Consider the following 72089-nt stretch of genomic DNA (forward strand, 5'->3'; position numbering starts at 1 on the left):
TGAACTGACCTGGACACCTAAGCTATGACATTGGGCAAGAGAAATCTTGGAAAATTCCACTGACTGTGACTGCCTGTATATCCACCTTCATCTGACTGTACAAGGAGTGGACTTTCACTTAATTAATCAAACGATAAGCATTAGAGGCACATCTTTAAGGTGGGGGCTTGGCTTAATTTTATTTTTTGATTTTCTAAAAATTTAATTTTCTTTTCATAAAGTTATATTAATTTTGCATCAATAAGTCATAGATTATTAATTTTTTACTTTCTAGATTTGTCTCATTGAGACTAATTAATAATTCAAAAACAATGATACGAAGTAAAAAACGAATAAATGTTCTTGGAAGACAAAAACATTCAGGAAAATAATAAAAAGGTTAGCCAAACCAGAGACGTAGACATCTGGACACAACCATCTAATGCATATGTGAGTTTCCACCACAAATCACAAATGTGCTATGGAAAATAAATAAGTACGAAATCAATAAAAAAAATTCATACGTTCAAAGAAAGAATTAACAAAGATTAGGCCGCCTCACCCCAGGTGTAAGCGTGTGAAACGACTGTACGTGGGAGGGATTGTAGAGATTAGTCCGAGGTGCGTGTAAGATGACCTGGGACACCCTACATTACTAAAAAAGAAAAAGAAAAAGAATTAACAAAGAAACTCCACTAAATGAAATAATAATTAATTCTTATTTTGACAGAATTAAATCACGTAATTTCTCAGGTAAAAAATGTACTCCCTCCATCACAAAATAAATGCCCGATCCGCAAAACGAGAACTTAAAAATATTATGAATTTTCCAAGAAAAATTGAAACCTTTTTCAACACTTTACTAGATATTCATGAGTTGTTTTAATTTATGAAAAAAGTAAGAATTTTTTATTCTACAAAACGTATTATTTTTAAGTCCTCGTTTTGCGAATCAGACATTTATTTTGGGATGGAGGTAAGTATAATGATGACCTATTAAACAAGCTGTAACAACAAAATTTCAAGTTGAAACTCTAAGGGATAGCTCAAGTGACAATAGGGATACGGTGTAAATTCGTACATTCTGAGTTCAAAACTTGACGACCTCTTGGGATCAGGCCACAAGAGAAAAATTTCTTGTGAATCTCCTAATCTTGGCATGAATAGCCTACCTTTGAATGGGCCGAGGAGAGGAATAGTTGAGACAAATATAAGTTGGCCCGGACAACCCGTTAAACCAAAAAAAATATTGTAGTTGAAAAAGATCATATGCAATTATGCATAAGGGAATCATCGGAGCAACATATGCAAATGACTTCATTCCACGAATGCCGGGGCCCCTAATTTTAAAGGAAAATAACACGTATGTTTAAAAGTTTGACTAATTGGGGCTTTGGCCTGTTCCATTTGTCTACGAAAGCATGAGTGCTTCTCGAAGCTTCTCGACGTCCAACAACTAGAAGCTAATTGCGTGAGCAAAAAGCCTGAGAGATTGATAGTTATTCAAAGCTACTAACAAACATCAATGATCGAGCCAACGATAACTTTAATAAACCGAATGAATCGGACAAAATCTTTATCGATATTCGAATGAATTCATTAATTTGCAGGAATCACAAATCAAACCGCTTCAACCATAAAAGTGAAATTTCGAAATGAGCTCTAGAGTTCAATATTGAGATATTGTGAAAGTGAGAAAACAAAGATTGTATACTATAATATGCTCTTTTAACATGATCATCATTGTATTTTTATGATATACGTGAGAAGTGAGAACATATGCTTCACTTAATTTGTTTCCTAGTACTATATGTTTTGTCGAACACAAAACCAGTTAGAAGCATTAAAGCTTGGCAGCATCAAGAAAATATCTCACAATTTAATTCATGTGGTCCTCAAATTTAAAATATCTCACAGCTCAGATCACGCACTACATTACAGTAGTATAAGAGTGCACTACAAGGTCCCCCGGGTCTAGAAACTTAGGAGCAAGAAAAGGGTTCATTACAAAAAATAAAATATCCCACTATTCGGATCACGTATTACGTTCTTGTAGTGTAGGAGGTCAGGAGGTGCACCACAGGCTCTCCGGATCCAGAAAATTAGGGGCAACAAAAAGGGGTTTGTTGCAACAACTATAGAAGGAAATGGTGATAACGTTGGCCACTTGTCACATGAGCTTCATTAATACTTCGTACTAACCATTTTTCATACTAGTACTGTAGTAGTTTTCAACTTCCGATAAGCTGAAAAGTAAAATTAGGAGAAAAGGGGGATAAGTGGATAAGGTAGCCACGTCTGATATCTCATCTGGTTTTATTGGCCATCTCAGCTGGCCTGGCATCCTCGTTTTCTTTCTCCCAAATTTATCTGGCCTCTTTTCCCATTTGGAAAATGCTAAAAACTGGGGGGGTTGTTGAGAGTGTGCTTCTTCTTTTTTGTAATCATTTTCTTTAGCATTTTCTTTAGACACTCCAGTTGGGTTTCAGTAGAATGTCCTTTCCTATTTTTCTTCGTTAGGAATATAGATTCTCTATTTCGAATTGCCATAGCATATTAGTAGCATGGAACGTTGGATACATTTATAACTAATGATGGAATGCTTAGAGTGTCTCTATTACAGGATACGATGATCTTATCAGTATCCTCGTTACCCTTTGACATAGTAAATTAATTTTTATTTATGAGAAATTTTTGGGCACAAAAGGGTACGACTGACATGGTACCCGTGTAACACATTCGAGCCGTACAAAAATGCAACCAATGGCTCGAATTGAAAGGTACTTAATGGATTTTAAAAAAAGAAGGAAAAAAGTGTTTCAATCTGAGCAGTTGATTGCATTATTTGGACGGTTCAAATATGTTGCACGGATACCACATGATACCTGATTTGCAACCAAAAATTTCTCCTTGAGTGTCCTTGCGTCATAGATTTGTAAAATAAATTGCACATGGAAGAATATGAGACCAAATAGACAGGAAACAAACATAGAATCGTGGGAATCCGGGATGCTTAATTGGCTTAATTTTATATCTTTAAGGTGGGGCTTAATTGGCTTAATTTTATTTTTTGATTTTCTAAAAATTTATTTTTCTTTTCATAAACTTATATTAATTTTGCATCAATAATTCGTAGATTATTCGTTTTTTACTTTTTAGATTTGTCTTGTCGAGACTAATTAATAATTCAAAAAATTTGATAAAAAACCAATAAATGTTCTTTGAAGACAAAAACATTCAGGAATATAAAAAGGCTAGCCATACCAGAGACGTAGACATCTGGACACAATCATCTAATGCCTGTGAGTTTCCACAAATGTGCTATGGAAAAGAAATTAAGTACGAAATCAAAAAAAAAATAATACTTTCAAAGAAAGAATTAACAAAATTAACTCAAGGGATTGGCCAAGTGATTTTGGCCTGAGATTTAGGTGTTTGCTCTATCTTAAAATCTCAAGTTCGATTTTTTTTGGCAACAACTGTGGGAGGAATTGTAGAGATTAGTCCGAGGTGCGCTTAAGCTGGCTCGGGACACCCTGCATTACCAAAAAAAGAAAAGAAAAATAATTGACAAAGAAACTCCACTAAATGTAATAATAATTTATTCTTATTTTGACGGAATTAAATCACTTAATTTCTCAAGTAAAAAATGTACTCCCTCCGTCACAAAATAAATGCCCGGTCCGCAAAACGAGAACTTAAAAATAATACGAATTTTCCAAGAAAAATTGAAACCTTTTTCAACACTTTACTAGATATTCATGAGTTTTTTTAATTTATGAAAAAAGTTTGAATTTTTTATTCTACAAAACGTATTATTTTTAAGTCTTCGTTTTGCGAACTAGACATTTTTTTTGGCACGGAGGTAAGTATAACGATGACCAATTAAACAAGCTGTAACAACAAAATTTCAAGTTGAAACTCCAATGGGTAACTCAAGTGACAACCAGGATAAAATGTAAATCTATACATTCTGAGTTCAAAACTTGACAACTTATTGGGATCAGGCCGCAAGAGAGAAATTTCTTGTAAATTCCCTAATCCCGGCATGAATGACCTACCTTTGATCGGACCACAACCAGGATAAAATGTAAATCCATACATTCTGAGTTCAAAACTTGACAACTTCTTGGGATCAGGCCGCAAGAGAGAAATTTCTTGTAAATTCCCTAATCCCGGCATGAATGACCTACCTTTGATCGGACCAGGATGAGGAATAGTTGAGGCACGCGTAAGCTGGCCCACGCGTGCCTGGACAACCTATTGAAACCAAAACAAAAAAAAAATCTAGTTGAAAAAGATCATATGCATAAAAGAATCAGCGGCGCAACATATGCAAATGACTTCATTCCACGAACGCATAGGCCCCCAATTTTAAAGGAAAATAACACTATGACTAAGTTTGACTAATTAGGGCTTTGGACGGTTCCATTTGTCTACAAAAAGCATCAGTGCTTCTCGAAGCTTCTCGACGTCCAAAAACTAGAAGCTAATTGCGTGAGCAAAAAAGCAGAGAGATTGATATTTATTCAAGACTGCTGATTTTGTTATTCTTTTTTTTGTTAACGACACTTCCCTACAAGTGCTGCTGATTTTGTCACTTCTTTTTTTTGTTAACGACACTTCCCTGCAAGTGTACACTTGCAGGAGAGTGGCGTTAACAAAAAAGGGAGTGGCAAAATCATTTCCCTTATTCAAAGCTACTAACAAATATCAATGATTGGGCTATTGCAGGAGAGTAACGTTAACAAAAAAGGGAGTGACAAAATCATCTCCCTTATTCAAAGCTACTAACAAATATCAATGATTGGGCTAACGATAACTTTAATAAATTGAATGAATCGTACAAACCCTTATCAATATCTGAATGAGTTCATTAATTTGCAGGAATCACAAATTAAAACCGTTCCGACCTTGAAAGTGGAGCCTCGAAATGAATCTCACACAATCTGATGTACGTTTGGTGCATCCATAGTTGAGCTCTATTATTATTTAGAGATTGAGATATTGTCAAAGTGAGAAAACAAAGATTGTATGCTAGAATAGATTCTTTTAACATCATCATATTTTATGATGTACGCGAGAAGTGAGAACATGCACTTCACTTAATTTTTTTCCTAGTATTCCAACACAAAACCAGTTAGAAGCATTAAAGCTTGGCAGCATCAAGAAAATATCTCACAATTTAATTCATGTGGTCCTCAAATTTAAAATATCCCACAGCTCGGATCACGCACTACATTACAGTAGTATAGGAGTGCACTATAAGGTCCCTTGGATCTAGAAACTTAGGGGCAAGAAAAGGATTCATTACAACAACTGCTGAGAAATAACATACCCCACCGTTCGAATCACACATTACGTTCTTGCAGTGTAGGAGGTTAGGAGGTGCACCACAGGCTCTCCGGATCCAGAAAGTTAGGGGCAACAGAAAGGGGTTTGTTACAACTATCGAAGGAAATGGTGATAACGTTGGCCACTTGTCACATGAGCTTCATTAATACTTCGTTCTAACCATTTTTCATACTAGTACTGTAGTAGTTTTCAACTTCCGATAAGCTGAAAAGTAAAATTAGGAGAAAAGGGGATAAGTGGATAAGGTAGCCACGTCTGGTATCTCATCTGGTTTTATTGGCCATCTCAGCTGGCCTGGCAACATTGTTTTCTCTCTCTCCCAAATTATCTGCCCTCTTTTCCTATTTGGAAAATGCTAAAAACTGGGGGGTTGTTGATAGTGTGCTTTTTTTTTTTTTTTAATCATTTTCTTTAGCTTATCAACACCACAGTTGGCTTTCAGTAGAATGTACCGAACGGCTCGAATTGAAAGGTACCGAACGGATTTAAAAAAAAAAGAAAAAAAGTGTTTTAATCCGAGCAATCGATTGCATTGTTTGGACGGTTCGGATATGTTGCACGAATACCACATGGTACCTGATTTGCAACAAAAAATTTCTCATTGAGTGTCCTTGTATCGTAGATTTGTGAAAGATATTTGCACATGGAAGAATATGAGACAAAATAGACAGGAAACAAACATAGAATCGTGGGAATCGGGAATGCTATAGGATGCTTTCCTGTAGGGCGCATTCAGACCGTCCATTTTTTAGCTTTGCCCAGTAAAAATTAATTTAACCAGTAAGAATGCTTTGATGAATCTCAACCACTGATTGTCGAGAGGGATGGTCCTGATTTGGCCGATCATAGATTCGTTATAGAATCTCTATTTCGAATTGCTATGGCACGTAACTTTGATACATAACTAATGGAATTCTTAGAATATCTCCATTATCTTATCACTATCATAGATTTGTAAAAGAGATTTTGCACAAAGGGACAATATGAAATGAAAGAGACAGAAAACAAATATAGAATCGTGGTTATTATATGTGTTTTTATTTTTTCCTTTTACTTCCTCACCTTTTAATCTTCCCTTCACAAACCCGTCATAAATCCAAAATCAAAATCTGACCGCAATCATAATAAAAACCAACCAAACAACCCAAACTGAATCGAGCCTTAAGTTTCAATCGATTGAGCTCAGCTACAAAAGCAAGATAAAACAAAATAATTGAAGTAGCAAAACCGGAGAAATAAAAAAAAGGAAAAAGATGTTACAAACTAGCCCATCTAAGCAACTAAACCAAATCGAGCCTTATGTGCTTATAAATTTAGTTAGGCTACAAAGAAAGATAAAACATTTAACGGAAGCAGCCAAGCCGGGAAACAATGTTACAAACAAGCTCGTCGTACCTCATTTAAACATTTTCCATCAGAAAAAAAGCACACCACAATTTCTTTTCTTTTTTTATAACTAGATATCCGGGCCAACTTGCGCGTACCTCAACTAATTCCAAGGTCCCAAAGTTAATAGCCAAGTAAACTTTCAGCGGCTCTAAGGTTTGGATTGTTTGGCTTCGAACTTGCTACCTTTTGGGGGCAAGCCTAATTTGCACTGTGATGCCCATTTGGTCAAACCCCGGGGGGTTAAAAGCACCATAGTTTCAAGTATAAATAATGGTTTCATTTTGGAAATCATCAGCTCAACTTTTGGTTCTTGCATGTTTGTACCACTGAAAGAGAGACAAACATGGTACAAACTAGAACCCAGTTAGCTACTTGGTCCAATTTGTTGAAATTGGAAACCACTGGTCCAATCAATAATAAAAACCCAAACTTACCCTGTGAAGAAGGCAAAGGGTTTGGAGTCTTTGGAGAGAACTAAGCAAATGGTCAAATTCTTTCATTAATAAATGCAGCTTGCCAGTTCTGGGTAATTTCCTACAAAATCTAGATTGTTCTTAGGGGTTAGGCATCCGGCGCGTTGAGCCGTGTTCAGATCGTAATAGAAAAGTATCAACATTAACCCGGCCTACTATCTACATGTACCACATTGCCTGACCCTAACAAGTGTCCATATCGTGTTAGAAAAGTCTCAACATTAACTTGGCCTACTGCTGATCCTAACTAGTTAGTCACCCATAGCAACCCTAAGTCATATGACACGGTTGACACACGATTACATTTAATGCTAGTAAACTGACGAACACCGTAATGTGAATGCTCCCACTTAGCCTATAACATGTTTAATACGGAGTAAGTTTTATCCGAATACAGCACATTAGGTAACCATGTTGTCAAGTCAGGTCATGTGCATGTTTGTGTCGGATAAAGCCGACCTAACCCCCAAACTTTGTGGACAATTCAAGTCATTATCGCATCGTGTCATAACTTTTCATATAAATTTGTTCTCGTAGCTCTTCATTTTGGATACAAGTGAATGCCAAAGCCAAATGATCTACGTTCGGCAAAAATAACCAAGAAAGTTCAACATATGAAGAGCTCGCTGTGCTAAAACCCGGACCAAATAACCAAACACATTCCCGTGGGCATTGCTCACTTTTAATGACAGACCAACAGAAATACTAAGAGTAACCAAAGATGATGGTATCAGCTCTTCCTATTTCTGCTCTTCTTTCTTAAACTTATTGGCCAAGGAGGAGGAAATCCATCCCACATCCACAACCGACTTCCGAACAGGCGAACACAAAATCCCCACCCCAACTTCAAGGCTTAGCGGTCTGATACTATCTATTTTGTTACGAGCAGTAACCACCTGAACTAAAATGTATCTTTTCCGACAAAAATTTTCCACAAAAAGACAGAATAAGTGTGAACTTCAAGTATATCGATATTTCTAATATGGTTGTGCACCTCTTTCCTTTCAGCAGCAAGTGTTGCTATAGAAAAGTAGGGAACTAAAGAAGAGGAGTCAACTGATAAGAGCATAAAGTTCTTCCAAATACACCATCCCTTTTTGTTTTTTCTCCCTTTCCATTGTCTGAGCTTGACAATGTCCAAACAGAAGGAAACTAATAAAGAATAAGAAAAATAACAGAGGGTGCAACCTCTAGAAAGTTTCTCCCGGATTACTTCAAGGCCACTCGGGAACCAAATTTAACCAAGGGCACAAATGGCCAAACCTAGCACAAACTAATAATCAAGCAACCAATCTCTGTAAGGACCCACAGCTTGCAGACCCAATAACCTGTGAAAGTGGCCCAAGCTACCAAGTAACAACTTGGTAAAGAAATCTCAAGCTCAAGTGACTTAATAGCAAGCTAATGTTTCACTATGTAGAATCACACCTCTTACCCACCAGTGTGGGATGTGGGTCGTGACAATCTTCTTTCATTTTTTCCCTTCACAAGATGTACCAACCTCCTAAATGCATGATAACGGTAATAAACAAGAAAATAGACATATATAACATCATATTACAGAAAAAAGGAAATACAGCAGCATCCAGAAACTATACAGGAGCATATTGGAGTTTATTAAGGCAACATGTCTGAACTTGCACCATCATCCTCAACTAACGGGAGAAGAAATAAGTACAAGAAAGAGCTTGACGGTGAAACAAGTAGAAGAAGACGCACCTCTACAAGAATTTTTCAATGCTGGTGGTCAGTGTTGATTTAGGAACAGCACCGATAACTGCATCTTTCTTCTCTCCATCCTTGAAGATCATAACTGTTGGAATGCTGCGGATCCCATATCTGGATGCTATTGCAGGACTATCATCAGTGTTTACCTTGTAGCATTTGAGCATCCCAGTATACTGCTTTGCCAACTCATCTATAACAGGGTGGATCATTCGGCATGGCCCGCACCATGGAGCCCAGAACTCAACAAGAACAGCAGAAGTGGACTCGAGGACAAGCGACTGCCAAGTTGAATCAGTGACGGGAGCAACTGCAGTTGTTAAAGAAACAAATATGATCTTTCACTGTCACACCAAGCAATAGGTTTCCAAAGGCAGAAGTCAACATTTGGATAGCACAGTATGCTTTACACAAGTGATACACAACTACTAGTCATGATGACATTCCTGTGGAAGCAACCGAGACACCAGAAATGATTGCAACAAGGTTGATCATGAATGCATTGAACAATGCTTGTTAAAAGTGTCTAAAGTAAATTACTGTTCGATAGCTTGTATACATTATTGGGCCCCTTTCCTAACAGCTTAAGCTTTTGGGACTAATTAACATGGTATCAAAGCTAATGCTGCAAGTAGGGGTGCAAACAAGTTGAGCTTTGATGTGCTCAAACTCGGCTTGTTTACTAAACGAGCCAAAAACTTGAGCTCGGGCTTGGCTTGGTTGTAAACGAGCCGAGCCCGTAACGAGTTGAGCCTAGCTTATTTACTAAATGAGCCACTTTAAACGAGCCAAGCCTATACAACCGAGCCGGGCTTTGGAGTGTTAAGCTTGGCTCATTTACTAAACGAGCCTAATACTCAAGCTTGAGCTTGAGCTCAGCTCAATTACTATACAAGACGAGCCCCTAACGAGCCAAGCCTCGAGCTGCTTTCAAAACGCTCGGTTGATTTGCAACCCTAGTTGCAAGAGGATGAGCTCAAATCTCCGTACTTGCATTTGTTCCCTGTTTGCTATGAATATTTGCATCTCCATGTGCAAGTCCTAGTCTAAGTTACAACAAAACTTTTTACTCCTAACGTAAATATTTTTATTAGATTATTTGGTTACCAATGGGAGAATACAAGATATGCATAACTAATAAACAAATAAAAGTAGTTTTTTTTATATCTCAAATGTACGGGCCAGCTTTAATATAAAAAAGTAAGAATAGATTAAGTACGAATAAAAAATAGCAATACGAGGTTTCATTCTGTAAGGGATGGCAAAACCCATTCTCTATTTGGTTCGAATATCGGGGATCAAAACCAATCCTCCATGGAAGATTGAACGGAACAAGGGTGGAGGATGATTACATTTTAAAAAGAGTAGGTACACAACTCTCGACCACAACTCGCCCAATTGCCATTCCTCTATTTTGATAAGCTTAATAAGATGAACAATTTCCTTGTTTGTTGTTTTGATAAGAAAAACATTAGTGTTCTTGGTTGCAATTTGAATTATTGCTTTTAAATAGTACGTTTTTACTACTCCGATAATATCCCAATGACATCTTTCGAGATACAATCTACATTTACATTAAAAAAAGCTCCATCTTACAAATTCGTTGAGAGCGCTCAATACTTTGACAATCGGAATCATTTATTTGTATCTTTAACTGTAGTTATAGAGAATCAGCTCAATCGACTAAAACACGTCTTAGTCATCACTGTTAAAATTTTGTACAAAAATTATATGGTGATTCGATCGTATAACGTCACGATACTTGATTGAACTGATTTTTGGCACATATAATTACACTAACACATTAAAAATATTGAACAATCTCAATCATGAAAATATTACCAATAGCATGGTGGATAATTTTAATTTTTACACAATTTTTAGATGGATAAACGAATTTGCACCGGAACCATACCCTTATCTTCAGACAATGCATGACTGTTAGAATACTGGTGGGAAGAAAAGCTGGTTAGAAAATTTCAGAATCAGCTGTTCATCGAAATATCACTCCAAACCCTTCCCAACCTTCTCTAGATCGCCCTAAACCTCCCCAAAATCCTAGTTTAGACAAAATTTAGTCTCTCTGAAGAACAATATCAAATCACACTCACTCCACTATTTCTGACGAAGCAATTGACGAACAACTCATTGTGAGGATCACCGGAGATGCTTTTGAACACAACTCAGAAATATCTCTAGTACCATTTTTTACTTCAAATGTGCAAGAGCTATCTACAAAGGCACTCAGTCGGGGTGAAAATGTGTTTGTCATCGGCTGCTGCCCTCTCGCCATCGAGCTTCTTCTGTTCCTGTGAAAAAGCGTCATCGGAGGACAGAGCACCAGAAGAAGAATTAGAACTGAAGAAATCAGAGAAAGGGAAAGAAACATCAGGGGTCGTTTTTACATTTCCGTTGTCCCAACGGAAGTGCATCACTTCGAAGAGGAACTTGGTCTTTTCACTATTTCCGACAAACTTGTCGCGAGGATCACTGAGAATCGAAGAGTTCAAAAACAACTAAAACCTCTAGTAACCTTTTCTTGAAAATGTCGAAAATAGGCGTGTTGGCCCAGAGCTTCTCTCTTCCCGGCGACAAAGCACCATCGGAGGATAAAACACCAAACGAAGAAAACAGACAAAGGGAAAGGGAATGAAATGTCTACCAAAATAAAGAAGAAAAAGAAAGAGAAAAAAACATCAGCTGCTGTTATTACGTCATCGCCCTCCCAATAGGAGTCGATAACGAGCACCAGTGACAAGGAACTTGGTCATTTCATTGAAAAACGCGTGGAGTCGGAAGGAGACAACACTGAGTCAAAGGCAGATGAGTTTGCAACGGATGAACAAGAAGTGAAGAAAACAGATAAGGGAAAGAGAAAGAAACATCAGTCATTACCCCAACGCTGTCGGCAAGAAACTTGCTCTCTCCATTCATAAATACTTGGGATTGGGAGGAGAGCGTTGTTAGAATTTGTCCCACATTGGTTAATTATCTCCTCCCAAAATAGTATATGAACCTGGGCGGCCTCTCCACTCCTTGCCAATTAGTTTGGAGTTGGATGTTTTAACATGATATCAGAGCTAGGGTTTCGGAGAATTTGTTCCCCCTTATTTGTGCCATAAGTGCACCGTTGTTTTTTGTGATCCAAGTGTTATGGATCGTTTGTTTACCTCTCCACGTGTGAGTCGGGGGTCTCACATGCGGGGGAGTGTTGGAGTTTGTTCCGCATTGGTTAATTATCTCCTCCCAAACTAGTATATGAGCCTGGGAGGCCTCTCCACTCCTTGCTAATTGGTTTGGAGTTGAATGTTTTAACATGATATCAGAGCTAGAGTTTCGGAGAATTTGTCCTCCCTTATTTGTGTCATAAGTGCACCGTTGTTTTTTGTGATCCAAGTGTTATAGATCGTTTGTTTACCTCTCCACGCGCGAGTCGAGGGTCGCACGTGCGAGGGAGTGTTGGAGTTTGTCCCATATTGGTTAATTATCTCCTCCTAAACTAGTATATGAGCCTGGGCAGCCTGTCCACTCCTTGCCAATTGGTTTGGAGTTAGATGCTTTAACGAACGTTACGCCATCGACAAGGTAGTTGATCTCTTCGTTCATAAGCAGCTTGAGTTGGGAGGAGACAACACTGAATTGAAGGCATTAGACGATACTACCTTGCCGATGGCGTTGGGGTCTCCTCCCGACTCTAGGTATTTATGAATAGAGAGAGCAAGTTTCTCGTCGACAATGCTAGAGGTAATGACTAGTTTTTTTCTCTTTCCTTTTCTTTATTTTCTTTACTTCTTGTTCATCCATTACAACCTCATCTGCTTTTGACTCAGTGTTGTCTCCTCCCGACTCCATGTGTTTTACAATGAAATGACCAAGTTCCTTGAACGGTGCCAATACTCGTTATTGACTCCCATTGGGAGGGCGATGATGTAATAACGACAGCTAATGTTTTTTTTTCCTTTTCTTTTTCTTATTCATTTTAGTAGACATTTCATTCCCTTTCCCTTAGTTTGTTTTCTTTTTTTGGTGCTTTATCCCCCGATGGAGCTTTGTTGCAAGGAAGAAAGAAGCTCCGAGCTGACACACTCATTTTCGAGATTTTCGAGAAAATGTTACTAAAGGTTGGGAGTTGTTTTTGAACTCTTTGATCCCCGGTGATCCTCGCAACAGGTTCGTTTGGAAATAGTGGAAAGACCAAGTTCCACTTCGACAGCACCAGGGATAGTGATGGACTTCCGTCGGGACGACGAAGATGTAATAACGACCCCTGATGTTTCTTTCCCTTTCTTTGTTTTCTTCGGTTCTTATTTTGGTGCTTTGTCCTCCGATGACGTTTTTTCACAAGGACGGGAGAAGCTCGATGGTGACAGGGTAGCAGCAGACGACAAGCACATTTTCCCCACGAATGAGTGTATTTGTAGATAGCTTTTGCACATTTGAAGTAAAAAAATGGTGCTAGAGATATTTCTGAGTTATGTTCGAACTCGTCGAACACGAGTTCGAACACCAAAATCTCCGGCAATCCTCGCAACGAATTATTTGTCTATTGCTTCGTCAGAAACAATGGAGTAAGTATGGTTTGATATTGTACTTTAGAGAGAGGAAATTTTGTCTAAACTAGGTTTTTAGGGAGGTTTAGGGCGACCTAGAGAAGGTTGGGAGCGGTTTGGAGTGAGATTTTGATGAACTAGTTCTGAAATTTTCGAACCAGCTTTTCTTCCCAAACCAGTAGGCAAACAGTCATGCATTGTACGAAGGAAGGGGTATGGTTCCAGAGTAAAATCGTTTATCCATCTAATAATTGTGTACAAATTATCCACCAAGTTATTTGTAATATTTTCACGATCAAGATCGTTCAATATTTCTAAGTCCTCCCCTAGAAAGCACATATGATGTGAGCTGCACAAGCTTGTGTTCTACGAGGATTACAATGAATACACATGGAAGGACCACATTGGAACTCAGTCGAAGCCACCGATAACCATAAACACTGCTTTCCTAGTACTTTCAACCAAAAAATCCTCTACCCACCCTAAACAAAGTAGATCTGAAACACACCAAAGGAAAAAACCTCAACTGCCTTCCCCTCCAACCTGTAAATACCACCTAAACAATATTTTTTTTCTTTTATTGTTTTCTGGGTACCTAAACAATGGTGGTAATACCACATAAGTTAAAGCCTCTCTATGGCAACAGAAAATATCCCAGTGAGTTCACAACCATTGTTGATCTTATAACTTCTTGTGATTTTCTAATGATTATCTGTAGTTCGTAAGCATCTTTTCCACTTCACATACAGTAGTCATCTTAAGAAACAGAGGTTTCATCAAACGTCAAAACATCTCTCCTTAAGGCCACCCCTAGAAATTTATCTTTGTGCCCAATGTTTGGGGTGTGGAATATCTGGGATTAATTAGGCGCTCGAACAAGATGGGACAGGGCAAGGAAAAAGGGAAAAGAAAAAAAAGAAAAACAGAATGTTTGGGGTGTGGAATATCTGGGATTAATTGGGTGCTCAAACAAGATGGAACAGGGCAAGGAAAAAGGGAAAAGAAAAAAAAAAAACAGAACAAACAAAAAATCCAATCAAGACAACTAGAATATGAAGCAATATGAGGGCCATTTCATCACTTTTCAAAGGCTATAACCCCTCTAAGGTCTCTACCGGCTCCCACATTCAATTCTCAGAAAATTTTCATTTTCCCATAATTTGAAGTCTTGAATGCAAGGTTGTCTTTAAGACTGAAATAAACAACCCATCCAGTTGAGTTATGACAAAATAAGCGAGGGTATTTGGCATGACCCCTGAGTAACCTATAGATGTCTTTTATGTTGTAAAGAAGTACGGAATCATTCAACATCTGAGACACTAGTGCTGAAGCGTTTATCATACCTTGCCCCAAAAGATATCGTTTTGCTTCCCATATTTACAGGTGAAAGAACATGAAAGAAGTGCCAAAGAAGAAAACCAAGATGTCTCAGCCTTTAGACTGATCAAGTTTGATGGTGTGTCGGCCTATCCAAAAGCAGCAGTGAGTAAGATGAGTGTAGCTGAAATAAGGATGTTGAGGAGGATGTGTGGTAAGACTAGGGTGAGAGAATTAGAAACGAAACAATTCGTGAAATGGTAGGAGTTGTATCTATACATGATAAGTTGAGAGAAAATAGATTATAGCAATTTGGACATATTTACCGTAAACCTGCAAACGTACTAGTCAAGAAAAGTGACATGATAGTAATGGATGGTAGGGCTAAGGGAAGAGGAAGACCTAAATTGACTTTGGATGCCGTGATACGGAAGGATTTGGGCTTACTAAATCTAAGTGAACAAGTAGCTCTGGACATAGCTCAATGGAAAAACATGATTCACGTAGTCGACCCCAATAAACTGGGACACAAGGCACGGTTGGGTTTGGTTTGTAAGTTTGACAGCAAACAAGGTTCCTGTCTATCCAACCTCGATGTAACACTGCCAATTGACTTCCACTATGTTCCGAACTTCAATACAAGGAGATAATTTCAAAATACGCTTTCACCTTGCAAGAGCTCACGCACGTGCATTATGCGACTTCGGACTCCCAGGCATAAGAATAACACATCTGTTCTGTACCCATTTTCATTATTTTAAAAACCGTGACTTCTTTTAGCAAGCAATGTCAAGTAACAGATACCAATTACCACACGTAATGATCAACCAAACTAATCCAATACACTCTCGTCCCAAATTTCTCTCTTTTTCCGTCAATTGTTTTCACCAAATAGTAGTAGAAAACAAACACACTGTACGTAAACGAAATATCCGATACGAACTGAAAGCAGATCAGAAAAATCAAATCTAACCTTCAACAGCCGTGTCTTGAGCCTCGCACACGATTCGACTACCACGGCGACCGAGTCTCCGACTCACTAATCCCCGAGAGCTAGTCATATAACTGGACTGAATGTTGACGGATCTCCGGCTGCCTGATAGTGATCGAACTGATGAACTCCTAATCGGAGCCAACGTGGCAGCCGGGAAAGTGGTGGCACGGGGGACAGTGAGGGTTTCGAGTACACCCGCCATCTGACTAGAGAGAGAGAGAGAGAGAGAGAGAGAGAGAGTGGATGGCTGTTGTTTGTTTGGTTGTATGTGGGAGGACTGGAGGAGTGGATGGATGACGACGGAACGAGAGAGAGAGAGAGTGAGTTTCGATTTGCTGATTTGCGGGAGTATGATGTTAACGGGCACGTGGCGTGCAGTGGCCGCGCGGAGACGTTTACGTTTTGGATTGGGTCGTAGTAAATGGGCCTTTGGGGCTTACCACTACTTGGGTGGTGATGGATTTGGAGTCTAAATAATGATCAGGAATCCAGTTTTTAAATTTTGCAAAATCTGATTCCCAAGAAATTTGTAGATTGGGAATCAAAAGAAAAAAGGAAAATAAGGGCATGAAAAAGCGCAAAAAATTGAATCGATTAGCAACTAGTCCAACATAAACAGTATATAACCATGATTTAGGACGGATAAAGAACTTTTGAGAAAGAACATGAATAGACGTCTTAGTCATTCTTATCTAAGTAAAAAATCAGTAGGAGTATTTAATCAAGAACTAACTAGAGTTAGTAACATTGGGTAAAAGTAGAACGCACATAAGACAAGGTTAGAGCATCTCTAGCCTTGATCCAAAATTTTATCCAAATTTGGGTCAAAATCCATTTTGGGTCAGACTTACTCCAATGGGAAAATGATCTTTTACTCAAATATATTGTTTTTTTAAGTATTCAATGGTAATAATGTAAATAATAGAAGGGAACAAATTCGATTTGGGGTATAGAGTGACTGACTACCTTGAAGAAAAAGAAGAACTCGGCCCACCTCCATAACCACCGCCAACCACCCAAACAATCTACTACTTACCACCACCCACAGAACTTTGATCCATATATTCTCCTTTCTTTTCTATATGTAGGAACTCGTTCTGACGGCGGCGGCCATGAAAAAGAGAGAGAGAGAGAGTATCTAAGTTTGGGAAAGCCGACGCCATGCTCTCAGACATGGAAGGAGCCGTTAAAAAGAAAAAAGAGCCGTTGAAATATTGAGAAAAAATGGGAAGAGACTTAGGTTGTCTCAAATTTGGAGGAAAAAATGGGTAAAACCCAAAATAAGAAAAGGTTTGGGTCAAAGATTGAAGATGGTTTTTTATGGGTTTTGCCCAAATTTAAAATTTGGATTGGGTCTTAAAATGGGTCAAGATTGAAGTTGTTCTAACTTACTTATCTTTGGGAGTATCATTCAAAAAAAAAAAAAAAAACTTTTTTGCATTCTTGATAAGGAACAAAAGAAATTCTATGTTAAGTTGGGTTGAATAAATAAACGGATAGAGCACTATGGCTTCAATTTTTTGCTAGGGAAAGAAAAGAAAAGGTAACGAGCTTTGACTTCTTTATTTTGAATGATTCCTCGCTCTAATTATTATGGAATGGATATGGATTTGGACTCCTTATTACGTTATAGTATGTGTTTCAGGAAACAATAATCAATCAAGAAGCCCAATTTCACCAGCACCTCATAACGAGGCTTTCTATACATGCATACTCCTACTGAATACTTGGGAGTTGGGAATATCATTCGTTTTGGGGTGTGACGCTGTGTTTGTGTTCTTCTACCTCTTGCAAGCAAGAGGAGGGCCGGCAAGCCGCTAGATTCTCTTTATGGCGTATATCTGAGGAATTTCACGATCTTGAAGCTGGGCAAGATGGTGACGTTCGAACACAAGAATCAGTACATCAACCGTCAGTCCACAACAAGTACGAGAAAAGATCAAACTTGGGCCGTTGCGTACGTATGCTTTAGAGAATTCGAGGCTGGGAGCGAGAGTTGCAAGGTCGTACCCATGATCTAGGCCTGTCAAATCTCTAATACGAAAAAAAATGAAAACCAAAAGATGGTTTGGTTTGCATAAACCAGTCGATACGCATTAACTCCATTGATGCACATTTTAGGCTACAAGAACAGAAAAGTAAAGCTAAAATACCACCTTAACAGAGGGAAAAAAATGGCAAGGATGAGGGAAAGAGAGACTTTTACTGCAACTATGTACACAAGATGTATTTTGTTCTTGTTCAAGATACATAGATGACTTTAGGACAACGTTACATACTTAAAAAGTACTGAAAACATGCAGTGGTAAAACAAACAGAACATTTTAGGAACTCATGTTCTCTGGCAATCTATTGATCACTGCTTGCTACAGGCACCATCTCATAGACATCCTCCCTCGATATCTGCGGAAAGAAATCGCCCGCCCAATCGCTGTTGCAAGTAAATGACAACTGCAAAGAAAACAACCCCATACAAGATAACTATATCCCAAGAGGTGGAGTAAAAATCCGCGTCAGGATCTGCAAGAATGTATGCCCCATAAAATTGGAGTCGAGGAGAGCTAAGAGCCAAGTGAAGATCATACGCATGAGGTAGCAACCGAACACAAGTGGTACCCATGTAAAACAAATGAGAAAGAGCATTCTTCTTTGAAACTTGGAAAATGTTGAAGAGGATTTGAGGGAGAAGGAAACCGTCGAGCACAAAACCGCCATAACATATTAAATCCCTCCGGATATAATGTATGTGGTGAACAACAGAAGTGGAAGAATCTATTGCTTTGCTGTGATTTTGCTTCCTCGTACCTAGAAACAAAACAAAAAGCAACCCCACTGTATACAATGTTGTAGAAACAAACAATGCCTTCTTTTCAGCAACCCACAACCCTTTATAGTTTTCGTTGCCCAAACGTGCAGCAAACGCAAGTTGGAGAAGCCGGAGTTGCAACAAGAAAGCCACCACTGTAAGCGCTCTGACAACAAATTTGTTCACTTCGACCCACCCTCCACTCCCAAGCAATACGTCTTCCTGGTTCTGGTTTCCTCGAAACAAAGCTTCTAACTCTAGCACAAGAGGAATCATGTGACCTAAAATGAGTAACAGAAGCATCGCCAAGGAAATGAAAGGAAGAACTTGAGGGTTCCTTTTCGCGTATAAGATTTGTAACCCTAAAAATACACACGCGAGTGTACTGGAGATCAAAACCATCACCATCTCCAAATCCAACCGCTGAACAGATCTTTCGGCTTCTTCTCTATAGTAAGTCCTTGAAGTCATTTCCCATTGCTTGAAATAAAGAGGGTCATTTTCCTCCCTCATGCTTTCAAAGCTTCCCCTGATTTGCCCTCCTTCCTTTGCATTTACCGGCGGGAATTGGAACTTCAAAAGAATCTCACAGTCCATAGATTCACCTGTTGATAGCTTTCTACAGCCTACCATACATACCCTTCCTGTTTCCTCATCATACAACCCTTCAGCAGAAATTACCGATGTAGCTGAAGAAGTCTGATACGGCGAAATCGTGTAGGTAATATTCAATGGGCCGTGATGTATACTCTCTCCCTTAACCGCAATCATGTCATTCATTGACGTACGGGTAGAAAATGGGTTCCGCTTCAGCACGTAATTTTGATCACCGAAAAAGCTAGGCGTTGCTTTACTCCAAGACCAAGAATGATTCCCCGTAGAATCTTCAACCCACATGTTAAATGCCAAGTCGTCAGAGTTCCACTTCGGATATCTGTTGCCCTTCTTAATAACCGACTGGTTGAAAGGACACGACTTCTTTACTTTTTCGGTTACTGTGTACTCGTATCTCAAACCAGGAACCACAGCCATGCTATTGTCGCGACTTCTAAACGTGATCCTATTGAAGTATCCAGACTCGTTAACAGTTTTGTTAGTCCAAATCTGGCCCAAAACACTTGTTTTGTTCCTGATTGTCCAGAAAGCAGGGTACCACAAGCTCAACCTAATCGAACAATCACCAACCCGGGCATTGTCCAAGGAGTCGGTAGAGTTCAAAAACCGGCAAGCAACTATGCATAGCTGATTCTTCTTTTCATCCCACGATCCCTCTCCAACGAGCGCTGTATTGGGATCAAGAGCTAGGTATTGGTAACCTGATCCAAATTTGATCACATATTGCACCTTGTGTTCCTCCTCAGAACACTGAATGGCATTCAACGTCATTTCACTTGGCAACTCATCGTTATCATCCTTACCAAGAGGAGTACAATTTTTTAAAGAACTGCACTCATTCAAATACTCCAAGTTAAAGACATCGTTTTGCCTACTCGTCCTTGTGTAACATAACAATCCTGGATTTAAACCAAGTGATTGATTTTTGGGAATATTAATCCCACCGCGACAATCGCTAACAAATTTCCCAGAAATCAATGAATACTGATACTTACTCGATGAATACTGATAGTAACTCGATGAACCAAACTCCAAAAGTGAAACGGGTTCGAAATAATTCGGATCATTCAGAGAAGCCAAGCTCTCCAATTTCCCAGTTATTAAACTATTGAAGATAGTCAAATTCATAGGATAGTGAAGCTTAAGGATTGCATCAAGATTGATCAAATTACCTCTGTTCGAGTACCAAGAAGCCGAGCCTACCATACATAGCTTCTCAGAGTACTGTGACCAAAACCCATCAAACGCAAATTTCAATGTGTTTCTCCTTGTATGATTGCCATGGTAATAAAAGCCTGATGATCGGAAGATTAAGGACGCTTCGATCTTGTAAACACCGGACGTGTTGGTTTTGAAGATGTTCTGGGTTGGAAGAAACAAGAAGTTTTTTTTGGCTTCGGAGGAGATATTGGTGTCGTTAAGGATTCTGTCGCCACCGGTGTATTTAACGAGGACTGGTGTGAGATATGGGAATGCAGTGGTGGAGGGAGCAGTTGGGGTTGACTCGGGGACCATCGAAGCGCAGTGGTGGGAGTAAGAGATGGAGGTCGAAGAAGAGACTGAAGTTGCAGAGAAGAGAGTGCAAAGAGAGAGAAACATAAAGGAGAGAGAAGAAGGATTCATTGCCATGATCACAATTTTGCTCAACAACAAGGAGGAGGAGGAAAGAAATATGAGTGCTTGCTCGCGGCGCCGGGGGGGGGGGGGGGGGTTGACTTAGGTCATATACGAATATAAATGTGAGAGGAAAGAAATATGAGTGCTTGCTCGTGGCGCCGGGGGGGGGGGGGGGGGGGGGGGGGGGTTGACTTAGGTCATATACGAATATAAATGTGAGAAAAATTACAATACACACTCCTTATTTGGATGTGTATCATATACACCCCTAAAATGTTATGAATTATAGGAAAAATGTTACAAATCGTATTGCTAAAAAGTTACGAATTGTATAAAGATTACAAGATACACCAAAATATTATGAATCATAATGAAAATGTTAAGAATCATACTGCTGAAAAATTATGAATTCTAGAACAAAAGTTACGAAACACGCTAAAATATTATGAATGAACTATAAAATAGGTGCATACGTTACACCCTTTTAAGAGGTGTGTATTGTAAACTTTCCCAAATGTGGACATCATGATGTACATATATCAACTTGTATACGAGAAAAACTTGTTTATGGTGGACCCGTGAATATAATTTAAGAATGGACGGTTGAGATTGCGCGGAGTCATGAAGTACTCGCCGTGAAGTTTCTCTCAAGTACTCCGTATTATATACTCCAGCTATCTAGACTTTCTAAAAGATCCCTCACGAAAGCTGGATCTACAATTCGTAAAGAAATTCAAGGAGGCAACCGTAAATATGGAATTAATGGAGGATAAATTTGTTTTGTTAGTTGCATATGGTGCTCTTTTCTCTTATCAAGTTTCTTTACTTATCCTTCATCAAGACATATAGCCGCAAGGAAACCAAAACGTACGCTCTTGGATGATCCAAGGTTCACCAACCATACGATATCGTCTCAAAAGTGTCTAACAAAAATCACGTAACGTGAATAATACGGAACTCTTGTAAAAATTGTGGATGAGTTATAGATGCTATGTACGTTGTAGCTTATGACTTTTTCGGTTGAGAAAGTTGGGCAAGGTAGCTTTGAGCAAAACTTATTATTATTATTTTTTTGGCTATTTGTTAATTCTAATCTACTATATCCTAAGAAACTTGGGGAGGGAGAAAGAAATATGAGTGCTTGCTTAATGGTGGGGTGGGGGGGGTGGGGTGGTGGACTTGGACTTGGTTACGATACGAATATAAATGTGGGAAAGACTACAATACACACCCCTTATTTGGATGTGTATCATATGCACCGTCAAAATGTTATGAATTATAGGAAAAATGTTACAAATTGTGTTGCTAAAAAGTTACAAATCGTATAAAGATTACGAGATACACCAAAATATTATGAATCATAATGAAAATGTTAAGAATCATACTGCTGAAAAGCTATGAATTCTAGAACAAAAGTGTGAGACCCGATCACATTTAATTATAAAGCCCCAGCCTAATGGAGCTCCATTGAATTTAAGAGGATAAATATTTTTGCATAAGAACATTAAATTAAAGAGGGATTGTAATACCCGTAATATGATTATTGGTGCACAAAGTGGACGTCTCGTGTACACGCACATGTGTGTGTGTATTACATGGATATTATTACTATTACACATGAAAGATGGATCAAAGATCAATTCCTTTTGATAAAAGAAAAGGACAAAAATAGAGAACGGTCCATTAGTTATTGTGGGGCAGTGGGGCAATGAATTGGATGGATATATATGACTATTGCATGAAAAGGCTAAGGTGGCTGAGAAGTGTGTGTGGGTGCACGTGGGGTGCTGAGGTGGCTAATAAGTGTGTGTGTACATGTGAGGTGCTAGGAGAATTGTGCATGGCCTATATATGAGAAACAAGACAAACTTTGAGAGGGGGAGGGGGGGAACGCTCCTGTTTGTGGAGGAGAGGCAGAGAGTGGGGAATCTAGCAGAGAGAAGGGTATGTGGAAGGCATATCGAGAGATTATGTAGTTTCTTAAGGAAGTGGGTGATGGCGTTCCGTTAGTTATTTGTTGTTTATCGAGTTGGCCGGTGGCGTGAAACAATCAATTTTATTATGTTTTGGGTTGTGGTGCTTGACGATGCGGGTCGTTATAAAAAGTTACGAAACACGCTAAAATATTATGAATGAACCATAAAATAGGTGCATATGGTACACCCTTTTAAGAGGTGTGTATTGTAGACTTTCCCAAATGTGGGCATCATGATGTACATATATCAACTTGTATAAGAGAGAAACTTGTTTATGGTGGACCCGTGAATATAATTTAAGAATGGACGATTGAGATTGCGCGGAGTCATGAAGAACTTATTCACGGCAGAGCTGTGAAGTTTCTCTCAAGTACCCCGTATTATATACTCCGGCTATCTAGACTTTCTAAAAGATCCCTAACGAAAGCTGGATCAACAATTCATAAAGAAATTCAAGGAGGCCGGCAACCGTAAATATGGAATTAATGGAGGATAAATTTGTTTTGTTAGTTGCATATGGTGCACTTTTCTCTTATCAAGTTTCTTTACTTATCCTTCATCGAGACATATAGCCGAAAGGAAACCAAAACGTATGCTTTTGGATGATCCAAGGTTCACCAACCATACGATATCGTCTCAAGAGTGTCTAAAAAAAATCACATAACGTGAATAATACAGAACTCTTGTAAAAATTGTGGACGAGTTATAGATGCTATGTACATTGTAGCTTATGACTTTTTCGGTTGAGAAAGCTGGGCAAGGTAGCTTTGAGCAAAACTTTTGTTTTTTTTGGCTGTTAGTTAATCCTAATCTACTATATCCGAGGAGACTTGGGGAGAGAGATGGGTGCTTAAGGGAATCGAATCCTGCCCATGTGTAAAACTTCTGTTTGGGCAAAAATAACAGAAGAAACTGACTAAGAAATTCCATTTTGAATCTTTGATGATATTACTTCTAGTGAGTTTTATTTGCAATAAGCACTCACGAGTCACGAGTCTAGAAAAGGTTTAATGTCCTAGAGGGACTCGGGGAAGTGCTAGTCTTTCCAACGCCATTTTGGGGCTATTTTGAACACATCCTTTTAGTCTCAATAATTGCTAATTAACAGTAATGGAGGTAGGATATAATCGCTTGTGCACCGAAGGGCTAGCACCTCCCCCGAGTCCATCATGGAGAGGTACGATATAATGGCGTCAACGAAGACTTGGAAATTTCCCACTAGACTTGGAATTTTGCCACTAGACTTGGAATTTTCCCTCTAGACTGCACAGTCTCAAGGTCTACTGTCATAGGATGTAATGGCGCCAACGAAGAAACGGCCAAGAAAGTAAATGAAAATAAGCCAAAGAAAATGATTGGAATTCAGTTGTTTCAATCAAGTTGCCTTCATCAAATTTTCCACTAAGACTTGAAATAGCACGCATCTAACACGAAGAAAAGGACGCGTACCGTTCTCCCAAAAAATTGCCTTCATCAAGTTCGATAATATTTGTAGGCATGAAAACAGAGGATATATACTCGACTATTTCATTTTACGAATTGCATACACAAGTAGAGAGAAACAAATGAGAGATTGCGATTAAATGAAATAGCACGCATCTAACACGAAGAAAATAACGCGTATTGTTCTCCCAAAAAATTGCCTTCATCAAGATTGATATTATTTTCGTAGCCATGGAAACAGAGGATATTCGACTATTTCATTTTACGAATTGCGTACACAAGCAGAAAGAAACAAATGAGAGATTGCGATTAATATTCTACAAGGTAAAAATGGAGTAATATCTTAACATAGTAGAACTTTATATTCGTCTGTGTTAATTAAGTGGGAGAAATAATTTTTTGCGCCGTGCACGTCACAAAGAAGACAAATTTTAGGAGGTATAAAAATGGTTTATCTTAATTTATTAACGGGCACATGCAAACTTAAACTTAACGGGAAAAGGCAACACAAGAGTTGGCCTTCGGTTTGTAGGAGCTTATCCTAACAGGTTTTATGTTCAGAATATCTTAAGTGCTATGAATTTTGAAAGTTAATTTTTTTTCGCCGGCAGTGGAAACTAATAGAGCCCGCAACATAGAATATTCATTCCAAAAATTAACTTAATCGAACATCGATATGTGTATCAAAATTTGAATTTTGATTCATTAAATAGATGGTTATGGATAATGACAGGATCAGACTGTCCATTTTGTAAATTATAATTCAACTTTTGTTATGTCTATCAATATCAATATCTGATCAAACTGAATTTTTGCCCTCATAGTTTCCTTTGATTTCCTTTCTACAACCAAACTAAAAAACATAATCTATCACACCCCAAAATGGGAAGTAACCGGCCGTGAACCATAAAGCTAACCCATGGAACACGCAGCCTGAATAAATCAAAATAACTAAAAATCAAATGATCGCTTTTTCATTATTAATCAAATCCAAAGCCAAATGTGTCTCAATCATAAACATGGGGTACATTTATCCCATGAACCAAGCAATATCCGGTGATACAATAATAATAAAATGAATTTATTATCTGACAATTGTTTCGAATGCGGAAGCGATTTTTAAAATAAAACTAGAATGAGACACCCTAAGGAGGTTAACAAATGAAATCCCCGAGATCCCGCCAGAGTCCTTACCTAACTCCCCAACTTGCTTGAAAAAGAAGTTGGAATAAATCCGTCAGCTGACAAGCTCAGTGAATAGCAAGTATGTATATTAAATAAAGTTGAAAACGGAGATTAAAATAATTTACTATTAAATCATAATTTGGCATACGAGGTGTCCAGCAGAATAATAAATTAATCAATGAAGCATTTAACCAATAAGTATTCTTAATGGTGATCACAACATTAACTCCATCAACAATGGAAAACCACAATCAAACAGTACCATGGCCAAAATAAATCTCATCAAAATTGGATCCAATATCGAACTTAGAGTCACCAGGGTTGGCAGCCCATGATACTTTTCTCTAAGACGATCCGGCGAAAGAAAACCATTGAGCATTAGGGTCACTGGCCTAACACGGTCTTTTTCTCAATGGGCAGGGTCACCAACACGAGAAGGAATAATTTCCCTCGACTTTCGAAATAAATGTTCCCATTAATATCCACCAAGTTCTCACCAAAAAGAATATTAACAATTGATCTCAGAATTCATCGCATGCCAATTTATAGAACAACTTATAAACAGTTTTGAGTCTCCAAATAACATTATAAATTTCTGAAGGAAATACTTTTAAGGGACACAGGGAACTTTCGAAAATACGTAACATACTTAACTACTCACCTGAATCCAAAAGTAATGCAACTCGAATACGTAAAAAGATGCTAACTTGAACAAAAAGAATTGTATACAGTCACCAACAATTCCAAATATAATTCTACCTAGACTAATTTAAGACTACCCTAAAAGTAATTAACTAATCTTAAAACTAAAACAACTCAACTTTCCAGTCAACTACAAAACCTAAACACCAATCTCCAATACTTCCAAACAATCTGACCCACGTACATAAACCACTTCCAATGTGCCAAAACCTCCGGTTCTTATTCAAGACATTCAAGACATATAACCCAAACTAGAATATTATTTACTAGATTCCAATTACACTAGAAACCAAATTTGCACATCTCACCACAACACATATCCTCCTGTCTCGTGCTCTCTTCTCTCTTTGTCAACCACTCACACCAAAGTCACCATTCACATCGCACAACCCGCACAAAGCCATGCTGAGTACTCTCTCTAGTAAAACTTGTAAAAAACCCAAAACCATACTCTCCATAACTCCACTGTCTTATGCCTTTCAATCAAAGACAAACTTTACTCCACGTCCAAGTAAAATAGAAGAATGAAAAGAGAAGCGGAATAAAGGGAACAAAACTCACTTACCCGATTGATCACCACCCAGTTGAAATCTTGACTGCAGCCTCTCTCTCTCTCTCTCTCTCTCTCTCTCTCTCTCTCTCTCTCTCTCTCTCTCTCTCAACGTTCTCTCAACTTTTGACTGCTGCTCTTCCCAAATAAAACCCTACACGGTGAAAATATCTCCTAAAACTAGTACTCCGTAACTTGTAAAACTATCCACTACTCACGTTGCACCCTATACAATTTATAAAATTATTAACCGGTACCACTATTTCACGTAAAATCCATCTCATACCCAAATATTATAATCGTGCCAACAATACCCATATAGTGCCTGCAAAATAATTAATTATGACCCAACCACAACTCCAATAAATAAACAGCCAATATAATTAATTAAATAAATAAAATTGCTAGGCCGTAACATAATCCACTTTCTTCACATTTTCCTTCTCTTTTCTTTGAGCAAGAATAAATGACACTCAATTTGAAAATGCCGGTTTCCTTTCATGTACATTTTCATATTCCGAGTTAAGTTGGGTTGAATGAATTCTTGAAACGGAACAAAAGAAATTCCATGTTAAGTTGGGTTGAATGAATAAATGGATGGAAACCTATGGCTTCGATTTTTTGCTAGGGAAAAAAAAGAAAAAGAAACGAGTTTTCACTACAAGAAAAATGAAAATTAGTGACGAAAAAGTGGCGACGAAATTTAATTTTGTCACTAAATGAGTATATTTGGCGACGAAAAAATAAATTCGTCACTATTTTGATAACTTTCGTGACGAAATAATTTCGTCACCAATTATGCTTGTTTAGCGACGAAAAAAATATTTTCGTCACAAAAGGTACCCATTTGGCAATAAAATACATTTTTCGTCGCCGAAAGCTTAAAAAAGGTGACAAAATTATTTTTTGTCGCCAAAAATAATCATTTGGTGACAAAAAATATATTTCGTCGCCAAATGTGAGCAATTTAGTAACGAAATATTTTTTTCGTCACCAAATGCTTAACTTTGGTGATGAAAAATAATTTCGTCACCATTTTAACGCTTTCAGCGACAAAAAATATATTTCGTTGTCAAATGGGTATCTTTCGTGACGAAATTTATGAATTGCGCTTTGTCACTAAATGTATTTCGGATATAACTCTTTACTAAAATCTCCGATTGAGATAATTCAAATTGGGTTTGAACAATAACTCAATTGCCTGCAACTTTCATGTTTATCAAAATTGCTAATTTTAATGTTTAAAGGTCCAAAATTACATTCGAAATATATTTTCATGTTAAACATATGTGTTATATATTAGATATTTCAAATATTTACTGAAAAGTGTGTGTAGTGCAGTTGGTTGGAGCTTGCGCGAAAAACTCAAGGGACTCGGGTTCGAAACCCAGCAGGAGCAAGAAAGATGGATTTCTTTTCCCATATGAAAACATCTTTCGCAACGAAAAATTTCGTCACCGATTTCTTATATTAGTGACAAAAAATTTCGTCACCAATGTGACCCATCGGTGACGAATTTTTTCGTCTTCGAAAAGCACAATAAGTGAGGAAAAAAATTTCGTCACCAATTATTCAATTTTTGGTGACGAAATATTTCGTCATCAAAAGGCACTATAGATGACGAAAAATAGATTTCGTCACCAGGTAGGAATCCTCGACAACCTTTAGTCGACAAATTTTTTTACGTCACCTATATTATTTGTGACGAAAAACATGCAATTTGTGACGATTTTCATTCGTCACCCAATTGAATTTTTCTTGTAGTGTTTACTTCTTATTTTGAATGATTCCTCTCTCTAATTATTATCATAGGTTACAAATAGATTAGTGTCTATTGTGGGAAAGGCTTTTCCCATGCATGGATTATCAATTTTTTAATGAATCCTAACTGTTGTGACTCTTCGTTATGGACCGGAGATGGATTCAGTTATATTTGTTTCCGGAAACAAAAATCAATCAAGAAGCCCTAATTCGCGATCTCTGACACACACCTACGCTCTCTCTTTCTATACTCCTACTGAATACTTGGGAGTTGGGAATATCATTGGTTTTGGGGTGTGCCACTGTGTTTGTGTTCTTCTACCTTTTAGCCAATTGCTCTTTATGGTGTAAACCCAAGGGATTTCAGGATCTGAAGCCGGGCAAGATGGCGGCAATAGGAGTATATATCAACTGCCCACTCACAACGAGTGAGAAAAGACGGTGGTGATGTTCCATTGCGATGTAAAACGTTTTTATTTAGAACAGATCAGTTATCACCTTCTAGAAAGAGTCCTGGTTATGAGGGTTACCTTGATACTATAGGGCAAGTCAAGTGGGAAGACCATTTCAGGTTTGGCCTAACTTTTTCTACTGACTTTTGCTCATTGAGTTCTTGAACTTCTAATTCAGTTTTGGAGTTGGGTCGAATTTTTACAATAATGGTTAGAAAAATTACAAGTATAGACAAAATTTGAAGAAAACAGTTAAGGTGCGCAAAAGGAGTCATAGTGGCATTACCCGTTATCTTTTGACTTACATGATTGACATTTCAAGACTGCTTATATATGTGTATTTATCTGTTAGGTTTCAAAAGGAGTCATGGTGGCATTACCTTTGTGATTTTTTAGATCGTTCTTTCAATAGATCAAATCTCTAATACGAAAAAATGAAAACAAAAAGATGGTTTGGTTTGCATGAACCTGTCGATACATGTCAACTCCATTGATGCAAATTTAATTTGGGCTAAAAGAACAAAAAAGTAGAGCTAAAATAACACCACGTTTACAGGGGAGAAAAAATGGCAAGGATGAGAGAAAGAGAGACTAGCTTACTGCAACTATATACACAAGATGTATTTTGTTCTTGTTCAAGATACATAGATGACTTAGTACAATGTTACATATTTAAAAGTACTGAAAACATGCAGTAGTAAAACAAACAGAACATTTTAGGAACTCATGTTCTCTGGCAATCTACTGATCACTCCTTGCTACAGGCACCATCTCATAGACATCCTCCCTCAATATCCGCGGAAAGACATCGCCTCGCTGTTGCAAGTAAATGACAACCGCAAATAGAACAACCCCATACGAGATAACTATATCCCGAGCGGTGGAGTGAAAATCTGAGCTAGGATATGCAAAAATGTTGGCCCCATGGAGTCGAGGATAGCTATGAGTCAAGTAAAGATCATACGCATGAGGTAGCAACCGAACACAAGTGGTACCGATGTAAAACAAATGAGAAAGAGCACTCTTCGTTGAAACTTGGAAAATGTTGAAGAGGATTTGAGGGAGAAGGAAACCGTCGAGCACCAAACCGTCATAAAATATTAAATCCCTCCGGATATAACGTATGTGGTGAACAACAGAAGTGGAAGAATCTATTGCTTTGCTGTGATTTTGCTTCCTCGTACCTAGAAAGAAAACAAAAAGCAACCCCACTGTATACAATGTTGTAGAAACAAACAATGCCTTCTTTTCAGCAACCCACAACGCTTTATAGTTTTCGTTGCCCGAACGTGCAGAAAACGCAAGTTGGAGAAGCCGGAGTTGCAAAAAGAAAGCCACCACTGCAAGCGCTCTGACAACAAAATTGTTCACTTCGTCCCACCCTCCACTCCCAAGCAATACGTGCTTCGGGTTCTGGATTCCTTGAAACAAAGCTTCTAACTCTAGCACAAGAGGAATCATGTGACCAAAAATGAGGAACAGAAGCATCGCCAAGGAAACGAAAGGAAGAACTTGAGGGTTCCTTTTCGCGTATAAGATTTGTAACCCTAAAAATACACACGCGAGCGTACTGGAGATCAAAACCATCACCATCTCCAAATCCAACCGCCGAACAGATCTTTCAGCTTCTTCTCTATAGTAAGTCCTTGAAGTCATTTCCCGTTGCTTGAAATAAAGAGGGTCAGTTTCCTCCCTCATGCTTTCAAAGCTTCCCCTGATTTGCCCTCCTTCCTTTGCATTTACCGGCGGGAATTGGAACTTCAAAAGAATCTCACAGTCCATAGATTCACCTGTTGATAGCTTTCTACAGCCTACCATACATACCCTTCCTGTTTCCTCATCATACAACCCTTCAGCAGAAATGTCAAGTGTATTATTGAAAATTACCGATGTAGCTGAAGAAGTCTGATACGGCGAAATCGTGTAGGTAATATTCAATCGGCCGTGATGTATACTCTCTCCCTCAACCGCAATCATGTCATTCATTGACGTACGGGTAGAAAATGGGTTCAGCTTCAGCACGTAATTTTGATCACCGAAAAAGCTAGGCGTTGCTTTACTCCAAGACCAAGAATGATTCCCCGTAGAATCTTCAACCAACATGTTAAATGTCAAGTCGTCAGAGTTCCACTTCGGATATCTGTTGCCCTTTTTAATAACCGGCTTGTTGAAAGGACACAACTTCCTTACTTTTTCGGTTACCGTGTACTCGTATCTCAAACCAGGAACCACAGCCATGCTATTGTCGCGACTTCTAAACGTGATCCTATTGAAGTATCCAGACTCGTTAACAGTTTTGTTAGTCCAAATCTGGCCCAAAACACTTGTTCTGTTCCTGATTGTCCAGAAAGCAGGGTACCGCAAGCTCAACCTAATCGAACAATCACCAACCCGGGCATTGTCCAACGAGTCAGTAGAGTTCAAAAACCGGCAAGCAACTATGCATAGCTGATTCTTCTTTTCATCCCACGATCCCTCTCCAACGAGTGCTGTATTGGGATCAAGAGCTAGGTTTTGGTAACCTGATCCAAATTTGATCACATATTGCACCTTGTGTTCCTCCTCAGAACACTGAATGGCATTCAACGTCATTTGACTTGGCAACTCATCGTTATCATCCTTACCAAGAGGAGTACAATTTTTTAAAGAACTGCACTCATTCAAATACTCCAAGTTAAAAACCTCGTTTTGCCCACTGTTCATTGTGTAACATAACAATCCTGGATTTAAACCAAGTGATTGATTTTTCGGAATATCAATCCCACCGTGACAATCGCTATCAAATTTCCCAGAAATCAATGAATACTGATAGTTACTCGATGAATACTGATAGTAACTCGATGAACCAAACTCCAAAAGTGAAACGGGTTCGAAATAATTTGGATCATTCAGAGAAGCCAAGCTCTCCAATTTCCCAGTTATTAAACTATTGAAGATAGTCAAATTCATAGGATAGTGAAGCTTAAGGACTGCATCAAGATTGATCAAATTACCTCTGTTCGAGTACCAAGAAGCCGAGCCTACCATACATAGCTTCTCAGAGTACTGTGACCAAAACCCATCAAACGCAAATTTCAATGAGTTTCTCCTTGTATGATTGCCATGGTAATAAAAGCCCGATGATCGGAAGATTAAGGACGCTTCGATCTTGTAAACACCGGACGTGTTTGTTTTGAAGATGTTCTGGGTTGGAAGAAACAAGAAGTATTTTTCGGCTTCAGAGGAGACGTTAGTGTTGTTAAGGATTCTGTCGCCGCCGGTGTATTTAACGAGGACTGGTGTGAGATATGGGAATGCAGTGGTGGAGGGAGCAGTTGGGGTTGACTCGGGGACCATCGAAGCGCAGTGGTGGGAGTAAGAGATGGAGGTTGAAGAACAGACTGAAGTTGCAGAGAAGAGAGTGCAAAGAGAGAGAAACATAAAGGAGAGAGAAGAAGGATTCATTGCCATGATTACAATTTTGCTCAACAAGAAGGAGGAGGAGGAAAGAAATATGAGTGCTTGCTTGGGGTTGGGGTAGACTTGGACTTGGTTACGATACGAATGTAAATGTAGGCATCATGATGTACATATATCAACTTGTATATGAGAAATTTTTTTTTACGGTGGACCCATGAATATAATTTACGAATGGACGGCTGAGATTGTGTGAAGACATGAAGAATTTATTTACGGCGGAGCGGTGAAATTTCTCTCAAGTACTCCGTATTATATAGCTATCTAGACTTTCTAAAAGATCACTCACCAAAAGCTGGATCAACAATTCATAAAGAAATTCAAGGAGGCCGGCAACTGTAAATATGGAATTAATGGAGGATAAATTTGTTTTGTTAGTTGCATATGGTGCTCTTTTCTCTTATCAAGTTTCTTTACTTATCTTTCATCGAGATACTAGTGTATGCCCATGCCTGAAGGCACGGCTCACGTTTTGGTCATACGCTTGGTGATAGGGAGAGAGCGAAGGAAAGGGATGTGTTGGTGCTGTAATGATTTGATCACATTGTTACCTAGGGAAAGAGATGTGTTGGTCCTATAGTGATTTGATCAAATAATACTATTCAAACGAAAGAGAAACAAAGTCGACAACAAATAAACTCCCAATTAGAATACTTTTTAAGATATATGTTATCCTAGTAAAGCTTTTAAAAAGTGTTGAATTCACTTTGCCGTGTCCCCAACATTTCCCTTGGTAATGATACCTCATATGGCGTGTCCAAACCTGTCTCCACATGTTTCCATTTTGTTGCATGTCCTCGCAGTGTTGGACTACAAAATCTATCCAAAAATTAAGAGAGCTACACAAAAGTGGGCATAAAGAATTAATTCACTTCCTACTATTTTCACTCTATCAAACATGTATTTTAACAACAACAAAAAAAGTGAGCATCTTTGAGAGACAAATAACGAAAGTTATAGATAAAAAAAAATTCCATCCTAAACAGCAAAATCGATTTTTTTTTTCTAAACAGCAAAAAATTTCCCCAGACATTTCTCCACGTGCTATTTCCGTTGTGTCGCATGTCCTCGCAATGTCGGACCACAAAGTCTATCCAAAAATTAAGAGAGCTATATAAAAATGGGCATAAAGAATTAATTCACTATCCACTATTTTCACTCTGTCAAACATGCATTTTAACAAACACAAAGTGAGCCTCTTTGAAATACAAAATCCATTTTCTTTGTCTAAACGGCAAAAAAAAATTCTCATCCTAAACAACAATATTTTTTTTCCGATAAGACTCCCATCAAAAAAATTCCCATCCTAAACAGCAATTTAGGCCACATTAATTTTTCCGTAGGAAGACCCTAAGGAATCAATTTCGTAGACGGCTGATTGGTGGAGGAGCTTTGTGAACGTTTTTTTTTTTTTTGGAACGCCAAGGAGTGGGTTTTGGAGAGAGAGAGAGAGAGAGAGAGAGAGAGAGTAACTATGGAGGAAGAGAGGAGACACGATGGAGAAGAGGAAAACTGCTGGATAGACATTCGTGGGAAATAGGTTAAAATAAATGATTTAATCCAACAATCGTAACCTATTGAAATTGTGATCCAACGGTTGGAGGAATGCTCATATTTATACGGGTAGACAAAAGACCGCTTTGTTTTATAATGAACCAAAATCTAAATAGTGAATACTCGTGCATGAAGGCACAACTTGAACAATCAGCACACATAAATAAATACTTAACTCACGTGCCATATAGGGCTTGAAAAATTAGCACACATAAAAAAATACCGAACTCGCGTGCAATATATTAACCCCTATTCAAAAAATTCAACTATGCAAAAAATAATAACCCGAGCATATCCATAGAATGACAGAAATACCCGAAAAGAATGAAAGAATCATAAAAATAGTCCAACTAATCTTGCACATATTTATGACAACCCAAAAAGAATGAAAGAATAATAGAAGTACCAAAAAAAACGCTAAATAAACTGAACGATGAGGAAGATTGAGACTTCCTAAATAAACTGACGCTCATATTAATTGCACCACACAACATAACACTAAGGTTGCCACAATTCATAAGTGTTTTCACCAATTACACAGTACTTCATGTTAAAATATTTTTTGAGCATAGAATTACATAGTGAGATATTAGAATAGAGTTTCATTGTTTTATCACCTAAAGGCATTTATCCATACAATCTGCCATCACTTTAACTACTACTGTAACTATCAAGAATTACGACCCAACAATCCCATCATGTCTATTTATGGTCTTCAAAATCAATCACACCTGAAAAACCAAACCAAACCAAAATCAAAACTCTTCTGGAACTAATGGGATTGCATGAACAAAGATTGAAGTTGGATGGTAAACGATTTAATAGCAAGACCCTAGCTAAGAAGCATCACCACAAATCTCATTAATGGAAAATGGATGTATGCACTATGCATGTCCTTAGTATTTTTCAAAAATAGCACTATGCTAACTAACTTAGATTACCTAGCCAGTCCCTGAACTAAGGGTTGTCATTGAAAAGTGATAGGCGTTACTCATCTATACACAGTCAAATATCCAGATGTAGTTAATCTAAGCAGAACACTAAACATAGTACGTTGAAGTATCATGACAGTTAACATCAATAAGCCTCAGATAAAATTAAAAGCCATAGGATAATTCTCTTGACATAGTAGGAGTTGCACTTAAAAATAGACACCTTGATTGAATAAATTGCGGCTCATAATCAATGCCTACTTAACATATTAGGATTACAAAGTTACCAGTCAATAAGAAGGTTGTCGGTTGTTGCTAATGATAAGGTGAGGATTATCGCGGCCCTTAAACTTTTGGATAGGGAGAGCTTTGTTCCCGTTAAATCGATAAGATGTTGTGCTAGAGCTCTTGGAGAGAGCTTTGTTCATGGGTGAGGATGATTTCAAAGACGGCTTGTGTTGTAGGACATAAGCCTACTCCATAGATCAAGAAAAAAGAATAAGATTATTCTACAATCATACTTGTATTACACATAAAAAAAAAAAAATTGTAGCAGGATATTACAGTGGGTTATAATAGAGGGGCAAAAAAGGGCCCAAGGCATATGAATCAACCATGTTAACAAAAAAAAATGTTATAACCCATAACAAATAAGATTTTTATGAACTCCCTGCTATTTATACTCCAGAGTATTGGAAACTATTTTCAATTGCATCAAATTACCACAATAGGTTTTTGATGATACCAAAGATTCCACCAACATAGTTCAACTGAGGTATTGACAAATGAAAAAAATGGGCACTCAAAAAAACTTATACAGCCTGGAGTTGAGGTAAGATAGCCAAAAAAAGTCAATACAGAGTCAGGTCAATAAGTACGTGTGGCTAGAGTTGAGGTACGTATTAAAGCAAGACTTAAACAGCCACCCATTAAAATAAAATGCGTGTAGAGAGCAATCCAATGTAACACACAAATGCTTAAAAACAAATTAGTTAACATAAAAAGGAGAAAACGAATTAAATGATATTGATTACAGTAAGAATCAAATTTAAGCTGAAACATTATTTCCTGTAGCTGCGTTAGTATCCCTTCAGATTGAATTTTGGTCCTCGGTTTGTGTGGAAGTTTGAGCCTGCAATCTTTTGAAAAGAGAAAAATATAGAGTAGGACTATTCAATAATGAAAATGCACATGTCTATTGTATTCAAAATAGCATTAACCCCTAAGCTCCAACCGTCAATGTCAAATTCTGTGCTCTAAAAAAAAAAAAAAACCTCATCAAGTCTTTACATCACTGCCCACCTCCTTGACTTGAATGCCCTGTAATACATATACCAATTGTAATAAGAAACGTAAAGAAGATATTCAATCCAACCCCAGCACTAAAATTTAGTTCTCCGAACCATACCAATCCAACCCCAGCACTAAAAAATCACAAATGGTACAACTTACAATTGATTTTGGACTACCAAAACTGACTGAATATATGGATAATCAATTTTTAGAAATAAAAGATACTTATCATTAAAACGGGAGAAGCATATAAACATCATGAAAACAAATACATATACAACCAAACAGTCAAAGTACTCATGTAAGCTACCAATATTCATTGAAGCATCACGATCTTGCTCTGGTAAACATAGTCTGACGACAACCATGTTTAAATGCAAAAAGAGCATATTCCAAATTCCGGAAGGCATGTTACATTTGTTTAGCTTAACCATAATTTTCTCATAAATGCAATAAATTAGGGAAAAAAATACCTCTTCTTGGCTCACATAGTAAATTGAGCATCCAAGAGGGCAACATGATGATTCTCAACAGCCCCAATTTCTTAGCAAAAAAGACTCACTCAAACCTCACGTACACCTCAACTGCAATCAAATGCATCAAGAATACAATAAAAAGCCAAACTAATTTAAAGAATCGTAGGAAAAAAAAGACATTACAAAGAATCATGAAATAAATAAGGATTTCAAACAAAATCAGATACTGTAAAAAGAAAATATGGACATGAATGCACAAAAACTATTGAGAACTCCAGCCACTTTTGTTACCATATTAGCGCTGATAAATCAAACAGAAACCCATCAAACTATATGAAAATAAACAGAGAAATCACCCGAGTATGTATTACCAATCAAGGGGCATCTAGGGCTAGGGATATCCATATTCAAACCATTGGATGTTCGATCTGAGTGAGAGAGAGAGAGAGAGATTGCAATGAATACCTTCTGAGGCAGCCCTGAGGATCTCCTCAATCTTCTCGCACTTCCTGGCGACCTTCCCCGGCTCGATCCATATCACCCTGCACTGCGATTTGACGATCTTTCTCGTAGAGCAACGGGTCTTTGTGGAGAGAGAGAGTGAGAGAGACAGGTTCTGTGAAATCTGAGAGAGAGCAAGGGGGAACGGGATGAATGTGGTTGTTTTGAGAGAATTTCATTTGAGATTCTGCTAGGGCTTCCAACAAAATGCCATATATGATAACCCTCGAATGAATCAAGTATTTACAAAAAAGTCATTGTAGAATGAATGGTGGAGATTTATGTAGGCATGAGGATAAATCTAAAGCGTTGGTTATCTTTTGGATTCAAACACAGGTCTGTTTTATTATATAGACTAGCGAATGCCCGTACCTGAAGGCACGGCTCGAACATTCAGCACAAGCAAATTAAAACTGAACAGCAAATTTAACCAACTAAGACGCATAGAACAAACTCAAACACATAAATCTTGATCAAATAAAAAAATACCATCCAAAACACCAATGAAAATAAAAAATGATACACATTAATGAAAATGCGTGCCTCGAGGAGACATCTAAAAATAGAACATGAAACATGTCAAGACTAAAATCTTCAAGCATATTGATTCTTTCATTCATGTAAAAAGAGCATAATGCATGTAATACCAAAATTAGGATAGTAAAAAAGAAAAAGAAAAGGGCAAGAAAGAAAATAGTTTGTCATATCACCTAAATTGCACATTTTGTATCAAAGAAGTTTTAATTGTTTTGGTCCTAGACATTATACTCCCGTAGCCTCCTTGTTCGTGCTTTGCCTAATTCAAAGAAACAAAAACATTATCTTAGAATAACCAGTTAGACCAATGTCAACACATTGAATTTGCTTCTTTGTACATTAGTTGCTCTGTTCAATGTCCTCTCCCGTTTTTCACCTTGGCATGGCATTTTCAACAATAGGGATGTGGATTTGTAGGAGTGCCCATTACTTACCATTAGTACAAACCCCAATCGTCAAAAAATGCTTAACCTGCATGATATAAAAAAAAAAGAATATTATAATCAAATCTTAACTCTTAACTGTGATCATGTCAATGTGTTATGATCCTGCATTGGGTGAATGAACAAAAATTATTTATCTAAAGCAAACAAAATGTGAAGATTATGAATATTGTGGTGTACTGGAGGGAACAAAAATATATATTAGATCGTACCATGAATTGAAACTTTGAGTAGCTAAGTTCTATTTTGGTAGAGAGTACTGAGAAAAAAGAATTTAAAATTGATAGATACATGATAGGAAAGTATATGAAAACAATAGGAGATAAGAATTATAAATTTACAATGAAACCTCATTTTAGAGGCAGCCCAAATTTCGGAGAAGGTTGACAGATTGGATCTAGAAAATCAATAAACTATTTCCTTCTTAAAATTTGATATATTAGGTAAGGTCATGTTACATGGGGTATTTACTTCTACCATAAATATAAGAATTCAGTTACGTTCAAATGAACATGATCTTTGTGGACATGGTTTTTGTATTCTTTTCCATGTTGGAAAAATTTATCCCTCAAATTAAGGGTTTGTTACCCTTGATTTCGGGAAATTAGAGGTGTGATAGATATTTGTACAATCATTTCCAAATATGTTGCTGGCTATACTTCCCGTAGATCTCAGCCGTTTAAAAATGTATACCAATCTAATAACGGTCGAAAATATACAGATTCAAAAACTATGAAAAACTATGGAAAATTAAGTGAAGAGGACAACTATGGAAAATTTAAATGCACAGACATAATTGGGTTGCTATTCCGTTTTAGTTTAATATAACCATGCACGGGTATAATGGTTTGTAGATCAGTTGAATAACAATTAAATTATAAATAAATCATTGAGAAGCAAACAGCTAAACAAACAAAAAAAAGAGTGCATTCATATGGAATAAAACCTTCTGTTTTGCGTAGAATACGTCATTGATTGCCACCGTTCGAATCACCCGATACTCCTCCCCAACCAAATCCAGGCCCTTTAAAGATCTAACATTAAACATCCTGATGTTAGAGAACCAAAAAGTGCAAAAATCATTGAAATAATTTATACTATTTACAATGAACCGCCAGAACAGAGTTAAGTGACACTGACACCAAAAAATGAGTCCTCACCTCACAATCTCCTACCTCTTCAAACTTTGTCGAACACCTTTCCGTCTTGTCTTTTCCCCTTCGTCTACAACCATCATCAACTGGCTGCCACACAAAATAGGTTTTCAAATTAGTTTCCAATTGCCAAAAGCATATAAAAATATGGGATTCAAGAAAGTACCGTTGCTTCACGCCAATAGGAGCAGAAAATAGGTCCCGGTGGGGTTGCGGCCCAGGGGAAGGAAGAAAGCCTCGGGACGGGATGACGCCGGACTCGGCGATTAAAACCTGGTTCCAATCGGCGATTAAACCCGGTTGTTGGACTCCAAACCTATGGCGATCAAAGTTGAGGACGCCCGATAGGCGGAGTGGTAAGGATGGCTGATTGTGAAACCGACGTTGATGGGATCTATGGAGCTTCCACCGTACAAATTCCATCAAATTATACAAGAATGAACCAAAACTACCAAGACTTCGACACAGGCACCCCATGTAGAAGCAAGACCGACGAAACTATCAATACAGATTCCATAATTTCCATTGATTTAACTGTATATGTATTCCATTGATTGGCCAATGTAATTAATTAATCAAATTTGCTTTGAATGTTTGAAATAATTCTTTTAGGTTAATAAATACGTAATTTATGGGATAATTGTCTCAAAACTGGAATTTTTTTGAACGGATTCTTTTAATTAAGCCATGATTTGTATTTTGAGGAATGAATGAAACCTAATAAAACATTTACTCCTCCCCAACCAAATCCGGGCCCTTTAAAGATCTAACATTAAACATCCTGATGTTAGAGAACCAAAAAGTGCAAAAATCACTGAAATAATATATACTATTTACAATGAACCGCCAGAATAGAGTTACGCGACACTGACACCAAAAAATGAGTCCTCCCCTCACAATCTCCTACCTCTTCAAACTTTGTCGAACACCTTTCCCTCTTGTCTTTTCCCCTTCGTCTGCAACCATCATCAACTGGCTGCCACACAAAATAGGTTTTCAAATTAGTTTCCAATTGCCAAAAGCATATAAAAATATGGGATTCAAGTAAGTACCGTTGCTTCACGCCAATAGGAGCAGAAAATAGGTCCCGGTGGGGTTGCGGCGTAGGGGAAGGAAGAAAGCCTCGGGATGGGACGGCGCCGGACTCGGCGATTAAAACCCGGTTCCAATTGGTGATTAAACCCGGTTGTTGGACTCCAAACCTATGGCGATCAAAGTTGAGGACGCCCGATAGGAGGAGTGGTAAGGATGGCTGATTGTGAAACCGATGTTGATGGGATCTATGGAGCTTCCATAGTGTGTAAATAAAAACAGCAAGTTTAGGGAGACATAAATAAAATCAGCGAGTTTAGGGAGACAGAGTTAATCAGTGAGTTTAGGGCTTGTTGGAGGCGGAGGAGGAAAGGATGGTGAGAAGAGGATTGAATAAGGTTTGCAGAGGAGATCGAGATTGAATCTCAGTCAAATAAAATCAATATACGTTCTTACACGTAAATAGGTAGGTTGCTGTATAATTTTTTTTATCATTATTACCTTTATAGATAATGAATCTCGGCCAAGTTAATTTGTTCGAAATTAAGGAAGGTTTCCTTTCATCCCTCATTCTTTCCATCGTTTCTAAATATATCGTTAGCGCTTTTACCCGTAGATCTCAGCCGTAGAAAAAATGTGCACCGATCCTATGGTCCAAAATATAGGAGGAAATTTAGGGATTCAAACACTTCCCTGTCATATTATATAGATATAGCCGAAAGGAAACCAAAACGTACGCTTTTGGATGATCCAAGGTTCACCAACCATACCATATCGTCTCAAGAGTGTCTAAGAAAAATCATACGGAACTCTTGTAAAAATTGTGGACAAGTTATAGATGCTATGTTGTAGCTTATGACTTTTTCGGTTGCGAAAGTTGGGCAAGGTAGCTTTGAGCAAATTTTTTTTTTTTTTTTGGCCGTTTGTTAATCCTAATCTACTCTATCCTAGGAGACTTGGGGAGGGAGATGGGTGCTTAAGGGAATCGAACCCTGCCCATTTGCAAAATTTCTGTTTGGGCAAAAATAACAGAAGAAACTGACTAAGAAATTCCATTTTGAATCTTTGATGATATTACTTCTAATGAGTTTTAACTGGAATAAGCACTCACGAGTCTAGAAAAGGTTTAATGTCCTAGAGGGACTCGGGAGGTGCTAGTCTTTCCGACGCCATTTTGGGGCTATTTTGGACACATCCTTTTAGTCTCAAAAATTGCTAATTAACAGTAATGGAGGTAGGATATAGTCGCTTGTGTACCGAAGAGCTAGCACCTCCCCGAGTCCGTCATGGAGAGGTAGGATATAATGGCGTCAACGAAGACTTGGAAATTTCCCACTAGAATTGGGAAGTTTCCCTCCAGACTGCACAGTCTCAAGGTCTACTGTCATAGGATGTAATGGCGCCAACGAAGACTTGGAAATGAAAATAAGCCAAAGAAAAGGTAATTTGATTGGAATTCAGTTCTTAAGTTGCCTTCATCAAATTTTCCACCAGGACTTGAAATAGCACGCATCTAACACGAAGAAAAGAATGCATACTGTTCGCCCAAAATATTGCCTTCATCAAGTTCGATAATTCATTTAGCCATGGAAACAGAGGATACTCAACTATTTCATTTTACAAATTGCATACACAAGTAGAGAGAAACAAATGAGAAATTGCGATTAAATGAAATAGCACGCATCTAACACGAAAAGAACGCGTATCGTTCTCCCAAAAAATTGCCTTCATCAAGATCGATATTATTTTCGTAGCCATGGAAACAGAGGATACTCAACTATTTCTGTAAAATCCTGACTTTTAAAATTCTAGTCACATGGCCCGAATTGGAACTCGACACTCTAATTTAATTCTAATAGTAAGTTAGGCTATGCGAAGTGTATCGTTATCCGAATAAATGTGTGAATTCTGATTTAATTTTGTAAATACTATGGGACAATTGAGTTACACTTGTTACATGATACGAGTTACCCGAAGTCGGGATTTTTCCTTGAAAGTCGGACACCACCACGATAGACCTCATATTTTTATTAGTCTATGTTGAATTTATGAGAATTTTCACAGACTAGAATTTGGACGCAATCGGACAGAAGTTGTGACAATTTTATGCACAATGCCACGTGTCTCATGTGATTCAAATGGAATGACACGTGGGTGGTTATTCAGCATAAGCTTCTAATTTGTGATAACTATGTGTAGACACCCCATTCTGGACTGTCCAGATAACGTTATTTTCTGATCTTTTATTTCCCCAATGATGATTATAGTCGAAAACAGTCTGAGGATAATGTTGTGTTTGAGCTTTGAGCGTCCCTAACCTCTCTCAAACCCCTTTCAAACCCTTCGAACCAGAGCCAAACAGCCCCAGCAAAACCCAACTGGCACACGCCAGTGTATTGGACGCGTACGCCAGTTATCTACCACGTGTCAGTCATCGACCGTTGATTCAGCTATCACTGGCGCACGCCGGTCTATATGTGGCGCACGCCAGTTAAACCCAGTCAAATCAACTTTATTCAGCCACATGGACGAGACTTTTGTGCCACCCTGACGTCGGCCACAGTAGCCCCTGATGATTATATCATCCAGGCCGTCCCCCTTCTCTCCTACATCCCCCATCAAGGCAAGTCCCATGCATTTAATGCATGGGAAGGCTCTCTTCTTGACCCAAGCCAGCCAAACAGGCCTTAGCACCAGACTGATCTCAGTCTCTCTCCCCTATAAATACCCCCTTGCATTCATTTGCAAGGGGTTAGCCTCATTAAGAAGAAAAAGCTCTCTTCTTCCCTCTTTCTTGCTCTCCATCTCTTTTCTTCCATTGAAAGAGAAAGGAAAACAACCCACTTCCACACACCCTGCTGATATCCAGTCACCATCTAAGCTTCCATCTCCAAGTTTTAAGTTCAATACCACCTTCAATCCTCAAACAAAAAGGTATACCACCTTTGTGTCCCTTTCTGTTTTTGGCCCCTGAGGGGAACCAGTAAGGCCCAGGCTAGTAAGTAATACTAGTCCTGGCCTCAAACTGGTAAAATACGACAAACGTATGGGATGGACTTTGGCGCACGCCAGTATATATATGCCGTACGCCAGTCATGGCAGTACGAGCACTACTGGCGTGGGGATCATGGATCCTCATTTCTGTTATCTCTCATTTCAGTCGATCACCTTAGCATGCTAAATAAGCAGTTTACTGCTTTCTGTATATTTAGAACTGTTTAGATGTGGTAGTTATTGCCTACTCTTTGTCTATTCAAAAGGCCTCTGGGATCCTTCTGGTCATGTTCCAGAGCCCAGATGATGCAAAAGCCAAGCACTGGATTAGGGTCAAACGTGCGTACGGCAGTCCATGACTGGCGTACGGCAGTTAAAACTAGGATCCGGTGACTGGCCCTTGCATCTTAGTTTAATCTTGGCCCCTTTTATATCCCCACATTGTTTTTGGGGTATTATGCTACTTTTCTTGGCTTGAAGCCATCTCTCTTGTCTGTAAATGTATATGTTATGTTCTATTAAACTGCATGGTTTGTCCTGGGTGTGCGCTGGTCCTTTTCCAGAGCCCAGAGGGTTGCAAACAAAGACTGTGAAACCAGATAAGTGGAGTACACTAGTCTTGCTGTGGCGTGCGCAAGTCTAACCAACATGCAGTGGCTCGACCAGTGCATGCTGGTAGAACTTGCTCATGCCCCTGCGGGGCAGCGTACTGCAATTTGTCCAGTTTGCTCAGTGCTTGTTCTCAATCTATATTTAGCATTGTAATCAAGTCATCCATGAACATTTTGCCACATAAATCACAACTTGTTATAGTTTTAACCCCCGTTAGCTGTTCCCCGCCCTAACTGGCTAAAAAATGATCAAATGAGAGAAAAATGCGAGCGTTTTATAAAATGCCCGAGTAGAGACCGATCTCCGGATTGGGCGAGAGGGGTGCCATAAAACCCTTCCCCTCTCGTAATCTGGCTCCCGAACTTCAGATATCGAAGGTGACGACGGACCAGTCTACAAGCCTTTTTCAAAATCAAACAAACGTGGCAAACGTTCTCGAGTTCGGTTCCTTGGGTGTTTTCACCACTAAAACCCGAGTGGCGACTCTGAATCGAGGCGTTTCGCCGCGCTTTTCCAAACACAAAAGGGCCGCACCCAATTTCACAAGCAAAATTTCCGGGGTGGCGTGCCCACACTATGATATATTCTAGGGAATTTAAGGGAACTAAAGAAAAAAAAAAGGGAAAACAAAAAGAGAAAGAAGCAGCAGCAGCACGACTCCTGTTCCTCCAACCTCTCACGCCGATTGCCGACTGTCTTTCCGTTCATATTTCATCAGAATCTCTCTCCTCTTTCTCACGGTAAACTTCATTTCTCAGTCCCTAGTTTACATAAGAGTAGGAAAAAAAAATGTATCTGTAGTGTAACCCATAACCATTTACGTCTCAAAATTAGAATTATTATTTCCGGAATAGGGACTTGTCGCTGGGGTTCGGACCAACAACGAATTAAACCCCAAATGAGAGTCTTAGAAACTTGAATTGAACTTCCCGGCTGCTTACTGGAGTAGCACCTGCGAACTCCCGAACCAAACCCAGTGATCTGATTGTTCAATTCAATTTGGGTCTTAAAATATCTATACTATTAGCCTCTGAGTTATGGAAAAAGATGTAGTGTAGCCAATTGGAATTCTATGACCACCCAACTCTTCAAATTGTGTCTGTTCAGTCCCTTAACTTTCATAAACTCAAATTGTGTCTGTTCAGTCCCTTAACTTTCATAAACTCCTTTTGCCGATATGGTGATTTTGGATTAACCCTCAATTGAGGTCCTAAAAGGTCATACTCTGACCTCATAAGCTAGTATTGTTGAGGGTCCTACAAGGGTGTACTAATTTAGACAAATTACTGAGCAATATTTATGGGTTAGTGATAATCAGTGCATTTCTACTTAGGTACCAGTTCAATGGAGTAGGTACCAGTTCAATACAGTATCTCACATACGTGATGAATTAAGCACTTCTTAAAGGTGAGCTGCGCATACCTTAGTTACATGTATTTTATGAAATTTTGGAATGAGATGCCATTGCTTAATTTTACTTGAAAATATGGAATTTGAACTTCCTACTTGGTTTAATTGATGTTACTGCATGCGATGGCTAGTTTATGGAGTAAATCTTTTGAGTTTCAGTTAAATTAGACCATGACAATATGTTTTGGAAACTTAAATTTTACTGGTTGCAAGTACATGCTCGTGATAATATGATTCATTCGAACGGTGTCCCGAGCGCTAGGGGACGGGTAAAGATACTAGTGGCGTGAGTAATAACGTAGGAGATGCAGCCAGGCATCACCGGGTAATGATATCTTACCACTCTTCAATGAGGTCGCTCCCCTACCGACTGACAAAAATACCGTTGAATGCTATTATCGCTCAAAAGTGCAAAAGTTGAAAGAGAAATGAAATGAAAAGGGTCCATATCTTGGACCGAAGAAATGAGCTTTCGGACAAAAATGCATGTATTGGATGGTCAACGAAATATTTGAATTGTTGCTTTGAACTGTTTTATAATGTGGGGTATTTCCATGGTCAAACTTATAACTTTGGTAGACGTTTCTCACTCGAGCTTTGGCTTATGAAATTTTTTTCCAATCTTTCCAGGTTAAAGTAGATAGCGAGTTGGGGCCGATTGAAGTGTTAGAATAACCATGGAGAATCAAGTGTTGTCTAATGGTTTGTATTTGTTATACTTGTACACCTAGAAGCTCTGGAATTATGTTATTTATTCTACGCTTCCGCATACTTTGCTTATATGGTTTAAAATGACAATGATGTGAGAAATTCCTAGACTAGAATATGAGCAGGCCTTCGATGGCGTAACACCCGCTTGGCCGGTCACGACTTCCAAGGTAGGTTTTGGGTCGTGACAATTTCATTTTACGAATTGCGTACACAAGCAGAAAGAAACAAATGAGAGATTGCGATTAATATTCTACAAGGTAAAAATGGAGTAATATCTTAACATAGTAGAACTTTATATTCGTCTGTGTTAATTAAGTGGGAGAAATAATTTTTTGCACCGTGCCCGTCACAAAGGAGACAAATTTTAGGAGGTATAAAAATGGTTTATCTTAATTTATTAACAGGCACATGCAAACTTAAACTTAACGGAAAAAGGCAACACAAGAGTTGGCCTTCGGTTTGTAGGAGCTTATCCTACCAGATTTTATGTTCGGAATCTCTTAAGTGCTATGAATTTTGAAATTAATTTTTTTTTCGCCGGCAGTGGAAACTAATTATCACGCCCCAAAAATGAGAAGTGACCGGCCGTGTACCACAAGGCCAACTCATAGAACACGTAGCCTAGAATAAAATAAATTGTCAAACAATAATGATTTTTTTATTAAATAAATCCAAAACTAAATAAAACCCAATCATAAACATGGGGCAAAACCATCCCATGAACCAGCTAATAAAAATTTACCACCAACAATATAGTAATCCATTTTACTCAAAAGCTATACAAAGTGCGGAAGCGATGATTAAAATCTTTATACTAAATGCAACATCCAATGGAGGTCAATAAAAAGAAATCCCTGAGATGCCGCCAGAGTCCTTACCTAACTCGCCAACTTGCCTGAAAGAGAAGTTGGTATAAATCCGTCAGCTGACGAGCTCAGTGGATAGCAAGTATGTATAATAAATAAAGTTGAAAGCGAGGATTAAAATAATTTACCAGTAAATCATAATTTGGCATACGAGGTGTCTAGCAGAATAATAAATTAATCAATAAAGGATTTAACCAATGAACATTCTTAGTGGTGATCACAACAATAACTCCATCAACAATGGGGAACCACAATCAAACAATACCATGGCCAAAATAAATCTCATCAAAATTGGATCCAATGTCGAACTTAGAGTCACCAGGGTTGACAGCCCGTGGTACTTTTCCCTAAGACGATCCGGTGAAAAAAAGCCGTTGAGTATAAGGGTCACCGGCCTAACACGGTCTTTTCCCCAATGGCCAGGGTCACCAACACGAGAAGGAATAATTTCCCTGGACTTCCGAAATAAATGTTCCCATTAATATCCACCAAGTTCTCACCAAAAAGAATATTAACAATTGATCTCAAAAAATTCATTGCATGCCAATTTATAGAACAACTTATAAATAGTTTTTAGTCTCCAAATAACATTCATATAAATTTCTGAAGGAAATACTTTTAAGGGACACAGGTGTAGACACCCCATTCTGGACCGTCCGGATAATGTCATTTGTCGATCTTTTATTTCCCCAATGATGATTATAGTCGAAAACAGATCAAGGACAAGGGTGTGCTTAAGCCTTGAGCGCCCAAAACCCATTCCAAACCCTTCAAACCAGAGCCAAACGGCCCCAGCAAAACCCAACTGGCATACGCCAATGTCTTGGTGACGTACGCCAGTAAGATGCCACGTGTCAGTCATCGACCAGTGGTCCAGCTTATACTGGCGCACGCCAGTAAGAAATGGCGCACGCCAGTCAAACCCAGTCAAATCAACTTTATTCAGCCACTTGGGCGGGACTTTTGTGCCACTCTGACGTCGGCCACAGTGTCCCTGATGATAGCTTTCGGCAGGGGTGTCCCCTCTCTCTCCTACACCCCCCATCAACTAGTCCCATGCATTTAATGCATGGAAGGCCTCTTTTGTTCCTAAGACCAGCCAAACAAGGCCTGGCCTTAACTGATCTCAGTCCATTTCCCTCTTTAAATACCCCCCCTTGCATTCATTTGCAAGGGGTTAGCCACATTAAGAAGGTGCCATCTCTCTTCTCCTCCTTTCTTCAAGCCTTCTATCTCCTTTCATCCATTGAAGGAGAAGAAAAGGTCATATACTTCCACACATCCTGCTGGAACCCAGTCATCATATAAGCCACCATCTTCAACCCTCAAGTTCAAAAACAACCACCAAACCACAATACTAAGAGGTATACCACCTTTGTGTTCTTTTCCGTTTTCAACTCCTGAGGGGGATCAGTAAGGCCCAGGCTAGTAGATAATACTAGTCCTGGCCTTAACTAGATAAAATACAGCTATCGTATGTGATGATACATGGCGCACGCCAGTCTACAAAGGCTGTACGCCAGTCATGGCAGTATGGGCACAACTGGCGTGGGGATCATGGATCGTCATTCCTTTTGTTTTATCTTTCTGTCGACCACCTTAGCATGCTAATAACCAGTTTACTGTTTTCCATATTTAGAACTGTTTAGTGGTGGCATTCTATCTTGTTCATTTCTGTCATGTAAAGGCCTCTGGGATCCTTCTGGTCATGTTCCAGAACCCAGATGATGCAAAGCCAAACACTGGAATCAAAGGCAAAGTGGCGTACGGCAGTAATATACTGGCGTACGGCAATAGGCTTCTGGGTCCAGTGACTGGCCCTTGCATCTGAAGCGTAAGCTAGGCCTATCTTCTGTCCCACACTGTTTTGGGGTGTTCTGCTTTCTTTCATGGCCTAAGGCCATTCATTTTGCCTGTGACTGTGTATATTCTGCTATATTAAATTGCGTGGTTTGCCCTGGGTGTCCGCTGGTCCTTTTCCAGAGCCCAGAGGGTTGCAAACAAAGACTGAGAGATCCAACAAGTGGAGTACGCCAGTTTATATGTGGCGTGCGCAGGTTGTATCACCATGCAGTGGCTCGACCAGTGCATGCTGGCAGAATCTGCTCACGTCACCTTGTGACGGCGTACTGCAGTTTGCTCGGGATGCTCAGTGCTTGTTCTCAATCTATACTTAGCATCGCAATCAAATCATTCATAAGCATTTCGTCACATAAACTGCAATTTGTTACCGCTTTCGTCCCCATTAACTGTTCCCCCGCCCTAACTGGCTAAAAGAAATGATAAAATGAGAGAAAAATGCAAAGGTTTTCATGAAATGCCCGAGTAGAGACCGATCTCCAGATTGGGCGAGAGGGGGTGCCATAAAACCCTTCCCCTCTCGTAACCTGGCTCCCGAACCTCAGATATCGAAGGTGACGACGGACCGGTCTGCGCCTTTTCAAAATCAAACAAACGTGGCAAAAGCGTTTTCGAGTTCGGTTCCTTGGGTGCTCTCACCGCTAAAACCCGAGTGGCGACTCTGAATCGAGGCGTTTCGCCGCGCTCTTCCAACAAAAGGGGCCGCGCCCGATTTTACAAATAGAATTTCCGGGGCGCGTGCCCACAACAGGGATCTTTAAAAAATACGTAACATACTTAACTACTCACCTGGGTCCAAATGTAATGCAATCAAACACGCAAAATGGAGGCTAACCTGAACAGAAGAACAATACAAAATGACTGACTAATCCCGAAATTACATAATCTAACAGAAAAAGCCTACACCTAAGTGACTACCAGACCCTCTAAAACCCAAGGCTTAGACAACTGATAAAACCCAAATCCAAAATCATAATGCCACTGTATGCCAATACCCATTCTCCCAAATTTCCTACAGCCTCTCAACTTCAAGTCACGACCCAACAAAATTAACAATAAACTAAGATAAAGTAGTAACTAAGAAAAAAAAAAATTTGTTAGCACGAGCAAATTCCAATCACCCGAACCACCACCCACATGACACAACACCATCATCCCATATTTGGCCAATATTCTCCACGCCGCACACTGCCACAAACACCGAACCCCCTCTCTCATTCCGATTAACCACATCAAGTAATCCCTCCACAAACATTACAAATATCCTAATAATTTTGCTTGACACTTGTGCGGTAGTGCCCAATCCATGAACCTATTGCTTTGTGAAATGGTAGATCAAAAGAACGAGAGAGATAAAGTGAAATATTACCTCGAAAGAATCCAAGGATGATCTCCTCTCTACTGCGGCTGCTGCTCTTCTCGAAAGTCGACATTTCTTAAAACCAACCCTAATGAACTGGTGAAATAATATGCCCAAGATAAAGTCTATCAAACTACCCACTAATTAGTGGCGTTCTCCCCTTAATAATAGGTAACCACTTAATAAAAGTATTTACTATAGTACAACACCAAATACTAAAACTATTTAGACTTATACCCCAACACTATAATTGTGCCAACAACAGTTATACTAGCGGAAGAGAGAAAAATATCAATTAGGATCCAAACCATAAAATCCTCTTCTTCTTCTTTTTTTTTTTACAGAAATATAATTATTAGGAATAAAAAAAGACAGGGTGTAACACTAATAGAGTCCCCAGCATAGAATATTCATTCCAAAAATTAACTTAATCGAACATCGATATGTGTATCAAAATTTGAATTTTGATTCATTAAATAGATGGTTATGGATAATGACAGAATCAGACTGTCCATTTTGTAAATTATAATTCAACTTTTGATATGTCTATCAATATCAATATCTGATCAAACTGATTTTTTGCCCTCATAGTTTCCTTTGATTTCCTTTCTACAACCAAACTAAAAAACATAATCCAATTTCTTCACATTTTCCTTCTCTTTTCTTTGAGCAAGAATAAATGACACTCAATATGAAAATGCCGGTTTCCTTTCATGGACATTTTCATATTCAGAGTTAGGGTAGTCATATGGTACACACTCCTTATTAAAGGGTGTACCGTACGCATTATGATTTTAAACCATTGGATTTCAAAGTAAATAATCTGGACCACCCATTTATTAAATTAATTAATAACATAAAAAAATGGCTTAGCAGGTAACAGGTTGTTCTCTCCTCCTTGACTTTCTCTCCCTCTCCCTCATGTGTAAAATACTACAAATTATATAACATAACTACAATTGTTGTGACAACACAAAAAATTGACACTTTCTTACCACAATGTGTCGTACCAAAAGAAATTGATCAAAAGATACTAGATACAAGACCAAAATATATCGTAGCACAATCAATAATTATTATACCCAAGCAAAATACATGTCTAAAATATCACAAATTAAATATTGTATAACTTAACATCCTAATAGTCCTGATCGATCATTTTAAAAATACACTCACTAACGACATTTAGATTGTACAGTCAATTTATATTTGCTATGAAACCTAGTCCTCTGTTGTAGTTGAATGTAATGTAGCCATGAGACCGTGACACAATAATGACGATCGAATCCGTTGAATTTTTTATGTTTGTTGATTAAGTCACCTACATAAATTTTTGTCTCAATCAGGTTTAGGAAACTTCATCATCGGCACGCAAATTAAATAATAGAATGATATTTTCCATCCAATTAAGTGTCTAGCTATAAGCCATCAACTTCATTCTTGGTACGGATGACCTAATTAATATTATGTAAAAGATAGACGATTTTGATAAAATAAAAAATAAAATAAAAAAAACACCTTACGTGGGGCTCAGATGGTGCATTATTATATTTTAATATTGTATTGAAATTGAACGACGAGATTTGTTGAAGTATGAAACTTCAAGGACTAACTATGTAATTTATCCTAAAAAATAACAACATTCTTTTAAAAAAAAATAGGAACGAAGGGTGTAAGTCTTGAACCCCAGATAAATGTTCAAACTCCAACACCTTATCACTATGGTACACAATTGAGAATTTGTAATTCTAAAGGCTATTAATTATATAATATTTTCTTGTATGTATGGGCTTTATTTTCAGGCTGAAAATTTGAGAAGACAGAGGCCTCAAATGCATCCATCCTAGTGCTGGGCCTGCACTTGTATATCATATTATAGCCAAGATTCGGAAATAAAATAATTCAAACCAGCGAATAAATTACGATGACAAGAAACTCCAAAGAACACACAAGAAGAATTTGCTTCTAAATCTCGGGTTTGAGGAAGATTTATTGGGTGTTCTTTCAAGGTTTTTTTTCATCGTCATTAATTCACTATCGTTGTGAAATACTTATTTTCGAATCTCGTCTTTGATTTGTTTTCGCAAAAATTCCAGCATAGGCGTCATCATGTACACATATCAACTTGTTAATTCCACTGGTTGACATAATCAAGAGACGAATTACATAGGATGTAGACTTTTTAAAAGATCTCTATCGCGATCTCACGTAAGCAGGATCAAGAATCCATTAAAGAAATTCAAGGAGGCAAACTGAAATAGGGAATGAAAGGACAAATTTATATTGTTACTCACATCTGGTATTCTTTTCTCTTGTTAAATTTCTTTACAAATGTTCCATCCAGACATTGCCGAAAGGAAACAGCGAAGAGAGGTAATGAAAACAAGCCATTTGGGGCAATAGTCCCGAGGCCTTCACAACTATCCCTCAGAAAGAATCACTTGTACTAACAAATGGGACGTAAGGTTTACTCCCTCCTAAATGTCTTAGTTCGAAACTTTTCAGGATTATTCAATGTGCCCGACCCAAGGTAATTTGATTGAATTCACTTAGCTGTAATGGAAGAAATTGCAGAATCGTAGCTATAAACGTCTGTGATGTAATAAAGCAAGAGCTCTTTCCGAAAAAATAAACAACAACAACAATGAAATTTAACAGTAAAACAAACTGGACTGCAATCCACAGCTAAAATACACAGCTATATAAGATACCGAAACATTATGTTCTTGAAGCAGCTTCTGTAAGAATGTCCAAGTCCAACTTAGACACCTTTTACAGGGAAAACATGATAAGCATACGAGAAAGAGAGTCAAACTTAGGAAAACATTACATGCTTAGAAGTATTGAAAACATGCTTAGTGAAACTAACAGACATTTAGAACCTTATATCCTACGGTAATCTACTGCTCACTGGTAATTACCGGCACCTTCTCGTACGTTTCAACCTCCCTGAATCTCCGCCCAAGGATACACTGCCCACCAAATCGCTGCTGCAAGTAAATGAAAACCGCAAACAGAACACCCCCACAAGAAATAACTACGTCCCAAGTGAGGGAGTAGAAATCCACGTAAGGATTTGCAAAAGGGTATGCCCCATCAAATTGGACTCGTGCAAAGTTGTGAGCCCGGTAAAGATCATACACATGAGGTAGCAACCGAACACAAGTGGTTCCGATGTAAAATGGATGAGAAAGAGCATTTTCCTTTGAGATATGGAAAATGTTGAGGAGGATTTGAGGGAGAAGGAAACCGTCGAGGATCAATCCACCATAAGATATTAAATTCCTTGTATTTAGAAACAAAGCCAAAAGCAACCCCGATGCGTACAATGTTGTAGAAACAAACAATGCCTTCTTTTCAGCAACCCATATGCCCTTCTGGTTTTCGTAGCCCAAACGTGCAGAAAACGCCAGTTGGAGAAGCCGGAGTTGCAACAAGAAAGCCACCATTTTAACTGCTCTCACAATCACCTCGTTCACTTCGAGCCACCCTTGACTCCCAAGCCATACGTTATTTCGCTTGCGATTTCCTAGAAACAAAGCTTCAAAGTTTAGCACAAGAGTAACCATATGCCCTAAAGTGAGGATCACAAGCATGAAAAGGGACGCAAAAGGAAGCACTTGAGGGTTCCTTTTCACGTAAAAAATTTGCAGCCCCACAAACACACAAGCGAGAGTGTTGGAGATCAAAACCATCACGATCTCCCAATCCAACCGCTGAACGGATCTTTTGGCTTCCTCTCTGTAGAAAACCCATCCAGTCATTTCCAATTGCTTGAAATAAAGAGGGTCAGTTTGCCCCCTCATGCTTTCGATGCTTCCTGTAATTTGCCCTACTTCCTTTGCATTTACCGGCGGGAATTGGAATTTCAAAAGAAGCTCACAGTCCATTGATTCACCTGTTGATAGCTTTCTACAGCCTACCATACATACCCTTCCTGTTTCCTCATCATACAACCCTTCAGCAGAAATGTCAAGGGTACTATTGAAAATTACCGATGTAGCTGAAGAAGTCTGATATGGCAAAATCGCGTAGGTAATATTCAATGGGCCGCGATATGTAGTCTTTTCCTCGACCACAGGAAATTGATTCAGCTCATAATTCTGATCACCGAAAAAGCTAGGCATTGCTTGAATCCTAGTACGATTCCCCATGGAATCTCTAACCAACATGTGAAATTCCAAGTCGCTAGACTTCCACTTTGGATATCTGTTGCCCTTCTTTATAACCTGCTTGTTGAAAGGACACAACTTTCCTACTTTTTCGGTTACTGTGTACTCGTATCTCAAACCAGGAACCACAGTTATGCTGTTGTCACGACTTCTAAATGTGATCCTATTGAAGTATCCGGACTCGTTAGCAGTTTTGTTGGTCCAAATCTGGCCCAAAATACGTGTCCTACTCTTGATTGTCCAGAGAGCAGGGAACCTCAAGCTCAACCTAATCGAACAATCACCAAGCTGGGCATTGTCCAATGAGTCGATGGAGTTCAAAAACCGGCAAGCAACTATGCATAGCTTATTCTTCTTTTCATCCCACGATCCCTCTCCCACGAGCGTTGTAGTGGGATCAAAAGATAGGTACTGGTAACCTGATCCAAATTTGATCACATATTGCACCTTGTGTTCCTCCTTAGAACACTGAATGGCATTCAACGTCATTTCCCTTGGCAACTCATCGTTATCATCCTTACCAAGAGGAGTACAATTTTTTGAAGAACTGCACTCATTCGAGTACTCCAAGTTAAAAACCTCGTTTTGCCCACTGTTCATTGAGGAACATAACAATCCTGGATTAAAAGCAAGTGATTTACTTTTAGGGATATCAATCCCACCGCGACAATCACTGTCGAATTCCCCAGAAACCAATGAATACTGATAGTTACTCGATGAACCATATTCCAAAAGTGAAACGGGTTCGAAATAATACGGATCATTCGGAGAAGCCAAGCTCTCCAATTTCCCAGTTATTAAACCACTAAAGATAGTCAAATTCATAGGATAGTTAAGCTTAAGGACTGCATCAAGATCGATCAAATTACCTTCGTTCGAGTACCAAGAAGCCGAGCCTACCATACATAGCTTCCCAGAGTGCCATGACCAAAACCCATGAAACCCAAACTGCAATGAGTGCCTCCTTCTATGATTCCCAGGAAAATAAGAGCCTGGTGATACGAAGGTTAAGTACGCTTCGATCTTGTGAACTCCAGACGTGTTGGTTTCAAAGATGTTCTGGGTTAGATAAAACAAGAAGTATTTTTTGGATTCGAGGGAGAATTCAGAGGAGTTGTTATTGTCGTTGTTAAGGATTCTGTTACCGCCGGCGTAGTGACTGAGGACTGGTCGGAGATATGGGAATATGGTGGTGGAGGGAGCAGTTGGGGTCGACATGGGGACCATGGAAGCGCAGTGGTGGGAGTAAGAGATGGAGGTGACTGAAGTTGCAGAGAAGAGAATGCAGAGAGAGAGAAACATAAAGGAGAGAGAAGAAGGATTCATTGCCATGATCACAATTTTGCTCAACAAGGAGGAGGAGGAGGAGAAGCAAGATATATGAGTGTTTACTTAATGGGGGGAGACTTGGACTTTGTCACGATACGAATATAAATGTAGGCATCATCATGACTTCTTAATTCCACTGGACGTTTAAGAAATTCTATTTTTTATATTGGCTTCTAATGAGTTTTATCTGCAATAAACATTCACAAGTCTAGAAAAGGTTTAATGTCAGAAAGTATAATAAAGCTGTTAGGAACGGGGAGATCCTATATAATCCCTTTATATTGATATGAATGGATTCGGTAGTTTCGAGTGTTAGTTTAATAGCCTTTGGTTTGTAAGAAGACTAAGTCTTCTAGTTAACTCTCATCCTTACGTGTATTCCGATAGGTGACAAGTTTTTTAAGCTCTGTATTCCTTGTTAGACATCTAGGGCGGTGATTGTATACCCTGGCCGTCCTATCTCGGGTGGTGAGCTTAATCATTTTTACTCCATTTTTATCCTGTTATATCATTTTCTTTTCTTTCTTCCAAATATCCGCCATCAACTTGTTAATTCCACTGGTCGACATAATCAAGACGAATTACATAGCATCCAGACTTTTTAAAAGATCTCTATCGATCTCACGTAAGCTGGATCGATTAAGAATCCAAAAAGAAATTCAAGGAGGCAAACGGAAATAGGGACTGAAAGGATAAATTTGTGTATATTGTTACTCACATCTGGTGTTCTTTCCTCTTATTAAATTTCTTTACAATTGTTCATCCAGACATATGGCCGAAAGGAAACCAAATGCTTTCGGATAAGCCAAAGTCACCAACCATATGATATCATCGCAAGAGTACCGCGTCATGTGAATAATACTGAACTCTTGTAAAACTGGAAAGAGTTACGTTATGTTGCAGCTTATAAATTTTTCCCTTGTGAAAGGATGAAAAGTTAGCTTGAGCACAACTTCTGTTTGGGCAAAACTAACAAAAAAGACACTCCCTCAGAAAGAATCACTTGTGACGTAGGGTTTACTCCCTCTTAGAGACTTTCTAAAAAATCCCTCACGAAAGCTGGATCAACAATTCATAAGAAATTCGAGGAGGCAAACGGAAATATGGAGTGGAAGGATAAATTTGTTTTGTTACTTGCATATGCTGCTCTTTTCTCTTACTCCTATTAAATTTCTTTACAAATGCTTCATTTAGACATATAGCCGAAAGGAGACCAAACGTATGCTTTTGGATGATAAAAGGTTCACCAACTGTACGATATCGTCTCAAGAGTCTCTGAGAAAAACCACATCACATGAATCATACTGAACTCTTGTAAAAACTGTAAGAGTTATATGTTATGTTGTAGCTTGTGAATTTTTTGGTTGCGAAAGTTGGGCAAGGTATAGCTTGAGGACAACTTCTGTTTGGGCAAAAATAAAAGAAGAAACGGATGTTTAATTTCATTTACCTGGCAAGGGAGTGCCACAACAACTAGGTCAACCCCTTGGTCCTGTCATTGCGAATTGCAGCACCCTTTCCCCTAACCCCTCCTATCAATTGACCAAAAAAAAAAAAAAACCGGCCAAGAAAGAAAATGAAAATAAGCCAAGGAAAAGGTAATTTTTGATTGAGTTCACTCAACTGGGAAGAAAGAAACAGGGAGAGTATAGCTAGAAATGTCTGCAACGTAATTAAGCAAGAAAGATCTTCCATCTTCCCCAACAATGAACAGGAAATGAAGCTGAACTGTAAACCACATCTAATATCTACTCTCTTTGTCCCAATTTGTTTGTTCAGCCTTGAGAAACTAACTTTTTTGGAGAACACGGTGATTATACTTACAAAGATACTACAACTTTCACATTTACCCTCAATTTTTTTTTAAAAAGTTGTTTTATTCCACTAAAGAAAAGGCAAAAAAGAAAAATTAATTCAATTTAGAAGTCAAATGCACAAACATTTTGGAACACTTAAAAGTCAAAATGTAGACAAATAAATGGGGATGGAAGGAGTAGTAACTACAGCAATATAAGCTACCCAAACATTATGTTCTGAACCATCTTCTATAAACATGTGAAGGTCCATAATTTGAATCCTAACTATTAATCTACATTTGCATACGCATCTAACACGAAGAAAAGAACACATACCTTTTTCCCAAAGAATTGCCTTCATCAAGATCGATAATATTTCAAACCTTAGGGCAACTGGGGGTTATGTGCAGGGCTGTAAACGAACCGAATCGAGCCGAACCTTGTTAAGTTTGGCTCGGATTCGTCAAGGTATGAGTTCGGCTTGGGTTCGGCTCGAGTTCGATTCGAGCCTGAACAACTTGGCTCGAGTTCGGCTCGTTAAAATTTTTCAAGGCTCGGGTTCGGCTCGGTTGGGTTCGTTAAGATACTAGTCTGGCTCGAGTTCAGCTCGGATTCGGCTCGGGTTCGATTCGAACTTGAACATCTTGGCTCGAGTTTGGCTCGTTTAACTCAAATGAATCGAGCCGAGCAGAATCTAAGCTCGAATTGAGCTCGTCAAGACTCAAGTTTGATTTGGCTCAGCTCATTAAACTCAAGCGAACCCAAACTCTCTCATTGATCGTATAGAATTTGGAAGAAAAATAAGTATTGAATTATATATACAACCTTAAAATTTTTTACATTTACAAATAGACCCCTATTTAATTATTAATTTAATTTAATTATAGGTTCGCGAACCTAATCGAGCCGAATACCGTTAGGCTCAGGTTCGGCTCATTTACGGAACGAGCCTAGAATTAAGGTTCAGGTTCAGTTCGTTTAGCAGACGAATCGAACTCGAACGAGCTCTTACCAAACCGAGCCTCGAACAGTTCGCGAATGGCTCAGTTCATTTACAGCCCTATGTCCAGCTGTTACCTTCAGAGCCCCAGAATTATTCGAAACGCACACAAACTTACCTGAACATCCGGTTATAAAAATAAAAAAAAACAGGAACCCTACTATATGTACCAACCAAATTCCCACCGAAATCGTACCGAAGGCTGCAGCGAGCCATCTCCGGCCACCGGACGGCCGATCCGAGCCGTTGTCACATATATACACGAAAAATAGGGTGCTTGGCTACACACATTGGATGCCGTTGATTCCCGCATTGGCCCCCTCGGTTTTTTTTTTTTTTAAATTTTTGGACGGCTCGGATCGGTCACATATATACACGAAAAATATGGTGTTTGATCCAAGCACCCTACACATATCGGATGCCGTTGATTCCCGCGATGGCCCCCTCGGTTTTTTTTTCTAAAATTTTTGGACGGCTCGGATTGGCCGTCCAGTAGCCGGAGACGGCCCGGCGCGGCCGTCGATACGATTTCGGTGGGAATTTGGTCAGTACGTATAGGATTTCTAAAAAGATAGATAATATTCGTAGCTATGGAAACAGAGGATACTCGACTATTTAGGGAACTAGTTGCTGACATTTATTACTAATTTCATTTTACAAATTGCGGGCACAAAAGCAGAGACCAGAGAGAGAGTACAAATGAGATTTTTCGATTAATATTCTGCTTAATTCAAAGTGGGACACCAAACCGTTAAATGAACCCCAGAGCCTCTCTCTCTCTCTCTCCCCAAACCGTTAAATGAACCCCAAAGCCCTTCTCTCTCTCTATCTCTCTCTCTCTCTCTCTCTCTCTCTCTCTCTCTCTTCGATACACAGCAGCAACAATGGAGTTTGGGCTGCAACGACGATGATCGTCACCAACACCCCGGCAAAGACCTCGCTTACACAAATTTGGCTTATTTCTCCCACTCAGATCTCCGCTCCTGCTTACTTGCTGGATCTGACCTCACCTTCGCTCAAATCGACGCCTTTGTCTTGTTCTTTTGCTAACTATTCTTTGGCTTTATATTTTAATCTTCCATTATTCACGTTTCAAGACTGCTTAATACATTGTATTTATCTGTTAGATTCCTCAAAGCAGTCATAGTGGCATTGTTACCAAAATTCTTGTTTTCTTTCCAATCGACGGAGAATCGACGGGAAATCGTATTGTAAAGCTTGCTGGAATGTGGATGTGAAAAGTGGAGTTTGGTTCCTTGCCGTATTTCAGGACTTCTTTGGAAACAAACAATGAAGTGGATGAAGTATGGAAGAAGATTAACAAAATTGACTTTATTAACCCTCAAGGTAGAAGAACAACCAATCGAGATGATTGAGTGAACAATTACAAGTTAATTCTACTCCTAGAAAAGAAAAGAAAAGATAAAGGCCTGATTGGCGTTGTTTGTGTGTCCTTGAAACTGCTACTAACTTGTACTTAAATAGGCCTCCTCACATTACATTTGAATTCAAAACTTTCCCCCCAAAGTGGCAGTTGAAAACTTCTCGGATTCTGATTATGAACCTCCTTCAACTGCCGATCATGCCCACGTTGAGAAAATTGCCTTGTTAATTGCGGTTTCCATCCTCTTCAATCGTGAAATCATGGGATCCACGTCCATTTGACACCTGTCACCCGATCGACGGTCCAAAATGCCGCAGGAATACGCCACGTGGAGGCTAATCGATGGACAAGACTTTTTATAGTTTCACCATCGATTCACCTTCACGCTGAATCATTAAGTTAAGTCCATTCTATCCTCACATTTGCTCATATTTACCCCTGCCACGTGTCGCCTAATCGACGGGCAAAAATAAAAATCTTAATTGTGGTACAAACAATGCCCCCCTTATTTGTTTAAGTTAAAAAATCATTTAACTCGAATAAATAATTCCTTCGCCTTTTCCAAAAGGCGTGATTAACACACGGGGCTCTTCCAACGTATATATATTCTCTTGTTTATAAAAATTAGGGCATCGTTTGAAACCATCAACTCCCGAATCGATGGCGCGTAAGAAAGCTCCTCAAGGCAAAGCCATGGCTTCCAAAGCTTTCTCCAAATCGTCGTCTCCTCAGACAACTCAGAAGAAAACATCGAGTTCTCAGAAAACGGAAACCCCAACAGAGTCCTATCCCCCAAGGTATCCTCAATGTCTACGGGAGGCACCACAGTTTCTTCTTTATTTTATTTCTGTAGCTGGTTGTCCCTCTAAATTCATTCTGGGCCCTATTTACTCTCCAACCCCTCCTGATTCACTACCAACCTATTATCCGGTGAATTTTGATGAGCCCTTGCTCCTCTCGCTCCCAGGTCTCCATCGCACTGGCTGGAATACCAGAGGGACAATCCGATCATGGCCCTCTGTATTTCCATCTTGGACCAAGTGGGTAGACCGCATGAGGGGATACTTACACCTCTCGTGGCGTGCCATGGGAATTTACGAAACCATAGACCTATCCACACAGGCTTTTGAATTTAACCCTAATTTGATTGCTGCTGCCGCCTGTTTTTGGTCTGTTTCATCCAATACCTTTGTTTTTTCGTACGGCCCCATGAGTCCCACAGTCTTAGACATTGCTCATTTGACTGGCCTACCGTGTATAGGTGCAGAAGTTAACGCTGCTTTGGATCATCGTCCTTGTGATCCACCGTTTGAGGCCTCCACTGATAATTCGTGGAGTTATTCACACTTTATATCCCTTTTTTGCACTTCTGATCTCAGAGAACCATCATTTACTGAGAAAGTGGCCTTTTATTTGTATTGGCTCAACAAATACGTGCTATGTGTGTCTGGCTTAAAGATCACCAAGGAATATGTCCGTTTGGCTATCTGCCTAGCTCAAGATGCACAGCTTGCTTTAGCTCCCTTTGTACTAGGGACATTATATAAAGGGTTATAGACATTCACAAATAATAAGATCACCAGTAACTGTGGTGGCCCTTTTTGGATTCTCCAGGCATGGCTGTATGCCTATTTTTCATTTCTTAAACCTTTTTTCCAAGAAGGAAAGATGGGGGTAAGTGTTTGAGCTACGCAGAATATTTTTTAGCTCATGAGCCCAAGCATGAAGACTCATCCTTCAAAAGGTACTTCACAGCTTTCCATAGTCCTCTTCTTGAGGACTCTCCTACCTGGCTGCCTTTTAAGGACTGTCGGTACTCGTCATCACGAAGGATTGAACCTATCCTCAAATTTTTGGTGCCAGCCCAAACAGTTAATGAATTTTGGGCTAGCGTTTTGATATCAAGATTCCTGTCGATAGGATTCTCCCCCTCGACCACACGTTTTTCCAATTGCAGTTTTGAAGTCTACATGCCAAATCAGTGTGCTCGGCAATTTGGTCTGTCACAAGGGATCCCTGTCCCTCATACACATCCACGGATTAAGGACTTGGCCAAAACGAGGCCAATTGTGACCCAGACCTCTCTAATTATAGAATTGATTGGACAATTTCAAGGCATCAAGGCCAGCTTTCAATTAGCAAGTTTTGTGGCCGAACCCTCCCTTACTTCGGAATTCAAATTGTTTTGGGACTGTATTAAACCCACCATCTTCAATAAAGATCTGAGCAACTGTCTCTTAAGACTTGATCCTGAAGAATCCTCATCAGGTATCTTTCATAACATCATCCCTCTTTATTTTGTAGATATAGAGTCCTAAACCTTATTAACTACTTCTCATTGTTTTAGTTCCTAAGGAAGCTTATGTCTCAAGAGGCCTAAAAGGCCAAGACAAAGGGAAGCAACCTGAGGTTTCACTTCCTTCTAGGAAAAGAAGCAGGACTTCTCAAACTCGAAGTGCTTTGCACAATCCCCCACTGATGGCGGATGCAATGAAAGGTCTTGACTTGCTCGATCGACAAGCCAGTTCTCCAGAAATTGCTGAAGATTCTGAGACTCTGGTGACATTTAAAAGGGTAAAAATTTCATCCTTCTGTCAATTTTGGGCTATAGATATCATATGTTACTCCTCCATTGATTTATTTCTTTCATGTTTAGAAAACAAGGAGGAGACTTCAATTGGCACCCCAATCAGAGGATGAGTGCAGTAAAGATGAAGGTTTGACTACAAACCAATTAATTCCTGTCAATTTCTTCTTCTATTATTCAATTTGACCTTCCATTTAATATCCCTTTACCTTTAACATGTCCAGCACCAATTTCGGATGAACATGTCAAAATTTCTGAAATGGATCACGAATCAACCTTTCCAGAGGTTCAAACATTTGATCCAATTACTGAACTCATCTTGAGCTCAGCACCTAATTCCCCTGTGACTCTGGGAATTGATCCCCTTCTGGAACAAGGAACTACTAGTGTTGAGCAACCAGAAATCCACTCTCCTACTCAAGGAGACCGAGTACGGGAGCCTCCTTTTGATCAATCAAGAATTAGTTCTCCTATCCAAGGAGAATTTATGTCAGAGCCTGTAGAACTATTGGTTGAGGCTACTGAATCCTCAGGGCAACAGCAAGTTGAAAGAGAAGCCCTCACTCCAGAGTTGATCCTCATCCCTACAACTCCAATAACTTTTTCCTCACCTGCCCATGGGGCTGATGCTGAGTTACCAACTAATTCATCAAACTCTGACTTGGACCTCATGCTGACTAAAACCAAGCAATACTCTGAGTTCTATTCCAAGTCCATTTCTGAGTTTTCTGAATCTCTGACTTCTCCACCACCATCTGAGCTTAGTGAGGAAACAAAAGATGAGATAAAAACCTTTTTCGGGCTACTTGAACTTCCACTGTTGGAGCTTGCCACTAAACACTCTGTAGCTTTTTCTGGCTGTATCACTTGTTTGATATCCAAGAAAGTTTTCCCACTGTCTGAGCAAATCAAGCTTGAAGAATTTGGCTCAATCGTAAAGGAGAGTTTGACAGTAGCAGCCTACTGTCAAAAAGAAATGAAGAGCAAACAGGATACCCTTAATCAATTTGCAACCATCTCAGCTAATTTGGACACAATGGGGAACAATATACATCAATTGAAAGATGAGTTGCAACAGATTGAGGACGAAAAGGCAGCCCTTCTTGCTCGTTTGAGTCAGCTTGACAATCAACAAAAGATCTTATTATCACGCAAAGAGTTGATCAGTCAAGAATTATCCAAGGTCTCCTGTGATGAGCAAAGCACTAAGGCCATCATTGCTATGGCCAACACTGATCTTTTGAAATATCAGGAAAAATACAATGCTACCAACAGCAAGTGGAGCTATTTCTCCCAGTTGCTCCTAGAAGCCAAACTCAGGAACCCATGATTAATCTGTATATTACAACTTATCATTTTGGCCCCTATGTTTCAGGCATCTCATTAATTTGAACTCTGTATTTTCTTGCAATGTTTAGCCTTGTTTGCAGGCTTTTACACTTCTTTTCTTGAAATATTGATATTAATTTCGAAGTTTGTTTGTCTTATTCCTGTATTTATCCAAATTACAAGAATCTCTTAGCAACTCACGTCCCTAATCGATAGGGGAAATCAACCCTGCTTACTCATTTCTTTTAAAATTTGAAATAAACCCACTGATAGGGTCCATTCATAGGAAATCACGAAACCAACTAACCAAAGTTATGCCCTTCCTTGGTAATTGATGTAAATTGTGGCTAATCATTTCCTTCTTTACCAATGGGATAAACCAATGATAAATCATGGAAAATACCAACCGTCACTTCCTCCATTTCCTGTTAGTGGGGGCTGATCATGGGTAATAACTGCTTTTAATTAACTGCTTGGAAACTGAACCATTGTTCATATTTTCCTTATAAATTGGATCTTTGTGGAATGATTACACATCGATCCCTTTCTTTTCAATTGACTTCTCATCTTCATAGTCAAATTAGCACCATGGACATCGATCTAAACACTCCCTCGCCTTCTTTTGATACCGTCGATCGGCCACTCTCTCCCACTACAGCCATTTCAGGCTGGGATGATCCTTTGCCTTTTAACCCTCCATCCATTTGGGGTAACAATCCACCCACTGAAAGGGTTGTCGTCAGAATGGAGGATCCTCCTCTATATCCTAATTCGAGTGTTCGACGTTCACACGTCAAAGTCAGTTATCAATTTCCCTAGGTCAGAGACGAACCCCAGGCAATGTTACTGGATTCACTACTTTCTATGCCATATAGGCCAATGCCATTTCAGCTGGCAGAGGCAGGTGGCAAACCAAGCTTGGAGAATCATGAATCCCTTTTCAAGAGGGCCAAAAATCAACAAGCTTATTGGAAAGAAATGGTTAGAAAGCCACTTTTCCCTGTTGGCTTTTCTGATGACCAACCTGACATCTCCCCCCTACCTGAGAACCCTGATTGGTTTCAAGAGTTAGGGAATCTAAGGTATAATCCTCCACTATCTCAAGCCCACGTTGGGTATTCGATTTATAGAGATTCTGATGAAACTACAGCCAAAGAGCTATTGGCTGCTTTTGCTTTTTTGGATATTCACATTCTGGAGGAACATGTCCCCTATTTGAACTTCTTATGGGCATGTGAAACCCTTCAATTTTATGAGAGTAGCCTCATTACTACCCATCTTCATGGGTTCAAATCTGCACTGCCTCTTATAAGGCTTTGGATGAAGACCAGCACTGCTGCTTTCTATGATCCCTTTTGGGTTGATTATGAAGTTCAACATGACAAAGTGGTTAAACTTCATACCAAAGTGTTAGATTTAAATCACTCCAAATGGGAACTGCCACCAAACTCCTCAAAAGCTCAGTCCAAAAAGCATCAAAACTGGCTTCGGAAGAAAAACCACAAGAGAGCTCACCTCTTGGCTCAAGCTGAAAAGAGTGTAATGGCCATGAGGCCATTGGTAGATAAGAAGATAAAGATGGATGCAGAGGCAATGGCTAGGGACAAAGAGCATTCATTCCTGACTTATGCTTGGGAAAAATTCCATGTTTTTGTTACTTGGAGTTTCCCACATTATTTTGAGATCATTCGGATTGATGCTGAGGGAAACCCTATCAATGCCTGAATTTCCTTTCTAAATAGGAAATTTATGTTTATTTCCTTTTATGAGCAGGAAATGTAACTTGTTTTATTCTAATGAAAAGTTTAGCCTAAATTTATAGGCTTTCAAGTGATGGTCTGTTCAAGTCTGAATTATTTGTCCATCCGTCGATTTTATGTTTTCATTCGTCAATTAACTCCCAAGGGAATGGAAAATATGCCTTTAAATACTTTCCATTGATTGTTCTTTCATGAACATTTCCAAGAATAGATTCTAACTGATAAGCACCTCCTCTTAGAACTTTTAACACACGAAATGGTCCCTCCCAATTTGGAGACCATTTACCAAAGTACCCTTTCTTTTTCTTATCTAAAGGCAAAATTGCTTTCCAAACCAAATCACCTTCTGCAAATGATTTCTCATGGACTCTTTTATTGTAGACTCTTTCTAAATTCCTTTTCTGTGCTTGTATGTTGTTTAAAGCATCAATTCTAGATTCTTCCAGTCCATCTAATTCTTGATACATTGCTTCCTCAAAATCCATATTATTTGGGCTATAATGCTTAGCCACTCTGTGAGATATAATATTAACTTCGACGGGTAAAACTGCGGCTTGGCCATATACTAACTCATATGGTGTAGCCCTGGTGCTCTCCCTTTTTGAAGTCCTATAGGCCCACAACACTCTTGGCAGTAGATTATGTCAATCCCTTGGATTGTCAATTATCATTTTAGATAAAGTATTCTTAATAATTTTATTTGTAGATTCTACTTGCCCATTTGCTTGGGCATAATAAGGAGAAGAATTCAAGATTTTAACTCCATATGAGTTAACATAAGTCATTACTTCATGACCATTGAACACAGATGCTTGGTCAACTGTAATTGTCTCAGGAATACCAAACAGGAATACCAAATCGACAGAAAATATGCTCCTCAATGAAATCAATTACTTGTTTCTGTGCTACATTCTTCAATGGGATAGCTTCTGTCCATTTTGTAAAATAATCCGTAGCCACCATTACATACTCATGCTGTTGAGAAGAATGAGGAACTATTTCTCCAATCATATCAATTGCCCATCCCCTGAAAGGCCATGGTTTAACAATTGACTGTAAAGGAAAAGCTGGAACCCTTTGAATAGGTCCATATTGCTGACACTTCTGACATCCCTTAGGATATGAGATACAATCTTTTCTTATTGTTGGCCAATAATAGCCATATCTTTTGAGTAACCATTTCATTTTCTCTCCAGACTGGTGAGAACCACAAGTTCCCTCATGAACTTCACCCATAACCGTCATTGCTTGGGATTTATCAATACACAGCAATAATACTTCATCTGAAGATTTTCTGAATAAATCATTGCCTACTATAACATAGTTTATGGCCCTTTGCTTTATATTTCTGTCTATTTTCTCTTTTGGGTCCTCTAGAAATTTTCTTATTGGAACCCTCCAATCATCAACCAGATTTATTTCCATAATATCAAAATCATTGTTATCTCTTTCAATAGAGAAAGGCAAGAATCTCTTTTGGACCTTTATTAATTTTTCACTTTGCCCTTCTGGAATCCTAATTCCAAAAGCAATTTGTGCCATCTGATTAGCATCACTATTCTCCAATCTATAAACATGTTGTAAATGCACTTCATCAAAATATGTTATTAGAATTTTAACTTTCTGTAGTTGTAATTCTAATAAAGGATGATTGCACTTATATTCACCTGTTATCTGTCGAATTACCAATTGTGAATCTCCTGTGACATTTAAATACCTAATATTCAATTCTTTTGCAATCTCTAATCCAATAATTAAAGCTTCATACTCAGCTTGATTATTGGTCAGAATCCTGTTTTCATCTAACTGAAAAGAAAACTGTAAGAATTCTCCTTTTGGGGATGTAAAAACTACACCTGCTCCAACTCCTCTGTCAGTCTTGGAGCCATCGAATGACATCTTCCATGGTTTTATTTCGACCATATGTATCTCAAATTCATCCTTTTATATTAATATGTTAGGATGATTAGTTATGAAGTCAGCTAAAGCTTGCCCTTTTACTGCCTTTTGAGGCATATACTGTAAATCATACTCTATTAAAGAAAATAACCATTTTCCTTGTTTACCTCTTAATATGGGCCTTGTTAACATATATTTGATGATGTCCGTTTGTGCAATCACATATACCGTCGATGGTAACATGTAACATCTTAGCTTGGTGACAAAAAAGTATAATGTCAAGCATAGCTTCTCAATAGGCTTGTATTTTATCTCACATTCATTTAATCTCCTACTAAGATAATATATGGCTTGTTCATGGCCATTTTCATTATCTTGAGCCAAAAGACAACCAATCGACTGGTGTCCTGCTGAGACGTATAATTTTAAAGGTTTTTCATTTATTGGTGGCATCAAAACAGGAGGCCTTACCAACGATTGCTTTAAAAACTCAAATGCCTTCTGATGTTCTCCTTCCCATTTAAAATCTTTCTGAGATTTTAACTTTAAGAGTGGGGAAAAAGCAAGAGTTTTTCCAGACAAATTGGAAATAAATCGCCTAAGAAAGTTTACCTGTCCTAGAAACTGTTGGAGTTCCTGTTTATTTGTTGGAGGCTGTGCTTCTATTATAGCTTTTGCTTTATCTTTGTCAACCTCAATCCCTTTCTTATGAACCAGAAATCCCAAAAAATTTCCAGCAGTAACTCCAAAAGCACATTTCATTGCATTCATTTTCAGCTTATATAGTCTCATTCTCACCAAGACTTGTCTTAAATAGTCTATATGTTCATCAAATGTATGTGATTTTACCACTATATCATCAATATAAACTTCCATAAACCTTCCAATTAGGTCATGAAAAATCACATTCATTGTTCTTTGATAAGTTGCTCCTGCATTCTTTAATCCAAACGCCATAACAATCCATTCAAATAGTCCAATATATCCTGGACATCTAAATGCAGTTTTGTGTGTATCTTCCTCTGCAATGAATATTTGGTTATATCCAGAATAACCATCCAGAAAGGAAAGAAATCGATGGCCTGCGGTTGCATCCACTAAATGGTCTACAACAGGCATGTGATACTCATCTTTTGGTGATGCCGTATTCAAATTCCTAAAATCAATGCATATTCTAACCTTGCCATTTTTCTTGATTACAGGAACAATATTTGAAATCCATTCGACATACTTAACAGGCCTAATAAATTTGGCCTTAAATAATCGTTCCATTTCTTTCTTTACTTCTTTTTGAACTTCAGGTGTCATCTGTCTTGGAATCTGTTGATATGGGACAAAGTCCTCTTTAATAGGAATTTTATGTTCAACTAGTGATCTATTCAAACCAGGCATATCAGGATAATCCCAAGCAAAGCAATCCTTGAATTCTAACAACAAGTACTTCAAACGATCCTTCATTTCATCAGGTAAAGCAGCACATACATGAAGAATTCTAGGATCTTCCTCTGTTCCTACATTAAAATCCTCTAATGGATCTTTTACTTCTGCTTTATAATCATCAAGCTTAGCAGGAGCAGCTTTAAGATCTTCCATAGCTAATTCCTTAACAGACAAAGGACTATCATCAACTACGCAGTCTGCCCAATTACAAGAAATAGGCTCATCAGCCTCTAATTTCCTAGATACAATGAAAGAAAATAATCTCTTAAAAGTAGCTTTTAAAGTAGCTAACTCTTCATTCACATGACTTAGATTGTCACTGATCATGGGAAACCTTTGATGTAGAACCACTAGACCTTAGTATCATGTTAGGTCTAACAAAATCTCCACTTATTTCTTTAAAACCATCAGTAATGTATTTAAGGAATTGGCTTTCAGTAATACTTATTCCCATCAATTTCACTTCTGAACCTTCCACCTTGATTGGTCATAAGTCTTCATCATATAGACCTGCTTCCACATTGTTGGTATCTGCTTTAAATGGATGTTTGTCTGCCCAGAAAATTTCCATACCGTCGATATCTTTATCCTCTCCTTGTTTCAAAAATATTAATGCCTGATGTAAAGAAGAGGGAACACACCCATTTATATGAATCCAATCTCTGCCTAACAAGGCATTATAATTGGAAGAAGAATCAATAACAAAGAAAGTAGTATTCATCTTTCTGTTTCCAATCTGTAATTGTAAAGAAATCACACCTTTAGCAGGTGAACATCCTCCTGCAAAGTTTCCAACTGTCACTTCTGTTGGAATCAAGTCTGACTCATTTTTATTCAAAATCTTCATCATTTTCGAAGGCAAAATGTTTACTATAGCTCCATTGTCAATCAAAACCTTATTAATAGGTTGCCCATTAATGTGAACCATAATATATAATGGCCTTAAATGCCTGACCAAGGCATTTTCGGGAGCCCTCAAGACAACCACGTCTTTTCCTTTTGTGTCTTTCTCAATTTGAATAGACTTCTTTTTTGAGTCTTCCTTTTGCTCACTTATTTTTACTATGGCATCTGCTTTGTCTTCAACATCCCCTTCTAAGCTTGTGGGTTGATTAGGTTTTGCCTGAAAAGTTTTAGGCAAAACTAAAATCATGTTGCAATGAATTCTAGTAGGGGAGACTGACCCGAATTGGATTGTATCCAATGCTTGACCAAAAGACATAGACTTTTGAGAATCTGCTTCATTCTTGTCATCTTTGAAATCTTCTTTCATCATGTCTGAACTGTTAACTGACAGAAGATCATCATCCTCATCATCTTCTAACAATACTTGTTGAAATTCTGCCATTTTCTTCTTTAAACTCTTCTTGAATTCTGCCTTTTGCTCCTTAATTGATAGAACAGGAGAAACACTTGAGCTTTGCCCCCCAAGCCTTTGGGTGATGGCTGGTTTGATTGTTTGCCCCCCAGGTTTTTCAGCTTCCTTTACCTGTTGTTTAGGCACTGTTCCAGTTGGTGCAGTGGACTCCCTAGTCCATACCATGGGAGCTGCCCGATTTAGAACTGCTCTAGCCTTCATTTCAGGCCACTGTGTTGAATCCATCATCACCTGTTGATCTCTCCTTTCTCTTTCTGAAATCTTCCTTTGTAACCTTCTTTTCTGAGTATTAGTAATGGGCTCAAATTCCCTTACACTTGGGAATTTAGGATGTCTTACTGTATCCCATCCATGATGCTCCATATTTGGTGGAATTACCATCCTCCCTTGATATCCACCTCTGACAAAAGGCATTCTTCCCCTTGATTTCATACCTCTTGGGTAAAAGCCTCTTCCCCTTCCATTCATAAATGAAGGTGGATATATTAGGCCCGTATCTGGCTTCCCTGGTAATGCTGGAATCACAGGATATCCTTTAAATAGGAATGGTCCATCATCTTCCCCATACCATTTGAGTGATTCAGAGGGTATAAAAATTCCAGGGTCTTCACCTTCAAAAATCAACTTTGGTCCTACATAGATCTGCAAATCACTACTTCCCATGGTATTGAATCTAATGGAACCTTTAGCATAGGTACCATTGTACTCTTTTTCTGCAACAACCTCTTCCCCTTTTTTGATTTCCTCATCACATCTTAGGCAAAAATAATTCTCAAACTTCTGCCTCATCTGAACTTCCTCTTCTCCTTCCATAATTTCCTTTTCTTCTTGAATCCTTCTTTCAATGTGAGATGCCATTTTTCCTTTCTTCATTCTGGCAGTCACCATGTTGACCTCTACCAAGGGAAAAGGATCAATATCAATCCCCATCACTTCTTTATTTCCCTTAGCATATTGTAACAGACCTTTCTGGATCAGATCCTGCACTCAATTCCGAAATGTAACACAGTTGTTAGTATTGTGTCTGAAAGAGTTATGCCACTTACAATAATCTTTTCCTTTTCTATCCTTTTCAGGAGGGATCATATGCCCTGGTGACAAAGTTAAGAACTTTTGATTAATTAGTTCATCAAACAATTGATCAGCTTTAGACAAATCAAATGAGTATTGTCTAAAATTAGCTTGATTTCTCCTGTTAGGATGAGATGAGGGCATATTCACAGGCTTCTCAGCCTTTGTCAAAGTATCACAAACAATTGGTGCTTTTCCAATCACTTGGGTGACATCAATCTCCACATCACCCTCTATATCTTGATAATATGTTCCAAGTGATTTGCTTTTCCTGTACTCTCCTTCCATCAGAATAGCCTCATATCCAATGGCTTTGGAAGTAAAATCAAATAAATCTCTAAATTCAGTTCCAGTAAAATGTTTCTTAAAATCATAATCTAACCCTTCCTGGGCTATCTTTACTATTTCAGATTCAGGGATGTAAAAATGACACTGATTCCTAATCTTTTTGAATCTGTTCATATATTGTTCAACAGACTCTGAAGGCTTTTGTTTGATTTTAGCCAAGTCTGCTACTGAAATTTCTGGTGCATGCCTAAAGAATTGAGTATGGAACTGTTCTTCCATTTCCCTCCATGAATGAACAGAATTTGGAGGCAAGTTAATAAACCAAGAAAAAGCAGTTCTAGTAAGAGAATGAGGAAACAATTTTAATTTCAGAGCCTCATCCAAATCCGCTTCGCCTATTTGCAGGCAAAATCTTCCAACATGCTCTATTGTTGATTGATTTTCTTCTCCATTGAAAAGAACTAAATCTGGGATTCTATATATAATGCCTAGGAAAAGGCACATTATCAACCCAATTTGGATATGGTTTTCTAAACATAGGTTTTTCGATTCTCCGTAATCCAGGGCCATACATGT

The 72089-nt window shown here is 38.7% G+C and overlaps 4 protein-coding genes and 3 long non-coding RNA genes across 7 annotated transcripts; 1 reads left to right on the forward strand and 6 right to left on the reverse strand.

The window, feature by feature from the left end:
• Window positions 1–8721: 8721 nt before the first annotated feature.
• On the reverse strand, window positions 8722–16138 carry LOC131323346 (uncharacterized). Its single transcript, XM_058355098.1, has 2 exons — window positions 15762–16138; window positions 8722–9231 (listed from the first exon to the last, which is right to left on the reverse strand). The coding sequence occupies exons 1-2, from the start codon at window positions 15982–15984 to the stop codon at window positions 8918–8920; spliced, it is 537 nt and encodes a 178-aa protein (XP_058211081.1). The 5' UTR covers window positions 15985–16138; the 3' UTR covers window positions 8722–8917.
• A 2024-nt stretch (window positions 16139–18162) lies between these two features.
• LOC131322662 (uncharacterized) lies at window positions 18163–20832 on the reverse strand. Its single transcript, XM_058354068.1, has one exon. It carries the CDS (start codon window positions 20830–20832, stop codon window positions 18163–18165), a length of 2670 nt encoding a protein of 889 aa, XP_058210051.1.
• An 8798-nt stretch (window positions 20833–29630) lies between these two features.
• On the reverse strand, window positions 29631–32225 carry LOC131322663 (uncharacterized). Its single transcript, XM_058354069.1, has one exon. The coding sequence runs from the start codon at window positions 32223–32225 to the stop codon at window positions 29631–29633; it is 2595 nt and encodes an 864-aa protein (XP_058210052.1).
• A 3362-nt stretch (window positions 32226–35587) lies between these two features.
• Window positions 35588–37206, reverse strand: LOC131323347 (uncharacterized). Its single transcript, XR_009199157.1, has 4 exons — window positions 37066–37206; window positions 36598–36708; window positions 36106–36151; window positions 35588–35970 (listed from the first exon to the last, which is right to left on the reverse strand). It is a non-coding gene; the product is annotated as an uncharacterized LOC131323347 (long non-coding RNA).
• Window positions 37207–38854: 1648 nt separating this feature from the next.
• Window positions 38855–40838, reverse strand: LOC131323348 (uncharacterized). Its single transcript, XR_009199158.1, has 4 exons — window positions 40418–40838; window positions 39402–39508; window positions 39257–39325; window positions 38855–39115 (listed from the first exon to the last, which is right to left on the reverse strand). It is a non-coding gene; the product is annotated as an uncharacterized LOC131323348 (long non-coding RNA).
• A 3638-nt stretch (window positions 40839–44476) lies between these two features.
• Window positions 44477–45515, forward strand: LOC131323349 (uncharacterized). Its single transcript, XR_009199159.1, has 3 exons — window positions 44477–44613; window positions 45207–45280; window positions 45497–45515. It is a non-coding gene; the product is annotated as an uncharacterized LOC131323349 (long non-coding RNA).
• Window positions 45516–49501: 3986 nt separating this feature from the next.
• Window positions 49502–55584, reverse strand: LOC131322664 (uncharacterized). The gene is made up of 5 exons (XM_058354071.1): window positions 53002–55584; window positions 50090–50176; window positions 49842–50032; window positions 49639–49780; window positions 49502–49555 (listed from the first exon to the last, which is right to left on the reverse strand). Exons 1-5 carry the CDS (start codon window positions 55582–55584, stop codon window positions 49502–49504), a joined length of 3057 nt encoding a protein of 1018 aa, XP_058210054.1.
• Window positions 55585–72089: the final 16505 nt, after the last annotated feature.

The sequence above is a fragment of the Rhododendron vialii genome, chromosome 4a (genome assembly GCF_030253575.1).
Source record: "Rhododendron vialii isolate Sample 1 chromosome 4a, ASM3025357v1".
Lineage (NCBI taxonomy): Eukaryota > Viridiplantae > Streptophyta > Magnoliopsida > Ericales > Ericaceae > Rhododendron > Rhododendron vialii.

What these genes read in the sequence shown, in the direction of transcription:
- LOC131323346 (XM_058355098.1), bottom strand. Translation starts at nt 15,984, where the DNA reads ATGGCGGGTGTACTCGAAACCCTCACTGTCCCCCGTGCCACCACTTTC. An exon ending in TCAAGACACGGCTGTTGAAG is followed by an intron (nt 9,232 to 15,761) that starts GTTAGATTTGAT and finishes TAACAACTGCAG; the next exon opens with TTGCTCCCGTCACTGATTCA.
- LOC131322662 (XM_058354068.1), bottom strand. Translation starts at nt 20,832, where the DNA reads ATGGCAATGAATCCTTCTTCTCTCTCCTTTATGTTTCTCTCTCTTTGC.
- LOC131322663 (XM_058354069.1), bottom strand. Translation starts at nt 32,225, where the DNA reads ATGGTCCCCGAGTCAACCCCAACTGCTCCCTCCACCACTGCATTCCCA.
- LOC131322664 (XM_058354071.1), bottom strand. Translation starts at nt 55,584, where the DNA reads ATGGCAATGAATCCTTCTTCTCTCTCCTTTATGTTTCTCTCTCTCTGC. An exon ending in TCATGTGGGTGGTGGTTCGG is followed by an intron (nt 49,781 to 49,841) that starts GTGATTGGAATT and finishes ACTTTATCTTAG; the next exon opens with TTTATTGTTAATTTTGTTGG. An exon ending in CTTGGGTTTTAGAGGGTCTG is followed by an intron (nt 49,556 to 49,638) that starts GTAGTCACTTAG and finishes TCTTCTGTTCAG; the next exon opens with GTTAGCCTCCATTTTGCGTG.